Here is a 72,089-nt window from a genome sequence, read left to right on the forward strand (position 1 = left end):
ATTCAAGTGTTTGAATTTCTTTCAAATCTTAGTTAATATTTTCCATTAGGGAAAAAAATAAACACCTCATCACAAGACCTAAGAAAGTTTTTCATGTTGATAAGAGACTCTCTCTTACATTAATCTTACAAGGGTATCTTTGAACAAATTATGCAATCTTTTAATCATTTATGATGTAATACAGGGAGTTTCATTAGCATACAACTGAGGCCATTAACTATTGAGTATGTCAAAACATTCTGCAGACTCTGCACTGTAGTCTGTCTGATGTTATACAGTTTTAGTAGACGTGTTTAAGACTCTCCTGTAAATTGACTGTTCGTGTATAAATATAAAATATTTGGCAGGGCTGATAAGAAATATTTCTGGAATTTCCTTCTAAGTACAGCTTGTTCATAGCTCTCTGCTCTTCTTTCTTCAAGCTCCTTAACAGAGATGCAAAAATCAGCCAGATTAATTAAGTTTGATTAGAGGGGACAAGGTCATGTGCTGAATAAAGACAGGTCAATCTCAGGCATCAGAGAAAAAGAACATATCTTTTTTTACATTTGCATGAATTACTATGCTTTTAGAGTTTGTTTTATATTTATTCTGATTACATACATAGTTTGTAGAAAAAATATGCTTTGAGAAACTGATGTGTATTTATGTTATTTTGGAGGTTATAGTTTCCAAGCCTATATTGCCTTTTGTGTTCATTACAGAATAATCATTTGATCAAGTGATTTTCAATACATTGTCAAAATAAATTACATTCACTTCATTATATGTACAGGAAGTGTAGCTGGAGCAGGGACAAGTATTAATTTAGGACTCTGCAGAAACTGACACTCCATCTTATGACCCTGCGGCTGTCTTATTCAAGATACCTAGTGATGGAAGGAAGTCTGTCTCCATAGCAATTACTTAAATCTTTTATCAGTCATTTCTGAAAAGAAAATTAGAGCAATTGTGTCAGGATGGTCATATGGGCAGAAATTGCACATTCATTCAAGCCACTTACATCTGTGACTTTGTTCTTGCCTGATCGCTGCTTTTGTTTACTGCTCCGTGTTTGAAAGCTTGATTGGACTTGAGCAGATGTGCCGAACTGTAACCACAAAAGGTCGGCCTCTTCTTTTTTTCTCATTTCTTTTTCCTTTCTTCCTTTCTTCCTTCCTTCATTTCTTTGTTCCATGCTTCCTTCTTCCCTCTTTTTTCTTTTCTTCTCTTCTATTTCCTTTTCTTCTCTTTCTTTGCACAACTACTAAATTACATTGCTTTACTAAGCAAATCGCTCAGGTCAGCTAACAGTATTAAGGAAACTCAATTAGATACAGTTAAAATAATTTGCAGCAGTTCTTCCCCTTTATGAATAGTAAACTCAGTAGGTATTTAATGGTCAAGTGATTGCCAACTTGTGAAAACATATTGCAGAGAATGTCCCTCTACTCTTAACACACTATATGAGATGTGAAAATTAACTGATTAGATAATTGATGTCACACCAGTAAACCTGTGAGCATGGAGGGTATTGTCAAAATCTGATTTTATTGATCTACTCTAGTTTTTAAAATGTTTAAACAAATTAATAATGGGGGAGAAGTTTCAGATTTACTTGGGGAAAGCTTCAAAAATCCTCGAGAACATTCAGCATTTCGCACTGTTGGATTTTGAAATAAGAATAAAAATTCTTAACTCTTAATCAATAAGGGCTGCAGTTTTCATCGAGTGGTATGAACAAGGCAGTCTAAGCTTTTGCTTCAAGTTCCTTGTTCAGGAAAATTTACAATTAATGGCTTTCTACAACTGCAAAGATATCTCCTTCTTCATGGCTCAGCTAGGGACCTGCCAGACTAATCTATTCCCAGTGGGCTGGCCACGGTCCTTTACTCTATCTGTCTTAGCATATTGATTTCTGAGCTGTCTTATTGGTTCCTAACATAATTATAGCAGGAGTAGGTCTCTTAGTACAGCTAATACATTTACACCATGGCATCTAGGGAAGCTTATTATAACGGTATCCGGTAGCGCCTCTATAGTTAGGGTCAGTTTCTATTTCCATTATAAACCCCATTTTTTTTCAGGGAGTTTATATCTGAGTAGTAGCTTTAATTTATTTAAAGGGGTAAACACATTTGGCTTTGTGTCCTCCCAGATTCAAATATTTCTGCCCTTAAAAGTGAATAAAACTGAAGTCTCTATCCTTGCCACACTTTTGACATTTTTCAGGAAAAGAAATGGTATTTTCTGTTCTTTTGGGATCTTAGACTTAGCAACTAATTTGACATGTAGTTCAGTTGTGGCATCGATACTAGGCTGTTTTTATACACTAACCATTTTATGAAGTGCATATATGGTTGTTTTTTTTTTATCTACAAATGACTCCTAGCCCCAAAGATTAAGTATGTTTATCCATCAAGCAGAAATTGGACTGAAACAATATTTTTGAAATAGAAAATTTACCATCCAGGTGACCCTTCACTGAAATATCCACAAGAGAATGCTTTCTAAATATGATAGCACAATACATAAAGAAAGAGATGTAGCCAGTTAAAACAATGCTGTTCACTTTGCAAAATTTAAGGCACACTGAAGACTTTAAACATCTAATAAATAGAAGTTCAGTTTGTACTATTATATTTGTTTTTTATTGTATAAAGAATCACAAATAGTAATACATATGTCTCTTCCCCCCCCCATTGACCTCCCCATGGCCTTTCCTACCCCCTAGCACATGCCCTCATCCCTCACCCCCATGTCTGTGTTCATTGGTTATGCTTCTATGCATGCATACAAGTCCTTCAATTGATCTCTTACCCCCACTAACCCTCCCCTGCCTTCCCACTATACTTTTTTACAGTCTGTCCTAGGCTTCTTATTTTTGTGGATTTGAAAAATATAAAATTATCTTGTCTCAGAAAAACGTGGTTAATTGGGAGTTAGGTAGACAGAGAGGACACACTCAGTTCATGGATGTGCATTTGGGGATGTACATGGATGTGTTACGTGGTAGTGACCTGTAATGGACATTTCACACTGCACCCTAAGACCTTCAAACTCAATATGAATTCCAGAATATACAAAAATCCCCTGCTGGATTATATGTGTTGTGTCTCATCATTTATAGAAGTGGTGAAAGATTATGCTAAAGACCCAAATGAACTGTGTGGAATAATTAACTCATGATATCTAAATTGTCCATGTCTGTATTTATGCTATGCAAGCTCTAATTAAGCTATGTTAAAATGCAATTCATATAATAGCCACATCGGCACTGAACTCATTTCTATTTTTCATATTTAACAACAGTATAAGAAATTGATCAGGTGTGTAATATTACACCTACATTTTAATTTATGTGTGTGTGTGTGTGTGTGTGTGTGTGTAGGTGGATAAGCTTTTCTGATAACTCAAAATTAACTTCTATAAGGAAAATGTTATAATCTGAACATTCACTTTAAAATTGTATTGTAGGAAGTGCCCGGCTAGCTCAGTTGGTAGAGCATGAGACTCTTAAAATTGTATTGTATATTATACTCTCCCCTCCGTTATAATACAAGATTTCATCTGCTCTTATCAAATGTGATTTAATTCATTCATTTCAACTATTTTTATGTCAGAAGAGTGAGGAAAGATTCTAAAAACAAAATTCTAGTCTACAAAAAGCTTAGAATTTAGAAAAAGGGGAAATGTTATAAATGCCACAGAGGAGGTAGGTAAGTAAAATTAATTGAGATTGAAAGCCCAGAGGAGAGGGTGATAATTCTGACAAAGGGCAATGAAGAAAATTTTAAGAAAGACACTGTATTGGTACTATATTTGAAAAACAAATAGGTAATTTGACCATATACTAAACAGATTCAAACTACCATGATTGATCAATTGATTTGTTTATGTATTTATTTACCTGTCTTCCTTGCATAGGAGGCTGTTTTCTGTGTACCTGCTTATGGAAATATCTATTTTTTCCCATTCTCATTTATTTCTTTTAATTTATTGTAGAATAAAAGGCCAACTAATACATCAGGACTACACAAGAAGCAAAAATTAATTAGAATCTGGCTCTGTTACATTTAAAGTGCAGGTACTTTAATTCATGTACTTTATAATATCTATTTTAAATGCTCTGAGATCTCATTGCTTAATTAATGCTGCATTCCAATGGGAGGTTGATAAATAGTTTAGTTCAGAGTAGATAAGATAGAAATATAAATGAGAAATATAAATGAGATAAGATAGAAATATAAATGAGAAGTACTAGAGGCTGGGTGCATGAAATTTGTGCATAGAAGGGGGAGTCCCCTCAGCCTGGCCTGCACCCTCTTGCAATCCAGGAACACTCGGGGGATGTCTGACTGCCAGTTTAGGCTCATTGGGATTGGGCCTAAATCAGCAGTCAGACATCCCTCTCACAATGCAGGACCGCTGGCTCCTAACCTGCCTGCCTCCCTGCCTGATCACCCCTAACCGCCACTACCTGCCTGCCCAATTGCCCCTAACCACTGGCCTGCCTGCCTGATCACCCCTAATCACCTATGCTTCAGCCCACACCAGCGTGGCTTCATCCAAAAAGACGTCTGAAAGGTCATTCAGCTGTCTAGTCTAATTAGCATATTACGCTTTTATCATTATAGATAGCAGAACCAATCTGTGTTTTCCTCTCCTTCCCAGTTGATACCATAGCTAGAGTTGTGGTTATCTGTAGCCATGTGACTGCCTTCTGGGCAACAGGATGTGAGAGGAAAGGATGAGTGCCATTTCTCAGGAATGGACTTTAAGAAATGAGAATACAACCATGAATTCTCTTTGCTATTCTTTGGGCTGAATAACATGGCCCTACTGGGTGGTAGAGCCACACAATGGAAGGTGCTCAAAGGTCCTAAATCACCATGTGGAGAGGAGACATTCCCCTGAGCTTGTTTCTTCACCAAGCAGGAACACCCTATAATGTGTGAAACGAGTATAACCCAGACAACTGAAAGTAGTGCGCTATGTCCTGTGTGTATTAGTATATATGAAACTATATATATATATATATATATATATATATATATATATATATATATATATATATATTTACACACATTCATACACACTTATTGTAAGTTCTACCTTTGCAGGACATGTATATCACATTTCAATATCCAGAATTGTCAATACTTTCACCCTTATTCATAAATATATGTTGAAAGTTTGTTTTTATTACTTAGATTTTTTTTTTTTTTTTTTTTGCTTTGATTGGTTTCCTCTAGAGAATCCTGAATAAGGCAGATGCAATGACTGTATAGGTTGCAGGGTTACTAATCAATTTTTAATTGAATTGTCAAACTCTGTTCATGTAACTAATTGGCAGCTTCAGAAAGAACTTGTTCAAATTTCTGACAAGACTAGAGGCCCAGTGCATGGAATTCATGCACTCTCAGGGGTGGTCCCTCGCCCGGCCTGTGCCCTCTTGCAGCTTGGGAGCCCTTAGGGGATGTCCAATGACAACCAGCTTAGGGCCGCTCCCCTTGGTGCGAGGCAGGAGAGGCTCCCACCAGTGCCTCTGTGCTTTCCAGCCTTGAGCCTGGCTTCTGACTGAGCAGCATTCCTCCTGTGGGAGCGCACTGACCACCAGGAGGCAGCTTCTGCTTTGAGCATCTGCCCCCTGGTGGTCAGTGCGCATCATAGTGACTGGTTGTTCCACTGTTTGGGCGATTTACATATATTAGCCTTTTATTATATAGAATGAGTCTGGCGGGTTTGGTTCAGTGGTTGAGTGCTGACCTATGAAACAGGAGGTTACAGTTTTGAGTCCCAGTCAGGGCGCATACTCTATTGCATACTAGACCACAAGTAGGGGGCATGCAGGAGGTAGCTGATAAATGATTCTCTCTCATCATTGTCATTTCTCTCTCTCTCTCTCTCTCTCTCTCTCTCTCTCTCTCTCTCTCTCTCTCTCTCTCTCTCAATTCCTCTCTGAAATCAATAAAAATATTAAATTTTTAAAAAGATGAGCTAGTAGTTTTGTATGCATACAGATTAAGCCCAACCCATGAACTATCACTCTCTCTTATATACACAGATGCATATAATCAAAGAAATTAACTCATGATTATGCTACCAACAGACAAATCTTTTAAGTTCTTAAATAAGCTAAAATTATAAATAAATAAAAAAACTTAGCATTTCAGCCAGCACTCTTTGAGTCATTTAGATTTCTCAGAACATGCCACAAAATATTACAGTTAGACTTTTTTCATACTAAAAATAAAGTTTAACTGGACATTTAATTTTTAAAAACATTCTCTGGCTTCCATATGAAACATAGAATTGCAGTGGCAAAGGAATTTTAAAATAATGAGGTGAAAACAGCTTAACCAAATTTTTCAAATCTTCAAAAGCATTCTACTCTACTTTATAATAGGAGTGCCTACAGATTCTAAGTCAGAGCAAGGTGGCTGAGCACAATGGTCATGCAATTCGTATTCATAAAATAGTGTTTTGTTTTTTTCTTGGTAAAGATGGCTTTCCATCCCCTGTCATAATAAAGAAGAATTGCCAACTATTTATCCCAGTGTTCCTAATTGTTGTCAAAATGTGACCTAAAACTCTGACATGGAATTTTTCAAAGTCAGGCTTGCACAAGGCCCCTGCATTTATCAATGTTTATCCCGCATTCACCTATGCAGCGGCACTTGTGAAGGTCTGTTTTTATTTAATTCTCGAGATTTTGTTGTTAATGGGAAAACTGTCTCATAAATTAGGGAAGTGCTCAATTACAAGCCTGACAGAGATTGATTTTGGTTGTGCTGTTGGTCACTACTAGCAAGTGAAGGCCGCAGAAACCAGCACTACTGAGAATGCTGTCATTTCAAAGGTGAACCCAGAACAAGTGTTCATTCAGAAGTGAGAGAACATGCAGCAACAGACACATGGGTGTGCTGTCTGTGTTCACAGCAGTGACCCCTAGGAGCATTCCCTCGCTCTCCTGTTACATGCATTCATGTGACAGAATCATGGAACTAAATGGTTTGCAAACATGTATCTCAAACACTAAACAGAACCAACAAAAGGCTTTAGCCTACAAATGTTTAAAAAAAAAAAATGTCTGAAAGATTTGAAGTTGCAGCTGCCACACTGGAATTCCACAAAATAAAATGGCTCCCACCTGAAAGACACTAGACCCAAATGTGAATTTAAAAAAACAAACAAACACACAACAAAACTAACTTGGTTCACTACAAGTCAAGAATTCTTTCCTGAAACTCACTAAAACTAAGATTCAGGTAATTGGTATGGTAATTAAAAATTCAAAAATAAAATAGTGTAACAAATTAAAGTCGAATTCTAAGCACATCAGAAAGACATTCTGGTGGAGTTTAAAGATATGATTTTTCTTTGGTTTTAAAGACAGACAACCCATTTCAACAAAGTTTCTGTTGCTTTTAAATTTTTTCAAAGCAACTAGATGGTATTAAGAAACTTATTCAATGTGTTTACAACAGTCCAGATGTACTTTCTGCCTAAAATAATGGGCAAGAACTACTCTAGATTATAAAAAACATATAAAAGTAAAATATATACCGAAACTGTGATAAACAGAAATCTCATTTGATTTAATTCTCAGGAAGATTCCATCTTATCATCCCAGCATTGTGTCACTGGCCTAACAACCTCTTTCCACTGACATCTCTAGATCATATTTTGACTAATAAACAAAGGCATTTTAATAACAGATTATTTGTTTCCATAATGACAAAGCAGAAGAGGTGTAAAGTTAAAAGACAGGGCCTTGGGGACAGCAAAGTCTCATGGTTAAAAAAAAGTGATTTCAGTATGATCCTCACTGAAGAATATTACTATTAAGAGATATAACACTCCCTACATTTGATCTTTTGCTTCCTAAGATTAAAAAGAACATTTAAAAAGTCTGTAGATATCAGATCTAGGTTCCTGATATCTAGTTATCTTAGTTATCTATCAGCTTCAGATATGGCATATGCTATATAAGAAAAGCCCAGAGAGCAAAATGGCAGAACAACCAGAATGACCAGAGACCAGAATAACTGTGACCCCTCGCCCCTGCCAACCCCTCCCCGCCTCCAGCAGGAAACCCCCACCCTAATCAGGTACGTGGCTGGCCTGCAAACCCCTGCAGTCCCACATCCCTGCTGGCACTGCCCCCATGGGGGGCACCCCCATCCCTATTGGGGGCCCTCATCAGGCCATACACTGGGCCTCTATCCTATATAATAAAAGGATAATATGCACATTTACCCTAAGGGCAGAATGACCAGAAGGATCACTTGACCAGTCACGATGAGGCACACTGACCACTTTTGGTCCCTTTCCCTGGCTGGCAGGCTCCGATCACCCAATGGTGATCGGGGAACCAGGGGTGGGTGGTGGGGGATGCAGGTGGCACCAGGCCAAGGCCCCTACCCTGCCAATCACTCCCCACACAGAGAACCACCCACATCGAGGGTGGGCTGGAAAGCAGGTGGGAACGGCCTATCTCTAGGTCCCTCCCTGCAGTCATCAGGCTCAGATGGCCCAAGGGGGGTGGCAGGGGTGGGGCTGGGGAGCAGGTGGAACAGCCAACCTTTCAGTTCCTCCCCCCAACCAGCAGGCTCCAATCACCCAATGGCAAAAGGGAAGCTGGGGGGGGGGGGGCATTGGGAAGCAGGGCTGGCAGCGGGCAGCCAGGGAAGATGGCCCTGATCGCAGGCCAGGCCTGTGGATGAATTTCATGTGCCAGGCCTCTAGTATATATATAAAGAAATAGTATATATAAAATAGCTATTCTGTGTCTCTTCTCCTTATCCATTCCCTACTAAGTTAAACAATTATTGAAATGCATCAATTTTACTGCAAAATCTGAAATAAAAGGTTATTTCAAAATTTCCTTCAAAAATTATACTTCACCTATATTTTTAATAATATAAAACAAAATAATAAATGTTATTTATAGTTTTAGAGCTTTTGGTTGGACAATGTAGTGCTAGAATATTTATGCATGGGGTAGAAAATAAAATTCAACAATGTTTCCCTGTCACTGAAATGCATGGCTCAGAATTTTCTATGAGAAAGGAGTAAAATCAGTCTTCTCAGGAGCAAATATAAACAGAAAGTGCTTTCAAGAGAAATGGAAGTGTAGTGCTCTAAAAGTTAAAGTTCCTTTCTTTGCGAAAGTAACATCACGAGGCCTTGGTATTATTTTTCTGTTTTGCATTGTTTTCAAGTCACCTAATGGCAAGCATGGAACGTACATCGACTGCGGCAGTATTTTATAAACAGGCTTCATGAAACAGTACATTTGTTAGGGGCCAAGGATGAGTATCACTATAGTTATTAAATTACTGTTCTTTAAAAAACATTAGACAAATAACAGGAAATCACGCTGTGCAGCAGGATAATGTAATAAGGCTTCAATTATGAGTTATGAACAATAAGTGAGCTTCTAAATGGCAAAGTTGAAAGTGGCCTTTTATTGTAACTTAACATTTTCATCATTTCCAATGTAAATCACTATCCCTTCAGCAAAAAACAAATAGTGTGTTTATCTATATGGTCTACACAATGTTTTAGAAACCTATAGGTTAAGAGCAACGGAGGAAAATTACTTTGTAGTTTAATGAGAGTTATTTACAGCTGCACTTTGGTTTCTAGCGAATGCATATTTAACTAATTTGCTAGTTACAAAAGACCCAACTTGGCCTTAATTTACATTTTAGATCTGCAAAGTTAACACGGAAAAAGTGGTGCGGTTGGGTCTGTGCTCCAGGTCTTTCTAATTGCAAAGCTCATTATCTTTAATCATTCTACATTGTTTCTCCCTGCCACAGATAGGAAATCACATAGGTTTAGTTCAAAGGTACTAGTGGAGATAAATACCACTGAAACAAAAAACAAAACAAAACAAAAAAACCCTGTGCATGTCTGTTCTCTCTGTTCTCTAGAGAGATAGAATGAGTAACTCCCAAGATGGTTCCTAAAACCTTGTATGAGAAATTGGTGGAGAAGGAATGGGGGTGGGGGTTTACCTTGCTGTGTGTGGCAAGTTGCATTACTGGGCCCAATGTTCACTCCTCCTTCATCAACCGTTTTGCCCTGACCTCATTATCTGTGGAGTATACTTCTTGTCCCTTGACATCGAGCTCAAACATGTAACTTATTTTATCCAATGAACAACAGACACAGTGATGCCAGTTTCATGCCTGGGCCCCAGAGGTGTCACATGTTTCTGCTTGCTGTCTCGCCTCTGCCATTGCACTAAGAGGCCTATGCTCGGGGCAGCCTGCTGGTTCCAGGAGGAGAGAGTGCAAAGCTGCCCAGCTGGACATGACCAGGGCTGCTGGACCCCATCTGCTTTAAGGTACCAGTTTCTGAGGTACTTTACTAGGTAACAGTATCTGTGACTAAGTCATCCTGCATAAAGAAAGAATTACACCACGTTGTTTTTAGCTCAGCATGTACTACAATCACTAAATAACATAATGGCAGCATGGTATTGGTCAATAAGGCCTGGCCACCATGATATTTTTCCCAACCCCTTGGCTGGGAGACATTTTGTAGAACTTTGCTTGGATAACTCGAATAAGCGTGTCAAAATTCTATCCATTGGTGAGACTCAATTTAAGTGTGAATTTCTCTCAGATACACTCCCAGCCTTAGGTAGCCTGGCACAGGAATCCACTTGCTCAGGACATCCCACCATCCTCCATTAGAGCAGTTAACACATTATACTGTAATTGTTTGGATGTCTTGCTTCCATCTAAACTCTAACCTGTAAGAATGAATAAATCCAAAAATAATGAAGGCAAAATACTAGTATCTATAAGAAACATACTAACTGAAATAACACCATCAAATCCAAATTTAGGAAAACTGAAACATCTAGATTTTTTTTGAAAGATAATGGGTTTACATACAATAAAAACACACAATGTAGTCTAAATTAAATGTGAGGCTAATAGAAATTCACTCCAGTTATGTTTACTTAGTGTTTAGTAGACTTTATATACTCTACCAATCAATGGCTAATACTTTGCAGACTAAATAATGAGGAGCTATATTTATCTGAGTTTGCCTTATTTTGTGAATTCTCTAATTTACACATTTTTATGTATTTTTTATTTATTTCAGTGAGGAAGGGAGAGAGATAGAAACATCAATGATGAGAGAGAATCACTGATTGGCTATCTTCTGCACATCCCGCACTGGGGATTGAGTTGCAACCCGGACATATGCCTGACCAGAAATCAAACTGTGACCTCCTGGTTTATAGGTCAATGCTCGACCACTGAGCAACACCAGCCAGGCTAATTTACACATTTTAAATAATTTATTGGACATGCCAAAGTAGATCAATATCATCATCTGTTTTCAGCAAAAAGTTACAAATAAAATTCAGTAACTCAGCACCAACTCTTCCTTCTAAAGATTCAACATGAAAATATATAGTGACATGAAAATATACAGTGAGATAGAAACTGAGATTTCAAAGATATTTGCAATTTTTAAAGAATTTGTATTTTGAATTTAATTTTTGTAGCAATTGCTATGAATAAATTCCATATTTAATTTTGAAAACATCAAATAATAGTTCTATATGAGCAACATTTATTATATAAGACATGGTGGCAGACGTCTTGAGTGATATACATACAAGAGTAAACAAGTTAAGTCATTCTCCTCTTTTGAGGGAGGGAAAATATATACAAATAAATCACTAATTTGAGACACAAATTATTTGGTTTTCCCACAGTGGAAGCCTGACAAACCACAGCACCACCAGATGTAAAAAAACTATTAAAAAATTCTTATTACAAAGAGGAGGGACATTAACTATTAATTTTGGGATAATTCTGTTGATGGGATGCTTTCCATGTTTGAATTCTTGATGAAAGAAGTTTCCAAAGAAAGACTCATTAGAATGAAATCCCTCCATTAATGAACATTCTCATAACTAGCTTCCTCCCTGCCCCACCCTATCACCAAAAAAAAAAACCAAAAAAAAAAAAAACTGATCAAGAAAGAACTTGGTCTCTAAATCTTTACTGTTGTTCACACTCATAAATCCTCTGGCATGTGACCTCTCAGGAGGAATTCCGTGCTCAGGATTACTGTGGTGGTTCTTCACTTATATGGGCTCTTTCCTCTGTACTTATGCTAGGACATGTGCGAGACATCTTTTCAATGTGAGATGATTATTTCACTCTCACTGCCTCTTACTCTACTTCTGCCTCTCAGTTTAGAGTTCTTAGCCTCCTGAGCAGGTGACCTACAGTCAATTCTCCTCCTCTGAATGTTCCCCATTTTGGGTGCACTCAGTCAGAGAACTGTAGTGGGACACAGATGTGAAAGTTGAGAGTTTAGAGGAGTTTTGAGAATTCCTCTTTTCTATCTTGCTGTCTCCGGAAAGCAGTCCATGCGTCTGCTCTCAAAATTTTAATCTTTTTGCTCTCAGTATAAGTGCCATTTACTAAAAATATATGCTTCCTTTTATCTCTGAGTGAAGGGGAAGAGAAAGAGGAAGAGAGGAAGAGCTAGGACACCTTTTGTCACATATATAGAGAAAATTGAGTCTTAGAAAATTTTAAGACTCAATTTTGGGCAATAAACAATGGGGAATTTTACTTTGCTTCATCTGCCATTTACATAAATGTTATTATCACTGTACTTAGGTAATTAGCCTATGTTTTCTATGGGGAAATAATATGTCACTTTATTTGTAACTAGGTTGTTTTTAAGTTTTTCTGAAGTAATGATAGTGATAGGAATTTGAAGATTCGAGATGAAGTAAAACATTTCCAATGGAAATGGTGACTTTTTGCTTAATTATTTTTTACCTCCTATCCTTTTTTATCTTGTTTCCTTTTTTTTTTTTTAGCATATCATTTAAAGTTCTCAGCTGAGGAATAGGTCTAACGTATTTACAGGAGATTAAGGGACTTAATCCACGCTACTGAAGAACTGAGAGATGGATGCAAAGATACTGTAAAGGTAAACTGATGGTTTCAAGGAATTCACTGTACAAAGAGACTGCAGTCATCTTGCGTGAAAAACTGGGAAACCAGGACCAGGAACAGTTCTGAAGGAGAGACACACAGAGCTTGAAGAGTTTCCAGATCTCCCCTCCCCGCCAAGCATTTCAGAATGTAGTGGAAAAACAAAGGTCAGAGGACTGGGGAACAGGACACACCTACAGACAATGTTTTCATATTCTTTTTTCATGGAAGTGAAGTTTGAAATAATGGCATGTGTTTGAACACACCAAACTAAAGTATGTAAGGAGACAGAATAATTGATGAACAATTGGGCAAAAGAGTGAAAGAACAAGATTTTAGAGTTAGGAAGATTATCAAGAGAGTGGAGATTTGCAGAAGGGAAGAGAGAAGTCTTTGAAAAGTGATCACGTCACATGATGCTGACAGAAATTCAGAAAATTAGATAATGAGCAATAGATTGAGGAGGGATCATGATATAGAAAGCATTAGCAGAGGGAAAAGTTGAAATGATTGCAGATTTATGGAAAAGAGTTAGGTGGAGTAAATACAGATGATAAAACAGGGAAGATAATTGTTGAAGAAGGAGTCCAGAGAACAGTATGATATCAATTATCACAAATAGAAGGAATTGTCTTAAAAGTAAGTGGGTTTTTCTTCCTCTGATTTGGAGGGAAAAGAGAAGAAAGAAAAAAATGGTGATTATACACCAGAAGAATTTGAGCAATATAGAAAAGAGTTGAGGTTAATTCTCACCCACATTTTCAACACAACAGAATTAAAAGGCATCTACTCAGATATTTGTGATAGGATATATGCTTGAGGGCTTGAGGCAAGATGATTGGAATTGCGGATGTACAAAATGGAAGTAAAAGATTGCATTGTAGCTTTTGGAATCCAAATAAGATCTGGCTAGCATGAATTTAGAATATAACCATTACTAGAGGCCAGTGCGCGATTGAAATCTCCAGAGGAAGCCCCCTGCCTCCCACCATGGGAGGAGGCACCCCACTGGGGGCCAGGACCTGTGCCTGACCCCCCAAAGCACCAGCCACGGCATTGTGTCCACCAGGGTAAGCGCAGGCCTCCTGTGTGCTGTGTCTCTGCTCCTTTCCACCCCCCAGACCCCCGTGGCCTCTGGGGATGGGGGCAGCACACAGTCCCCTCCCACAGCTCCTCCTGAGCGGTCTTGATGCCTAGCTAATTAGCATATTCCCTGTTTATATATAGAGATAAGTGCTTCTCCTCCTCCCCCAGAAATGCTTATAAGTCAAGAGTCAGTATAAAAAATATATATATATATATATATATATATATATATATATATATGGATTTTAATTTATCCAACACTGTGTGAAGATATAAAAACATGGCAGAAAAACTCATGGAATATGAAATGTGAGACAAGGAGGAGGAATGCTAACCTGTGTGAATGAATAGAGTCAATAGTTTCAAAATCATCATCATAATAACAAAGCAAATGAAATAATAGATATTTAAGAAATTTAGGATTTAATTCTGTGGTAAATGTTTCACACATTTGTAAGGGAAATTACATAATTTTACATTTATAATGAATTTCTGACAAAATTTTATTTTCAGTAAAACTTGAATGTTAGAAAGCTAACTTAGAAATATATCAGAAATTCCTTTAAAAACTATACATATACTAGTATGTAGTAGGGGAAATGCTACACAGAATCTAATATTGTCCCATAAGAAGAAGAAGAAAATGGAAAATATGCCAAGCATGCAAATGATATTTTTTGTTAATCCTGCCAGAAATCAAAGTAGTCTGAACTCTTCCCAAAGTTGCTTGAAAAAAAAGGAAAGATAGCATATAAAGTAGGAACAGATGCTAAAGCCAGATTGGAACAATAAACAACAAAAAAGAAACCACCTTGAGCATGACACTTTACCAATTGAAGAGCAGAATTTACAAGTTTAACAGAAGGGACAGACACTAAGGGATATGGATGGAATAAGAGAAACAGGAAGCACGTACAGTAGTAAAAGAAGTGTTCCAGTCTTTACAATGGTATCCAACCCAACCCCTATTTCTATCTGATGGAGCAGACAGGAAGAGGCTTATCTGTGAGAGAGGACAAGTAAGATATTTTCTAATTTTTCATCCAGAGTAAGAATTTTAATTGGTAAATGCAATTGAAGAATTTAAAAACTGAGGATGCTTGCAAGGGAATATTATAGTGAAGTTGGGTACAACTTTAGCTGGGGAAAGGGAAAAATAAAGAATAAAGTACATTGAGGAATCAGAGAATTCAGTCAGGTAAATTGATTTTCCATATAGATAAAATATTTTTATGGAAGAAGCACTTACCAAAAAAAAAAGGTTTTGATTGGAAGGCAGAAGTTTAGCATCAGAGATTTCAAAAATCAGCAATGTCAGACTAAGGGTTTTCTTCAGTGGGAAGTGAGGGTGTTAAAATAGAGGAAAAAAGCCACTGGATGAGAAGGTACACTTTAGTGTGTCAGGTGTGCCTTTCATATATATTTTGAAGCCTTCACAGTTGATGAAATGAAAAAGAATATGAGATTAGAAGTCTCTGTTAATATGTTCAATGTCATCATAATTAAAACAAACAAACAAAAAACCCTGCTGGGAGTCTTAAACCCTTGCCAGGAACCATTAAGTATTCATGTTCATTAGACTCCAAAATTTCTTTCTTTATAAAGCATTCACAAAAGCAAGATAAAAGGGAAACTTTTACAACTCATTATATATTTGTTGGCTTTACAAATTGGCTTTCAAATGTCCTTAATGGGAACCCAGTCAGGGTAAAGCTTCTGACAATGAAGAGCCTCTGCAGGCAAGATCTAGCGTCACCAAAGAAATGGCTCAGCCACTAATAAGATGATTATGAATGATGATGCTGCTTAATGAATATATAGGCAGAGGTGGAGTTATACCCTTTGGAATGGAACACGGGGCAGTGTGAGGGAAAAAGCAAAGGACATGTATGACTAGCAGTCAGGGAGTGGTGGAACTACTTGTATAATAATCTAACATTGAGTTTTTTGACACTGCGTTCCAGCATGAGGCAGTAAATCAAATTTTGGTAATTTAAGTTTAGCTTTATGTCTTTATAGAGTACACCTATAGTACTTAGGACTCATATATGCTATGTGACTATTCATACTCATTTTCCAGCTTTCTCTAGTCCATCTTACTTGTGGAAAGTGGATGAGTGGCCAGAACATTGGTAGGAGAGCTGCAAAAGGAAGATTTTTGAACCAAAAGTTTTTGATGAGTGACCAGCAATGAGGAGGGAGAGAGGATGCGACATCTGGAGTCAATGAGCTTCAAAGGAGTTTTTGCTGGAAGACTAGAGAGCATTCAAGGAGCTCTAGGGAGCAGAACATAAACCTACTCCACTCTCAGAACATGAGGTACCCAGGCTGAAGCAGCAAAAAGTTGGTTTCATTTGAGAAGCAATGATCTTAAATCATGGACGCTTAAATCTTAAATCAAGATGAAGTTTAAAATATGGCAACGTTAATTGACTGGAGAAGAAAATTCTAGTAGGCTGAGAGCTGATGTTCAGATCAGATTTCAAGAGGAGGCTTAGGCTTTCAATAGGGCCATGTAAAACAGGGCTGAGGAGGTCTGGTGAGTGTCAATTCCTAACAGAAAGGTGGGTGATGGCTTCTTATGCCAGGATCCAAAATTATTCACTCATCTGTCACAAGTCCTGAGTGCTTGCAATGAGTCCTTTCATTGAAGATTGAGGAGTACTATCTATTTGATGGCTAGAAACCAAGTTAGCAAGTGAAACAGGGATATTTGTCATCATTTAAGTAAGTAGAAGGGGCCACCAAGTGGAAATTCTAATGAGAGAAAATCTCAAGGGCCTCCCATCACAATCTCAACCTAGAATTCATAGAGTTAGACGGAACCAACATTTACTGAGGGTCTTCCAAGTGCCAGCCACATCTCATCCCGGTAACAGTTCTCACTGTTGCTGTCTCCACAAAGGATACATGATTTGTGACGCTTCAAAAATGTGACTCAGGCCCACTGACTTCAGCCTTTTAATTTTCCTTCTTTGCATGGTTATCAGTCAAGATAACAATTTCTTTTGGAGTAGAAAACAGATTTTCAGAGTATAATAACAACTATTTATCAGCATGGCTATTTTCAATGTATTTATTTGTTTTCTCTCTCATTCCAAAATAATAGAACAGCCAAAATAAAGAGGCAAAAAAATTTGGGAAAAGAGAGAACTGAAGTTGAAAACTGAATGAAAAGCACAAGAGGGATTCATCTATTTCCTTTTTATTGCAAGTGGAACAGTTTTGAGCTTATTAGAAATCAAGCAGAGAAGGAGGGAGGAAGAAAGAGAGTTTAATATATTATAATTGTCCCCCTACTATAACTTTTATCTCCTTATTTATCATCTAGAATATGATTTTAAAAATTGTTCTTTTTTTAAGTATATCTCTAGCACCTCTCACTATTCCTAGTATATAGTGGAACCTCAGTAAATATTTGTTGAGTGAAAGAAATAATAATTGGTATATGAAGAACCATGGAAACAATTAATCATCTCATAAACTACAGAAATTAGCTCATAATTATTTTTGTCATGGTTTGCTCCCACTGCCTCACTAAAGTATGTGAACATCTCCCATACAACTGGGTTCATAAATCAGTGTTGCTTCATACCTTTCTCTTTCTTAAATACATCATCATAATGGAGCTAATTTCTCCCCCTCAGACGTTTCACCCTTAGCTTTTAACACAAATTGAAATGTACTGTAAGCTGTCCTCCCTCTGGTTTTCATTTTATTTAATGAAGAGATATCGCCTATGCAATGTTTTGTCCTCAATTTTAGACATAAGGCTAAATCAAAAGAAATTACCAATATTCAACCATATTTACAAAAAAATGACTCTTTTCCATATTTAATTATCTATTTTATATATTTTAGTTCTCCAGCAGGTTTCCATGGTAAGCCCTTCAAACATAATCCTATATAATAAAGCGGTAATATGCAAATTAACCCTCACAAGATGGCTGCCTATAACTAGGCCCATAGGAGAATTAGTGAGGGACAACCAAACAGTTGAACAAGTAGGCTGCATGGGGCAACCAGGCCGGCAGGGGGTTTAGTGAGGGACGACGAAATGACTGAACAGCAGAATGTGTGGGGTGACTAGGCTGGCAAGGGGGACAGTTGGGGTCAACCAGGTCGGCAGGGGGGGAGGGCAGTAAGGGGCGTTCAGGCCAGTGGGGAAAGGGGTGCAGTTAGGGGCAACCAGGCAGGCAGGAAAGTGAGCAATTAGGAGCCAGGATGCAGGCTGGGCTGAGGGGACCCCCCAATGCATGAATTTTGTGCACCAGGCCTCTAGTTGAATATATTTAAATGTATGGCAGGTCCCCAGTTTTGGACAGCTACAATTCCCCAGAACATTTAGATAGATTCTCCATCACTCACAAATATTATGTAACAAACACTCTATGGTAGAGTTTCTGAACAATTCTATCAATTTATGGTGTCCTTTTCCTTTCTGAAGCTTTATAGTGCCAGGGGAAAGAATTCTTTATATTCTTTAATCCTTCCGAATTATTTTGATACAATATTAAACCTACAATTTATTTAGAAATTATATTGCATTTTATACATATACAATAATTTTAACATACACACACACACACACACACACACACACACACACATATATATATATATGTATGTATATATATATATATGTATGTATATATATATATACAGTCCTCAGAAGTTTTCACAGAATATTTAAATTCAATAAATACCATATTTGTTAGTGAAGTACAATAAATATTTAATGCACTTTAAAACTTAAGTTAGGAAAATAGACAACATAGGTTCATTTACAGCTTCTAAGGGTTCTTCTAAAATAAAGTGGCATCTATTCATGAAGTAAAAAAGAAAATTAACCTATAGCATTTTCCCCAATGAAAGCAAGAATAGGTAAAGTTTAATACCCCATCTTTCTTAATTATTGCTCTATTTTGCTTTTTCTATTTCTCTCCCAAATGTTGATAAGCGAATGATAACATAAAGACTAACCTGTTTCTTAATTTTGTGTAGTCAGACAAATCTTAAAATTTCACAAATTAATAAAAGCTTATGTAGTATTCACTAACTCTGAAAATCACGGTTTATATGCTACATTAGTGTGTGGTAGTGTGGTTTCTTGAAAAAGACTTCAGCAGCTCATGATGTGGTTGTTACTAAGAAAGCAGGATTTTTCCATGAGTGGCGAAGGGGCATGTTTACAAAACCTGTACTACAGGAACTGCCTGGTGTGTGGAGTAGAGGAACGTGACTCTTCTGAAGACTTACTTTCCTTTCTTTCTAAACACCTGATAAAGATTCTGATTACTACATCTGACTTTTTAGATGGTCGATGTAAAATTAGAGAATGGTACCAATGAAAATTTCATTATTGCCTATTAAAATTATTTAATGGGGTTTAAACCAGTAATGCTTTTTAATTAGTGTCTTTCCGAATAAGTAGATGTAGATTTTACAACACAAATATCCAATCTCGCTTTTCAGTATTTTCTAGTTCCTTAAAATGTTACCGACTTGTACATATATTTGAGGCCACAATTAGATTCTCTGTGTTTGAGACTGCTACTCTCTGGGGATAATGGGGCTTCCATTAGTGCCCTCTAAATGTTTATATTAAACTTGTTAAAAGCTCTCAGTATTAGGATGATTTTGTGAAACTTGGTGATTTTTCTTTTAGTGAGTTTCATAGTAAATGACTAACTACAATTTCATAGTAAATGACTAAGTACAAAATGTTTAAGAATTCCTTGTTTTTATTTAAGCTCTCCAGTCTCAACCTCTAATTTTTAGGGAAGAAAAAAAAATGCACTAATACATGAGCCAAGGTATTTTCTGGCTTGGGTTGCAAAATCCTGTAGAGGAAGAATCCAAAGCAAACCAGAAAACTTTCACTTCATTACAACTGCATTAGGGTAAGAAGTCTAGTCTCCTCTAGTAGTTGTTTTATGAGGTGATAATGAGGGGAAAATTCTCTGGCCTAGACAATAACACATATTTTAAAGTGGGTTTAGAACAGATCATTTCAACCTACTCAACTCAACTATATACGAGGTTTAAATGACATCTCTGGTTAAGAAAAAAATAGATTTTTTTTACATTAAAAAAATTGAAGGACAAAAGCATATTAATGCATTTAACAAATTAAAAGTTGCATTTCAGAAAAAGCTTGATGTCCTTCCTTATACCCACAATACTACTGTTGTCTAGACCCGTGGTTGGCAAACTGCGGCATGTGAGCCACATGCAGCTCTTTGGCCTGGGTGAGTCTATTTTGAAAAAGTGGCATCAGAAGTTTAAAAAATTTGGCTCTCAAAAGAAATTTCAATCATTGTACTGCTGATATTTGGCTCTGTTGACTAATGAGTTCCCTGACCACTGGTTTAGACTTTCAGTATATCATTTGGCATTTTTAACAATAGGAGACCAATAGGTCTGAATTCAGTAGTGATACCTCAACTCCTTCAAATTATGTTCAATATTGTCCTTAGTATTGAACAGTGCTATGATATAATGTAATTCCCAGAGGAAAGTGTATTGTAGTTCTTGGGAAGGCTATTGAACATGAAACATTACCAATGGACACAGACATTAGGGGGGTGAGGGCATGTGCTGGGGGTAGGAGTGGCTAGGAGAGGTCAATGGGGGGAAAAGGAGACATATGTAATACTTTAATCAATAAAGAATTTTTAAAAATAATGTGAAATAACTTACTTAGACTGTAAAATGTAAATTATACTTCTCTTTGCTTTAAGATAGTGTGCATATTGCATCAGTGTTTTTATTGTAGAAATTAACAACACAGTACTATGTCTTGGAGAACTGATCATTACCACAAGTTGTGTGAACTCTCCTGCCATCCTTTCTCTTTTCTCCTAACACTTATCTGGTATTGTTTTTAATTAACACTTTCACAGAGCCTTTGGACATATCATGTGGACATTAACAGGGCTAATAATAATGCTGATATCTTTGGGTATAATAATCTAATAATAGTATAATATTATGTCCATGTTAGGTTTAAATTTTAATAGCACTTCCATAGGCATCATCTCTTAAATCTTCACAGAGATTCTGTAAGAAAACAGGCTAAGTGTATTCACTCATTCAAAGTCACACATCTAGTAAGTAAAGGAATTGAGAAAAGAATTCCTCCAAAACAGAATACAACTAAAAGCAAAATTACAAAATTTCTGAAAAGCTAACACTTTGGTTTGACTTACATGCTGCAAAGGAGATAATTTCTTACATTGCATAGTGAATAGAGCAGTATGGAAAGAGTGAAGAAATGAAGTAATTGACAAACCATCCACTTAATGCAGCCCTATCTTGATTGGGTTTCTAGGAATCTCAGTTCCTTGTATGAATAAAAGTACAAGAAGTTCTGGAAAATGGGACATTACATGGGATCCAAACAACAAAATAATCTCATGAGAATATTTGATTCAAACAGGCATAAAAAGATGTTTAGAATTAAAAAAGTATTTGAGTATACAAACATTTTTGATTCCAACCTCTCCCACTGAAGTGGAAATGATTTTCTCCTTTTAGGAAATGCTAAATACACTGCATACCACAAAGGATACTTTAAGTCATAAAAATAAAGCATAAATGTAGCTATTTAATTATATGAACTGTGATCTTAAAAAACACTATTTTCACTCATAATAATCTAAAAAGTTAGTCAAGGAAGACATATCTATTTCACTGATTGGTACTTTAATATATTAATTGTTTGGTTTTCTGAATTAAATATTATCACACATAAATATTATGTTTAAAATAAGGAAATATCTCTTTAAACAGTAAAAAATAAAGTTGGCTACCACAAAGTGAACTTACTGATGATGTTGACAAATGAATGTGGATAGTTGGGTGTTTAGCTGCCAATCTTTCTCATCGATAGATACTTTTATTTTGAAAAGTACACAGGTAGATTTTAATGTGGAATGAAGCAGGAAAGAAGGACTCTGTGGAGAAGGAAGGTAAGTGCTAATGAACTTGACCTTATCTGATGTTCTTCATTAGTGCTAAATGTTCCTGAATTGCCCTGCCTACAGATCCAAAACACAAACTCTCCCAGTCTCGCTTTACACATTTCGTAGTGTACAAAGTCTTGTGGGGCTGCAGGAACCTCATCATCTACTTTATTCTGACGCAGAGGTGCTGCTCTTAAGTTAATATCTTGAAAAGATTCTATTTAGGATGCAATCTGCCCTAATTGCTATTAAGATACTGAATTTTATGAAACACTTGTTTAATACCACTTGTGAGGTAATGAGAATCATCATGTGCAATGAAAAAAATGTTAAAAATTAAAAAAAAAAATAGCCTATTTAAAAAGCCAATTTCTTAATTAGTGGTGTTTCAGAATTTTTTCCAGGGTTTCTGATATAAAAAATCCTTCCAGAGATTTTCAATTTCAAGGTAGACTCTGAAAGTTTACTACCAAAATTAAGGAATGAAACTCTAAAGAGAAACCTGCTTTGTTTATTGCCTAAAAAAATAAATGATAAGTTTTAGACTTCTCCTTTAATCCAAAATAAGTACCATTGGTGAAAGCATTAAATTCTTAAAGAAATTATATTATTACAATACACATTAATGGGGATAAATTTCTGTCAACTCATAATAAGCATTTTCTTGCAGGGTTTATCATAGGAAACATTGGGACCCTTCCATGAGACCAAATCTGACATTTTAAGATGTCCAGGAAAATGTCTCAGGAATCTGGGAGCAGATTCCTATGAAAATAATATTCATAGTGTGAAAGTTATGACCAATGACCAATGCCTAAGATACCAGTAGTTTCTATACCAAAGCTCTCACAGAATTATTCAGATATTGTAATTCCTCCTAGGATGAGAGAAAGTTACTTAATGTCATAGAAAGAAATTCAAAGATGTGGGGATTTTATCTCACAATTAGAGGCCTTGTGCATGAATTCATGCACCAATGGGGTCCCTCAGCCTGGCCTGAGGGATCAGGCCAAAACCAGCTCTCCAACACCCCCGAGGGGTCCTGGATTTCGAGAAGGTGCAGGCCAGGCAGAGGTACCCCACTGGTGCATGATTGGAGCCGGGAGATTGGGATGTGGGAGATTAGCCAGCAGGTGAGGGTACTGTGGGAGGGCTCCAGGGCATGTCCGGCCTGACTCACTCATTCCAGATTGGCCGGACCCAGCAACAAGCTAGCCTACAGGTCACAGTGTCTACTCACTGGTGGTCAGTGCACATCACAGCAACTGGTTGACCAATCTACTCTCTGCCCTCTGTGACCAATGCATGTCAGCGAGCAATTGAGTGGCCTTAGCATAGCATTAACATATTACACTTTGACTGGTTGAACAGATGACCAGACTACTAGATGCTTAGCATATTAGGCTTTTATTATATTGGACTGGATACCTTAAGAGAATATACTATATGAGAATCTCTATAAATAGAACCCATTAGATTATTTTTACCCTCTGGAAGCAATCTAGACTTCACAGTTGTGTTAGTCAAAGGCAAAGTGATATTGAGTTAATTGAATGATCTGGGAAAGATAGCTCTTGATCCTAGATTAGTTGGAAATCAAGTACCATTGATAAGGATTCTTTTCACACACACAATTTTAAAACTTTTCTTGTCCATATTTTGCAGACCATGAAATTTCCTTCTAGGTTGAAATGATAACCTATTTGCTCTTACAAAAAGTTGTCATGCATATACATTTGCTACTATATGGAGGAATTCACACTTAATTGCCATTTTATTTAGGCCAACAGTAAACTTCTTTAGTAGAACTAAAGAAGGGTTGTGAGCATGATCCCAAGTGTGGGGTGTGCAAGAGACAGCTGATCAATGATTATAATTATTGATGTTTCTATATCATGCCCCCCTTCTTTTCCTCTCTCTGAAATCAATTTTAAAAAATAAAATGAATAAATAAAACATAAAGATGTTAACAGATTCCTTGTGACTATGAGAAATGAGTATATCATACATTTATTGTAGGTCACTCTTACATAATTTACTTAAGAGGTTAGTACTGCCTGTTAGAATCTTTTGTTTTTTGTGATAATAAATATCAGTTATATATTAAAGTTCTGTGTTATAACCACAAATATAAAGTATTTTAAACACTAATTATCAAGATTAAAGTAGGATCTGAATAACATATATACTAGAAAGTATGATAAATGAACACTAGCTATACACAGTCATCTGTCAGTATCAGCAAAATATTTTATAAACAGGAGAAATCTTCGAAGTTTTTGTTGTTGTTATTGGTTTAAAAGGATATCCCCTATTTGTAAATATATTTTTATTGATTTCAGAAAGGAAGGGAGAAGAAAAGAGATAGAAACATCAACAATGAAAGAGAATCATTGATTAGCTGCCTCCTGCATCCCCCTCACCTAACTGCTGCCTGCCAGCCCAATTGCCCGCCTTGTCCTTGACCTGGAATCAAACTGTGACCTCCTGGTTAATAGGTTGATATGCAACCACTGAGCCACTTGGTTGGGCAAATTGTAAATTTATTCTGATTACTGAGGAAGCAAATGTCAGAATCTAAAAATAATGGTATACTTTCTAGAATATACCTAGTTTACATTTTATAAAATCTATTTCTCAACTCATTATCTTTTAAATTATTCAACTGTATTTTCTAATACAAATGAGAATTAGAAAAAAAAATATTCTACAACTTATTTGTGTGTGAGTATAAATGAGATCAGGACCTGACTATGTTTTTTCCTATCAGTAGATAGAATGTTATATGTAAATACAGGTTTACATGTAAATGTAAATCCTACATTTTTCAAAGGCCGGCTCCTGCCAACTTTAAATCTTCTCTTAATCCTACAGTAAATACTTACGGATCTTGGGTCTTTTTCTAGACCTTCTACTCTGCTCCTCTATTCACCATGTGTTTCTGATCCAGATGTTTTGACATCTGGGGCCTTGCTGACTCTGCAGTGAGTGCCCTCTGGTTCCTAGAGATAGTAAATAACATGCCTGGGACATACGTTTCCTATCCTGAGCCTAACACCCACATCCTACACTGGGCTCTATACTTTGGGTCTCTCTTTTCCAGGCCTAATCACGCCTGGGCCAGACACCAGACAACTAGAGACAACCTGTACCCCCAAACCTGCTAACATTATTTAAACTAGCCAATATCTAAGCTTGTGTCACCACTTCATTTCTGCAGAAAATACAACAAAGTCTAGTGCAGGACTATTTCCATAGGCTTGCCTCCTGGCTGATGCTACTGTTTCCCCACGTGGCCCTGCCTGACATGGTATGTCCCTTTCTACTGAGAACTGTAAGGCATGCACTATATTTTATTTATTTATTTATTTATTTATTTATTTATTTATTTATTTATTAAAAAGTTAAATATGCTTTTACTGCTGACTCTAAAGTGACTGCCCTCCTAGGGCTAACCAGTTCCTAGAGATAGTAAATAACATGCCTGGGAGCAAATGTTCCTATCCTGAGCCTACCACCCACCTCCTACACTGGGCTCTATAATTTGGTCTCTCTTCTCCAGCCCCAATCACGCCTGGGCTACACATCAGAGAAAGGAAGGAAGAGGGAAGGAGAGAGAGAGAAACATTAATTGGCTGCCTCCTGCATGTGCCCTTCTGGGAATAGAGCCTGCAAACCTGGGCATTTGTCCTAAGAGGGAATTGAACTGGCAACCTCTCAGTGCATGGGATGACATTCAACCAACTGAGCCACACCATCCAAGGCAACACTATCTTTTTAGTGCCCGTCATCTCCTGATCTGTTGCCTTCACCATTTCTGAATAATAATACTACTTTCATTTTAAAACAGTGCCATTGATCTTTCATTCTAATCTCATTCTTATAGATTCTTTTTTTGCACGTGTCTCTGTAATATTCTCAGATATTTTATAACTAGAGGCCTGGTGCATGAAATTCATGCATGGGGAAGGGCCCTTAGCCCAGCGTTCACCCTCTTCAATCTGGGGCCCCTCGAGGGATGTCTGACTGCCCGTTTAGGCCCCTAAACGGGCAGTCGGACATCCCTCGAGGGGTCCCAGATTGACATCCCTCTCACAATCCAGGACTGCTGGCTCCCAAATGCTCACCTGCCTGCCTTCCTGATTGCCCTTAACTGCTTCTGCCTACCAGTCTGATCACCGCCTAACCACTCTCCTACCAGCCTGATTGATGCCTAACTGCTGCCTGCCAGCCCTATTGCCCCTAACTGCTCTCCCCTGCAGGCCTGGGTCCCTCCCAACTTCCTTTCTCTGCAGGCTTGCTCGCCCCCAACTGCCCTCCTTGCAGGCCTGGTCCCTCCCAACTGCTCTCCCCTGATGGCATGATGGCCCACAAGTTCCCTCCCTTGTAGACCTGGTCCCTCCCCTGATGGCCATCTTGTGGTGGCCATCTTGTGTCCATATGGGGGCAGGATCTTTTTGGGCCTTCATTTAGATAGGCATCTCAACTCAACTTTTCCCTTCTGCGCACTCCAGCCTCCTTCCCCTCTTCCCCACAAGTGCTGGTTCCAAAGGCATCACTTCATAAAGATCAGTCTTATACTCTTTTTTCTCAGCAACCCATCCTATAGCCAGTTACTTACTGGCCAAGGTGATGCTGCTTGGAGGTGATCAGGTCAGGATTCTAACTCACGTTTGCACAGCTCCAAGCCAGTTCTCTTCACTACACTCACCACCTCCTCACCCTGCAGAGCTCAACTCCATTTCACTGAATCTTCAAATTTGTTCAAATTCTATCCATTGATAAAGCATTTCAGTGGAGGACTAAATTATTACTGGAAGTAGCCACACTCAAGTTACCACACGATTACCTAATTACAGGCAGTCCTCGGATTACGTTGGACCCTACTTAACGTCATTTCGTGGTTACGTCTCCATCTTCCATTTATAGTATTTATTAAAAAAAAAAAAAAAAAAAGAGAGAGAGAGAGAGTTCCATCACTTCGATGTACATACATATGTGCTTTATGTTTGTATTATTTATTTACCACAAGGTCAGGAATTGTAATCTTTCTTTTAAATACATTTTACTGTTTCACTGCATTACTGCTGTGTATGTGCTCCATGTGAGTGATGTAGGTAGTTATTAGGTGGGTTCCGACTTCCTGCAAAAATCGCGTTATGTCTTGCCATCAAGACAGATCTCCGACGTATCCCGAGAACTACCTGGATAGGCATATAATTAAACTTTTGTCTTTCAATAGCATCATTTTTCCTTGGCCTTTTCATTTCTTTCAAGCTTTATTTAGCTTCCAAGCAGCTGGATTGGATAGTTGCTCTAATTCTGCCTAGGAATTTAGTGTGGTTTAAAAAAAAGATGACCTAGACATGTGCTTTTAAATACATCAAACCCAAATGATAATTATATTTTATCATTTGTACTGCTCAGATTTCCCTGAAAAATCTCTGGTACACTTGAGCGACTGGATTTGTAGTATCTGTAGCCTGACAGCTCTCAAAATAAGGTTTTAAATATAAAAGCAATCTCTGAGCTTTCAGCAAGATCCATTTGCTTGTGGAATTAGCATCGTACCTCAGCACTATCAATATGTCTGTGCAGGTTAAGGAAAACATTGCCATGAATCCTCACATCTCAAAGTGACGGTTAGTTTGCATGCATCATGACTAATGAACACAGGCCTCTTTGCAAAGAGCATTGTTCTGGAGGAAATACCTTGTCCCTAGTAATGTGTGCTGATGGTTCAGGTCCCCTATTCAAGGAAAAGCATCAGTGGTTTTCACGTGTTATTTGTGCCTGGTGGGAAGTCACCTCAGAATCCACTGTTTCTTGGACTTGTTGCCCAGAAAGTCTAGTTTTCTCAGGGAACACTGCAGAATCTACATGGCTAAGTGCCCTGTGATCTGGGAAGTTATTTTACCAGAGCTGTTGCTGCTGCCTTTACAGGGACTGGGCGGGGAGATTCTTTTAAATTAATTCTTTGGGCTGTTCTGAACCCAGACCTCAGCGCACCTTGATGTGCCCCTCTGTCCTGGCCACTAGAAGGGCTGTTTGAGTTTGGACTGAGCTGTCAGCCTCTCCCACTAGTGTCATCTCTCTTTTTCTCTTTCTTTCTTTCTTTTCTTTTTTTTTTTTTTTTTTTTTTTTTTTGGTCCCCTTTCAAAGCACCATTGTTGCAGAAGCTCAGCAATGGGCAGGACGGAAGAGCTCTTTGAAAGGAGACCTAGCTCTACTCTGCCATGGGGCCGAAAAGCACTAAGCAAAACCCACCTCACATCTGTCTAAATCACACTGAAGTGAATGAACTTTTAAACAAATGAGCTGCGTGTTTTCCTCTAATGCTTATTACTAGCTGTGCAGTGAGGCTGCACCGATTTCAAAGGCTTTTCAATTCCTGCACAGAACTGAGAGGCTGTGGCAACCGTTCTTTGAAGAGAAAACAGCGCTGTTGGGACAGGCATGCAGCTTGGGCCTTGGCTCAAAGACCTCCAAAGGTGCCAGGGAACAGCAGAGGGGATGGTTCTGACTGCAAGCAGCTCAAGAAATTAATATATATATATATATATATATATATATATTTTTTTTTTTTTTTTAAAAGGCTTTCCTCTGTCCCCTACTGCAAATATTTTCTCTTGCAAGAGGAATCCTTGGAACTTGTGATACATATGAATTCTCTTTCAACTCCAAGGAACTAACTTTTACAGCTGCCTTTTGGTACCACTCTAGATTTTTAGACATTTTAATAACTTTGCTTCAGCTAAGCCTCTCTATTTCTGCTTTCCCCAATGTCACATTTGTGATGCATTTCTGAGAGAGGTTTATTTTTATTTAATTTTATTCAATCTCCAATAAAGGATTTTCTAGAAGACTCAGGTATAAGACGAAAATATTTATCAAGTTAGGAATGAAAACTATTAAAACATTTTAGTGTGTTTCACTTGAAAGGAAGGCGCAATACAAGCTTCAATCGGCAGGATTCTGAAGAGTGCTTTGGTATGCTAATTGGAAATCATTCTAATCTGTTCAACCCCAGCACTTCCATGAGGTGGCCTTCATTAGGAGAGTTCAAGTTACACGCTCTCCCGGAAAGTGACAAAGCTGTATTTCTTCAAGAACATCTTATCATTTGCATCCTATCATTTATGTGAACTGTTATCTTTTGGATCCAACTTAGTGAGATTTGATATTGAAATTTAGGATGATTCAGGAATTCTGGGCAAAGGGGAGAAAAGCTCCAAAGAAGAGTAGAAAAAATCTTTATATTAAAAATTTCTAAAGCTGTGGTTATTGCCCACGTGTCTGATGGAAATTCTAGGAACCCAAAACATCACGCATAGTACAGACAACATTCATAAGTATAGTACAACAGGCATAGTATAGACAACATGCATAGTACAGACAACATTCATAAGGATTCATAAGTGTCCATAAGTGAATTCCGCATGCAGTTTGCGGAATCACTTTGTGGAATTAGATAGACCTAACTTTACTGCTAACTCTATCACTTTAAAAGATGGAGACTTTGGTCAATTTTCTTAATATTTCTGTGTCTCCAATTTTTCATGTGTAAAGTGGTAAAAAGTTTGATGAGAGAAAATATGAAAAAAATTCACAAGGTAGTATTTTATCAGTGAATATTACTTTTCCATTTTCCCCTTCAATTAAACACATTAAAATTAGAATTCAAATGTATTTCACTTAAATTCTCAAAGAATGTTTGAGACTGACATTTATTAAATTCTCCTTTGTAACTTCATAAGAATTATTCCTAATGGTCAGATGGCTGTAATTATTATGTTACTGAATCATACAAAATAGTTTTTGCAACTTTAAAATAAATTCTACTGAGGTACACTTTACATGAAATAAATGTTCAGTTTGATGAGCTCTGACAAAAATATAGACCGATTACTCCCCGAAACAGGATAAAAAATTTCAATTACCTCCCCAAATTCCCTCATGTCCCTTCCCAGTCAACCGCATCCCAGGATATTCTGAATGTATCTCCCAAAATTCTTGTGTTGAAACCTAATTCTCAATGTGATGGCATTAGAAGGTGGACCTTTGTGAGGTGATTAGGTCATGAGGGTGGAGCCCTCCTGCATGGTATTAGTGCCCTTATAAAACAGGCCTCAAAGAGCTCCCTGACCCTTCTACCATGTGAGAATACAGCAAGAGGTGGGCCTTCTAAGAACGAGGAAGCAGGTTCTGAACAGACCAAGAACCTGCAGGTGCTCTGAACTAGGACGTCCAGTTTGCAGAACTGGGAAAAATAGATTACTGTTTATAAATATATGATATATGATAATTATTTGGTAGAACAGCCCAAATAGACTCATACAAACACTGAAAATGTACTAAATATACTGTATATAATTTCCCTATTTTTTCCCTCTTGCTGAATTATGCTTTTCTATTTCTTTTGGAATCAGATTAGAAAAGAAAAAAAGATTAGAAAAGAAAAAGTTGCAAAAACTGTTTTGTATGATTCAGTAACATAATAATTTCAGTACTAATAATTTCTGCCTATCAAAGTGTTCATTTCATCTAAATTGTAGAAATTATTGGTATGAAGATTATCATAATTTTTAAGTGTTACTTCTAATGTCCAAAGATCTCTAGGATAGATAGTTTATTTTTTTAAAATAACCAGCTTTTGCCGAAGCCGGTTTGGCTCAGTGGTAGAGCGTCGGTCTGCAGACTGAAAGGTCCCGGGTTCGATTCCGGTCAAGGGCATGTACATTGGTTGTGGGTACATCCCCAGGAGGGGGTGTGCAAGAGACAGCTGGTCGATGTTTCTCTCTCATCGACGTTTCTAGCTCTCTATCTCTCTCCCTTCCTCTCTGTAAAAATTAAATAAAATATATTAAAAATGAATAAATAAAAAATAAAATAAAATAAAATAACTAGCTTTTGTTATTTATTTCCCATCTCATTTGTGCATGTTCTACTAATAATGCTGCTTTTATCCTTTAATTTCTTTCTTATACTTGCTTTGGGTTTAATTTGCTCTCTTTCCTAGTTTATTTAGATGAACACTTAGAACATTCACTTTAATTTACATGTATGTTTTTTCTTTTCTAATCCTATCTAATAAGAGAGTAATATGCAAGTTGACCATCACACCAACACACAAGATATCTACCTCCATGTGGATACAAGATGGCCACCACAAAATGGCTAGCAGGGGAAGGATCAGGCCAGCAGGGGAGAGCAGTTGTGGCTGATCAGGCCAGCAGGGGAGGGCAGTTTGGAGGGACCAGGCCTGCAAGGGAGGGCAGTCTTGGGTGATCAAGCCTGCAGGAGAGGGAAGTTAAGGTGACCAGGCCAGTAGAGCAGGAAAGTTGGGGGTGACCAGGCTTGCAGGGGAGGGCAGTTAGGGGCAATCAGGCTGGCAGGGAAGCAGTTAGCCATCAATCAGGCTGGCAGGGGAGTAGTTAGGGGGTGATCAGGCTGGCAGGCAGAAGTAGTTAGGAGCAATCAAGAAGGCAGGCAGGAGAGTAGTTGGGAGCCAACAGTCCTGGATAGGGCCTAAACAGACAGTCGGACATCTCTTGAGGGGTCCCAGATTGGAGAGGGTGCAGGCTGGGCTGAGGGACACTCCAACACCCTGCCATGCACAAATTTTGTACATTGGGCCTCTAGTATAAGCATAAGAAGCTATCTCCTTCACAAGACTACTTGATTAACATCTTACAGTTTTTTGTTTTTTTTATGAGTTCTTATACTTTAGTTCAAAATATTTTCTAATTCTTGACATGATTTCATCTTTGAATAATGACTAATTTGATAACACTGTAGATAATTAAAAGTGATTGAAGAGTTAAAGGAGTACTTTTCAACATTGGTAGGTTAGCTGGATTCAGATGATTTCAGTTAAGAAAAACAAAAGCAGAAAAAAGGAAATCCATCAGGTGGCCAAGAAAAAATTCAGGTGTGAACCAAGGTAGTGTTAATATGGTTTAAAATCAGAGTAGGATTATGCTGGCTGGTGTGGCTCGGAGGTTGGGCATTGCCCTATGAACCAGGGGGTCCTGGATGAATTCCTGGTCAGGGGATATGCCTGGGTTTCGATCTTAATCCCCAATGTGGGCCTGTAGGAGGCAGCCAATAAATGATTCTCTCTCATTATTGATGTTTCTATCTCCTCCCTTTCTCTCTGAAATCAATAAAAACATCTTTTTTTTTTAATTATGAAAAAATAAATAAAATCATCGTATGGGTTAGAAAAATTTTAGGAATTAAAATCTTTGAGAATTGTCCATTGATTGATTATGGAAAGCAGAGAAAAAGGGAAACAAATTAAATCTGATTTCTATATCTGGAGAAGAGAATGGATTTAGAAATCATCAATCTATAGACTATGATTGCCTGAGAATATCACAAGTGAACACACGGAAGGATTAACAGTGCCTGAAATCACCAAAATTAAAACCCTGAGAAATGCCAAAGTTTAGAAAGCTGGACAAAGAAGTCAGAGAGGTATGAAAAGATGACGATGCTACCACGGGGGTGAGGAACAGGAGTCAGGAGTCTCAGGAGCACGATCAGCATCATCAACTGCAGCAGAAAAGAGTGCATTTGGTGATGATGAGACCTCCTGGAACATCAGAGAGCGCTTGCCAGGGAACAGTGGGAATTAAAAGTAATTAAACAAACAGTGAGGTGGATGGGATAGGAATAAGACATAACAATTCTGGACTAGTATGAGAGCCTAAGTATGCATTTTATAGAGGTTTAGTAGGTGAGCTTCCTTGCTAAGAAATGTAGGTTGGAATATAGTTTCTATAAAAAAAAATGTTGTCTACCTTTGGGTAGCTTAGGGATCAATTTCCCCAAATGTAATTGAGAATGAGAATGTCTATTTTGTGGGTTACTGTGAGGGTGAAAAGAGATGATACATTAAGAGTAAATGGGCCCAGCCAGAATGGCACAGTAGTTGGGCACTGACCTATGAACCAGGAGGTCATGGTTCAATTCCCCACCAGGGTACATACACAGGTTGCAGGATCAATCCCCAGTGTGGGGCATGCAGAAGGCAGAAGATCAGTGATTATCTCTCATCATTGATGTTTCTATCTCTCTCTTCCTATCTGAAATCAATAAAAATACATAGATATTTTTAAAAGAGTAAATAGCATAAACCTGCATTTGGTGGGTATATAGTGCTCAGCATGTACATATCTTACAAATCTTATGGAGGTTTTTGTTTTGTTTTGTTTTTAATTTGAGGAATTGTTTTTGGTATTTATTTTATTTCATTTCAAATAATATATTCATTAAATTTTCTTTATATTAGTTCTTCTAGACCACATGTGTCAAACACAAGGCCCGCGGGCCAAATCCAGCCCGCCAGGCCTTGCAATGTGGCCTGCACCGCGCTGTCATCACTGCACTCCGCTGTCAGTTTATGACATTGTCAGTTTATGACTGTTCAGTAAACCATTCGGCCCGCGATTTAGGCTGGATTTTAGATTTTGGCCCCTTCTCTGATTGAGTTCGACACCCCTATTCTAGACTCTTGGTATATAGCACGAGTTAATTGCAATCCCCAGATTATGACATGGTATTATTTTTCATTTTAATTACTTGTCTGTTTATTTATTACTAGAGGCCTGGTGCATGAAATTCATGCACAGGGAGTGGAGGTGTGTCCCTAAGCCCAACCTGCACCTTCTCCAATCTGGAACCCTTCAAGGGATGTCCGACTGCCTGTTTAGGCCTGATCCCTCTCACAATCCAGGACTGCTGGCTCCCAACTGCTCGCCTGCCTGCCTGCATGATTGCCCCTCACCACTTCTGCCTGCCAGCCTGATCACCCCCTAACCACTCCCCTGCCAGCCTAATTGATGCCTAACTGCTCCCCTGCTAGCCCAATTTCCCCTAAACTGCCCTCCCCTGCAGGCCTGGTCCCTCCCAACTGCCCTCTCCTCAGGCCTGTTGCCTCCAACTGCCCTCCCCAGTGACCCAGGACACCAAATCTTCCTGCCCATCTCCTGCTCTGCTCTGAGGCAATACAGGAAGCCAAGCCTTACCCCCACTCTCCAGGTCACTGGGGTGACCCAGGAGGCCAACCCTTCCAGCCCATCTCCCACTCTGAGCTGGGGTGATCAAGGACACCAAGCCTTCCCCCCACTTTCCAGATCTGCTCTCTCATCAGGCTTGGCGTCCTTGTTTGCTGTGGTGACTGAGGACACCAAGCCTTCCCCTGGTCTCCACAGGCTCCATGGCTCAGGCCAGCACCACCATTTTGGCCCATCAATTTGCATATTCCCTCCTTCTCAGCTGTGGGTGAAGCCATTTTTATCAGGAAGTGACGGTTAATTTGCATGTTACTCTTTTATTAGATAGGACTAGAAGCCCAGTGCACAAAATTTATTCATGTGGTGGGAGAAGGGTGTCCCTCAGCCCAGCCTGCACCCTGTCCAATCTGGGACCCCTCAAGGGATGTCTGGTTGTCTGTTTAGGCCCGTTCCTACTGGGATCGGGCCTAAATAGGCAGTCAGACATCCCTCTCACATCCAGAATTGCTGATTCCCAACTGCTCGCCTGCCTGCCTTACTGATTGCCCCTAAACATTTCTGCCTGCCAGCCTGATCACCCCCTAACGACTCCCCTAATGAATAGGCTGGACAGTCTGTTCAATGTTTCTATGTGTCTGGTTCTACTTTTGTTAATCAGTTTATGTTGTTCACTATATTCCACAAATGAGTGAGATCATGTGATATTTATCTTTCTCTCACTGGCTTAGTTCACTTAGTATAATGCTCTCCAGTTCCATCCATGCTGCTGCAACTGGTAAGAATTCCTTCTTTTTTAGAGAGTAGTATTCCACTGTGTAGATGTACCAGTTTTTTAATCCACTCATCTGCTGATGGGCATTTAGGCTGTTTCCAAATCTTAGCTATAGTAAATTGTGCTGCTATTAACATTGGTGCTTCTGTTTTCTTGGGCTATATTCCTAGAAGTGGGATTACTGGGTCAAATGGAAGTTTCTTTTTTAAATTTTTTGAGGAAACTCCATACTGTTTTCCACAGTGGCTCACCAGTCTGCATTCCCACCAGCAGTGCAAGAGGGTTCCTTTTTTTCCACATCATTACCAGCACTTGTCATTTTTTGATTTGTTGATGATAGGCATTCTGACAGGTGTGCGATGGTACCTCATTGAGGTTTTGATTTGCATCTCTCAGATGATTGACATTTATTCTTGTTTATCTCTATACTTCAATCCTCTTCTCCTGTGTCATAGACAACCATTTTATTGTGTTTATTTGTGTATTTTTTATATGCTAAAAAATGATTTTCTATTGTTTTCTTTGCATATATTTTTAATTTTTCTACCTGGTTTCATGGTATATGACATTCTGTTTCTTACTTTTATACAACACAATATATATTTTAAGGTCTCTCTTCATTGTAAAATAGTCTTCATTGCCTTAATCAGCAGTGTGTAGTCATGACATTTTACCTCTTCTCATACTGACACAGAGATTGCTTCCATTTTCTGGCACTGCAAATGACATTTTCATAAACACATTGTGCATGTTGGGCTTGCATCTTTTTCCTTTGGGACATGAACACACCCTCCCAGGCTATACTGTCAGCAGCACACAAGAAGACCTGAGTCTCCACACCTCCACCAACACTGGGATTTACCCTTCTCTCCAATGTCTTTCAGTCACTTGATATAAAAGGATATACTTTATTTCAATTTGCATAAGCATAGATTTCACAATAATTTGGATGATATATTCGTGACATTATTTTCATTAAAAAAATATATATCCGTTCAGCCGGGACCGGTTTGGCTCAGTGGATAGAGCGTCGGCCTGGGGACTGAAAGGTCCCGGGTTCGATTCCGGTCAAGGGCATGTACCTTGGTTGCGGGAGCATCCCCAGTAGGGGTTGTGCAAGAGGCAGTCTATACTGTCAGCAGCACACAAGAAGACCTGAGTCTCCACACCTCCACCAACACTGGGATTTACCCTTCTCTCCAATGTCTTTCAGTCACTTGATATAAAAGGATATACTTTATTTCAATTTGCATAAGCATAGATTTCACAATAATTTGGATGATATATTCGTGACATTATTTTCATTAAAAAAATATATATCCGTTCAGCCGGGACCGGTTTGGCTCAGTGGATAGAGCGTCGGCCTGGGGACTGAAAGGTCCCGGGTTCGATTCCGGTCAAGGGCATGTACCTTGGTTGCGGGAGCATCCCCAGTAGGGGTTGTGCAAGAGGCAGCTGATCGATGATTCTCTCTCATCGATGTTTCTAACTCTCTATCCCTCTCTCTTCCTCTCTGTGAAAAATCAATAAAGTATATTTAAAAAAATATATATATATCCGTTCACTAAATGATGAAGTGGAAATTAGATAACTTGTTAAAGAAAGATAACCAAGCCCATTCCTTAAATTCATCCTATGTTTTAAATTAGAACTTCTGGTTCTTTATTAAATGTCATTTCACTTCACATACATGTTTAAATCATAGCACATTTAAGCTAAAAGTAATCTTAGCGATATAGACCAAGCTTTTGGTTTTAACTGTGAGAACAGTTTCAGATTTTGGAAAATTTTTGGAATCATATGGGTTTAAAATGTAAATAAATTTTGGTTTAGATATAGTATAATATCAATGCTGATATAATCATACTCCAATATTTCTAATTTTTCTCACTTTTGTCTGAGCTTCAAGGCACATGGTATATAATACATTGTAGTTGCCCTCTTAATTCTTTGCCAAATCCTTTGATGAGTCTCACCTTCTTCAACATTTTTTTAAACAGCAATTTGGAGAGAGACATCATCAAGACTCCATCTCTGTGGTACTCTCATTTTATTGAAAGCTATGTGCTTTTGAAGGGATTTAAAAAAAAAAAAAAAAAAAAAAAAAAAAAAGAAGAAAATTTGATGTCAGGTGATCCCCTTTGTCATAGGTCTAAATGTTCCATAGATGAAAATGCAAAGGTAGATATATACTCAGTTTTTTTCTATTTATGGCAGTAGATTGAATTTCAATTTGCAGTGTAATTTATACCTTTCTAATTTATTGAAGCAAAACACCACAAGCAACACAGAAACCTGGTTTCCCTGATTTCTTGCTACTTTTCTGTCCAATTAGCTTTTTATTTATTTCTTCCCCATAGCCTAAACACAGCACAATTACTTAATTTTATTTTCTAACTCTATTTTGCTTTAGTAGACTTCAAGAAGGAAGATTTCTCACTCTGAAAGAAGGATTCCTATATGCCTTTGATGGTTATTTGTTTGGTCAATATAGCATATGTTTTGTTCCAGATTCTCTCTTAATGAGCATTTAATTCTTCAGTATTATTAGTAAATCTTTTCTCTATAAATATTGATGATTCATTAAATATAATAGTTGCAGCATGACACTGGTGTTTATTTTGTTTTTAACTTTTTCTCTAAACCACAGATAATTATAAAAATAGTAATTAGTACAACAATAAAATTCCTCCAATCCTTTCCTTTTTTATCTTTTTGGGGGTCCAGCTCAATTTCACCTAGATATGAAAATTGATTTATATTGTTGACAGTACTTCTGATGCTACTGCTTTATGTATTCCACAGGTTTCCTTTAAACTATTACTTAAATTCCAAGGAGAATTGCAAATGGCTATAACCTTTTTATGATAGAACTAGATGTATCTCTTAAATGGGTAACTCTCTAAGAACTGAAATATTTCATCACTAACAGAAATAAAACACTTAAACTGCTTTTACATTTTCACCACCACTTGAGGGTGAGAAGGAATAATGAAAACCAAGAATTCAACAAAGAACATAAAAATCCTTATTTTTTTCTGTGCTTTTACCCATATTATAAAATTGTAAAATTCAAAAATATAGAAAGTTTATTTTAAATATATATTTACTCAAACAGATCATAACTGAAATAAATTCTGTACAAAAACTATGGACTAAAGCAGCAGTTGTCAACCTTTTGGGACCTCATGGACAACCAGTGGTCTGCGGGCCACCAGTTGGTGACCGTTGGACCAAAGGATAAGCATCTTTGTAGAAATAGGATCACTGTGTAGTACGTAGGGCTTCATTCACTCTATGGAGGAAGATTAATTGCTTCCAATCCACAGCTCATCACAACTGGAACCTTTACCAGGTATACCGATTAATAATGAAGATTTTGTAATCAAAGAAAACACGATAATTTCAATAGAAACATCAGAAGTGCTTTATTCAAAGTAATGTTCATCACTAGCTACACATTTCCCCCATTTTTCAGGTAATTTGTGGATACTATCCCAATAGAACTTTTCTTGTTTTGAGGCAAACCATTCAGAGATCCAATTTTCCACTTTTCTTCGTACGTTTTGAAGTGCTGCTCAGAAAGTACGTGTGCTTTCAGAACAAGTGGTAATCTGAAGGAGCAAGGTCTGGTGAAAATGGAGGGAGGGTTAATACTTCCCAGGCAAGATCTTTTAAGGTGTCTTTAACTGGTTTTGAAGTGTGTGATGGTGCATAATCATGAAGCAAAATTACTTTGCTGTGTCTTCTAGCATATTCTGATCAATTCACAATCAAAGCGTGGTTCAAATTAATTATTTGTTGTTGGTAGCATTCAGTGTTAATGGTTTCATCTGGTTTTACAAGCTCATTATACACCACACCTTCCTGATCCCACCAAAGGCAGAGCATTGTCTTCTTTCCAAAGCAATTTGGCCTTGCAGTCAGTCAATGTTGATGGTTGACCTGGATCAGGGGTCTTCAAACTACGGCCCGTGGCCACATGCGGCCCGCAGAGGAGTCTGATCCTGCCCGCCAGGTTTTTTGGGCAGTGAGCACAGCCGAGGTGTTACAGTAGGAATTAGTAGTTCATATAGTCCGGCCCTCCAGCTCTCTGAGGGACCGTGATCTGGCCCCCACTTTAAAAAGTTTGAGGACCCCTGATCCTGGATCAACCTATGATTTTGTGCATTTGGGATTTTCAAAATAAATCCACTTTTCATCACCAGTCACAATTCCATGCAAAAATAGACTTTCATGCCATTGAAGCAACATTTTACTGATGACTTTTTGGTTTTCCATTTGTCTTTCCTTCAGTTGATGTGGCACCTATTTTCCTCCCTTTAAAATCTTTCTCATTGCTTGTAAATCATTGGAAATTGTTTGCTGAGCAATGTTTAATCTTTCTGCAAGTTGTTTTTGTGTTTGACATGCATCTTCATCCAATAAGGCTTATAATTGTTGGTCTTCAAACTTTTTCAGTTGACCTGGCCTTTTTTGTCTTTCACATAGAAATCATCACCTTTAAAGCATTTAAACCAGCATTCACAAGTATCTTGAGATGGAGCATGTTCCCCATAAGCTTCCCAAAGAATATGATAATGTTGAGCAGCACTTTTCTTCAAAGTAATGAATTAAAACTTCCTGCAAATGCTCTTTTTTTGGCACTAAATTCGACATTTTTAAACGTAAACATATCTATGATGTTAATACCTTCAGAAAATTTGGCATATGAAGTTTTACAGCTTGCTCTCAATACAACAAAATAGCATACATATCAAATCGCAAATTTATCAACATAGTGTAACTCCATCTATTGAAAAAAATCCGCATTAACCGGTATGCATGGTATATTTTGTCCCAACTCATTACTCAACATAATTATGAAGATACTTAATTGAGACTAAAACTAAAAAAACAAAAAACAAAAGAAAGAGAAATCAGATACTGTAGATTATAACCTACCTAATTCATAGCTGTCCTATATAATAAAGAGATAATAGGCCAGATAACCTTCCGGGTGACCTTCTGGATGACCTTTCAGACGATTGTCTGGGTAACCTTCCAGATGAAGGTGGGGCTGCAAGAGCCGAGCCTCTTGCACAAATTTTGTGCATCGAGCCTCTAGTATATATATAAATAGGAAAAGCCATAGTAAGTGTGTTATGAGTGACTCAATTCAGTATAATCCATAGGCCCTTTTAGGTGCCTTTGCTGAGTCATCAGTAATCAGACTTCCCAGGAGACCATGGAGGGGGTACATTTGCTATTTTCTGAGTCAACATAAATAGGACACTAACTGGTGTACCACAGCAAATCAGAAATGCCATCCTGTCCCCAGTGCGGATGCACTTGAGTGGCATAGCTACAGTAGATCATATGGGATGAACTAATAGCTAGAACGATGAAAGGTTGAGTCATTTTACACCTGTGAGCATGGAGGAAAACAAGATTTCTATGTGTGATTATTAAGGTTTTCAATCTTTGTCAAATGATAAATTCCCATTTTAAAGTACATTCTACATGCATTAGTCAATAATACTTTTATGAATTTAGGATGACATTCACAAGCTTGATATTACCTTCACTCTTTGTATTTAAGCTTTAAGTAAATATTTGGCTAGTTAATACAGTTTATCTTTGTAACTGATAGAGTGTAATTTGATTAGATGCTCAAAATCTGCTTCTGTTTTCTCTTTTAAAATAATAAATTTTGCCCTAACCAGTTTGGCACAGTGGATAGAGCCTCGGCCTGCAGACTGAAAGGTCCCAGGTTCGATTCTGGTCAAGGGCATGTACCTTGGTTGCAGGCACATCCCCAGTAGGAGGTGTGCAGGAGGCAGCTGATGGATGTTTCTCTCTCATCAGTGTTTCTAACTCTCTATCCCTCTCCCTTCCTCTCTTTAAACAAGCAATAAAATATATTAAAAATGTAAAATAATGATCAATTATCTCCTTAAGTTGACTGGTATAAGTATCTTTTTGTATTTGAAATAGCACTGGCTCCTGTTTTAAGCTCTTAGTTCTTTATAATATAACCTGGTAAAAACTTTGACAATACATAACTAATGCCCCGCTAGTATGACTTAGCAGTTGAGTGTCAATCCAGGAACAAAGAAGTAGTTGGTGTTATTCCCAGTCAGGGCACATGCCAGGGTTCCTGCTCAGCCCCAGTAGATGCTGTGCAGGGAGCAGCCGATCAATGATGGTCCTCTCTCATCGATGTTTCTAACTTTCCATTCCTCTCCCTTCCTCTCTCTCTAAAAATCAATAAACACACCAGTGATTGCATAAATAAGTGGAATAACAAATTGATATTTCTCTCTTTCTCTAAAATCATTTAATAAATAAAACAAATAGCTAGTTCTTTGATGAGATGAATGAAATTGTCAAAATTCCAGCAAGACTAGTTAAAAAACAAAGAGAAGACACAAATCTGGAATATAAGACCCTGCAGACATCAAAAGGATAATTAAGGAATAGTACAAACAACTCTATACATATAAATTTGAAAGTGTGAATCACATAGTCCAATACCTCTACAAAGATAAACTATCAAGACAGACTAAAGAAGAAATAGAAAATCTCAAAAACTTGGGGAAACCAAGATGGCAGCATAGGGTAGACACTCGAATGCAGCCTACCACAACAAATTTGAATTTAGAACTGGAAAACAGGGGAAACATCACCCCTGAGGCGCCGGACAGCTGGCTAAGAGGAGGCTCTGCCATCTGGGAAGGAGAGAGAAGGCACGCTGAACCTCAGGAACTGTGAAGAGCACGATGAGGAGCGGGAGCCACCACCGCGGCTGCCACTGCCGGGCGCTGGCAAGGAGCCGAGCAACAGGGCCCCCCGGGGGGAGGTGCCTCTGGGCCTGCGACCGCTGATCACAGGCCACGGAGCCGAGGTGCCGCTGGGCCTGGCGGAGCCGACCCCAGCAACAGGCTGAAGCCGCGCAGGAGGCCGCGGAGAACAAAGGCCAGCCTGCTGAGCTTCCAGGATGAGGAGGAAGAAACTGAAGAAGTTTTCAATGTGAAGAAGTCAAGTTATAGCAAAAAGATAGTAAATTTACTTAAGAAAGAATACAAAGAAGATCTTGAAAAATCGAAGATTAAGACAGAACTCAACTCATCAGCCAACATTGCAACATAAATGCGTTTAAAAAAAAAAAAAAAAAAAAGACAGAATGTTGGAGCTGCCGTGGCCAGGCCCAGAGCGGCCAGGCCCGGGGCAGTGGTAGCCAGGCCGGGAGCAGCCAGGCCCGAAGCAGCAGCATCCAGGCCAGGAGATGCAGCAGCCTGGCCCGGAGCAACAGGCCAGGAACAGCTCACTCCTTGCCTGCCCATGACCCAGGGCTGCTTCTCAGACATGGCTGGAAACTTTTGGGGGAACTTGAGGGTCTGCTGAATCAAGTGATGAAGGCTTAGATCTGGATGTGTTGAGTTGTTGGAGTGCTGGGGTGTTGATCTATGAGTGCCTTGTGCGGGGTCTGGATGAGGTTGGTTGATCTATTTGGATGTGTCTTTTGTTTGAAGTGTATCCTTGGGAATGTGGAGGTATATTGATTTGAGAAAATGCTAAGTAATTGATTTGCTACCTGAAAAATTTAAAGTTCTGAAAGTTTAAGGTCTCTTGCCAAAAAGAGGTTTTAAAGCTAACACCTTAATTTTAATGGAGAAAGGGGAAGACAAGCCCTTCCCACCCAGAACAGGTAATCCAATTCCAGCCAGCAGCTATCTTTAAACAATGTGTTCATTTACATTTGAATGGCTACACCTTTTGATAGCCCAAGGGCAAGTTTACATGTAAACAAGTTTGCTTCTCAGTTCCCAGGGCAGAAAAAAACAAGGTTGAAAATTATTAGATTTTAAAATTTATTCTTAAAAATATAAAAGTTTATTAATTAAAAAAAAACCAAGGGAATGAAAAACCCTGGTGAACAATATTAACTGTTGATTATAATAGAATCAGAGATATGGGAGGGGAGTGAACTGACAATTATCAGGGAAAAGGGGAGTGGTGGGTGCGGGAAGAGACTGAACAAAAACTGTGCACCTATGGATGAGGACAATGGGGCTTGGGGAAAGGGCAGAGGGTGGGGTGGGAACCTGGTGGAGGGGGGAAAAAAATGAGGAACTTTTGTAATAATATGAACAATAAAGATTGATTTAAAATAAAAATAATAAAATCTCAAAAACTTAAAACTCTTAAAGAAATTAAATTCATAGTTTAAAAATCTTCTCAATAACAAATACCCAGTCTCTAATGAGTTACCTGAAATTTTTTACCAAATGTTGAAAGAATTAACACTAATTCTATAATCTCTTCTATAAACTACGAGAGAACCCTTTTCAATTCATTTACTGAAAATCCTATTAACTTGATATAAAAACCAAGGATGGTACAAAAGAGAAAACTGCAGATCAATATCTCTTATGAATATAGATGCAAAATTCTTAAAACAGTATCAAATAGAATTAACTAGTCTGCCAAATGGGGTTTATTTCAGTGAGAAAAGGTTGGCTCATTGTTCAAAATCAATGTAATCAATTATATTCACTATCTAAAGAAGAAAATCACATATTTATATCAATCTATGTAGAAATAAGCAATGACCGAGTTAACGCTATTCATGCCAAAAATCCTCAGAAGAATAGCAGAGGGGAACAATTAAAAAATAAAAGCTACAGCTAACATTATACCATTGGTGAAAGACTGAATATTTTTCCTCTAAGACTGGAAACAATACAAGGGTGTCTACTCTCAAAACTTTTATTCATGACTGTTGCCAAATACAAGAAAAACAAGCCAAACAAATACAGGCTGGGAAATAAGAAGTTACTTCTATGTAGAAAGTCCTAAGGAATCAATGAGAAAACTCATAAAGGACATACGAGTTCAGCAAAGTCACAGGATACAAGATAAACTTACACATCAAATGTATTTCTATGTACATTATAATTATCACATGGACACCAATATTAAAAATATCAACTATAATTTGAAAAACAATAACTAAATATGTAGCTACCATGACAATCAACAATTCCATTCTGGGTCTTTTATTCCAGAGAAATAAAAATTTATATTCACATAAGAAACCTGAAAAAAATGTTTATAGCAGCTTCATTCATATAGCCAAAGAACAGGAATTAGCCAGATGTCCTTCACCAGGTGACTGTTTAATATAACATGATATATCTATACCAGAGACTACTACTAAGCAATAAAAAAGGATGAACTTTTGGTGCATGAATAACCTGGGTGAATTTACAGAGGAGTTATGAGAAAAGAAAAAAAAAAAAGAAAAGCCAATACCATCATGTCATATACTGTATGATTTCATTCATAAAACATGATTGAAGAAATTATAGAATGGACAACAGAGTTGTATTGTAGTTGCCAGGAGGATAGAAGGGGTGGGGTTGGGAGGAAAGTATGTATGGCTATGAAAAAGCAATGTAAGATATGCTGGAGTGATGGAAATATTCTATATCCTGACTATAAGTGTTGTACTGTGGTTTTGCAAAATGTTGCCATTGGAGGAAAAAATGTAAAGATTTCATGGGACCTCTCTGAATTATTTTTTACAACTGCATGTGACGTAAAAAATAATCTCAAAATAAAACCTTAATTTAAACATCAAACAATAATTATTATAATTTTAATATATGCATCTTGGTCTTATCAACATCTGAAAAAAGCCTAAAATTAATTTTATTTAGATTTTAGAAAATAGAAAATATAGAAAATGTCGATATAAAATGACTTCTACATTTGCTTTTCTCCTTATATAGCCAGTATATTGGCAGCAATTTTTTTTACAGTGAGATTTTCATCAGGAGACATGCCTAGTATCATTTAACATGGACATGTGCCAAAAGCAGATCCTGTCTAATTATCATGTGTAAGTGTGTTCTCTGCTGAAGAGTTTAATTCTCACCAAACATATCTAGCAATCAGAGAAAAACATAACCAATTTGTAGCACCAACCTACAATTAGCTCACACACATTTTCCTCTTACCTTTTCAGTGAGAAAAATGTTTTCAAAATAACAACAATATGCATATACTTTCACTAAATATGTGCTTGCCTGTTCAATTAATAAAATAAGTTTTGAATATGCAGTGCTTATTTAGTAGAGGCATAAAAAAGCCATTGTATTAAAGTTTAGGGAAAATAAAATATTGCCAGTGATTCTAGAAATATCTTAACCAAATTATGACACAATAAAACTTCCATACTATGTAATGAACGAATTTCATTTTAGCAAATCCTGAAAATAATACATGCGATGACAGCTGGATTTAAATATCCTCTTTAAAAAAAAAGACATTAGCCCACATTTTAAAATTTTATGTCAAATTAAGCCACCCTAGATTAGAACTGTCATAATTATATACTTATCTCCTTTACATTTCCAAAAGCAATGTTATTGTACAAAAGAAACTTTTCTATGAATACTTGAAAAACAATATGGTATTCAGTGCCTTGAAAATTATCCTTTTGTCTCTGACTAGGGTACATGCCAAAGATAATTAAAGCAAGCAAGAAAGCCCCTCAATAGGAAAAATTATTTGGGCAAGAATCACGATTTGGGTCAGATCGGTTACACCCGATTGAAGACCGTAAGACAATGGTAATGTTACTTACATTTTAGCATTGCCGGAACATTCTTCTTGGCTTTTCATTGGGGACTAGGGGAAATTATGTAATTATTAAGTATAATGAATGATGCTTTTTTAAAAAAGAGATTGTTTCACAGGGCGAAAAGATGGCCTGCCAAATTTATCTACGTGCCTTTCTCGTTTTCTCCCCTAAAGCACAAGTAATTGCTCTCTGTTTAGTCTTTGCCTGTTCTATGAAACTTACTTTGAAGATAGTCATACAAAGCGGTGGCATGAACAATAAGAGGTACTTTGCAGACGAGGTGTTATTTAATTAAATATAAAAGGCTAATTTTAAATAATGCTGTGCTCCCAGTAATGAGACAGCTCTGACTGAAGGCCACTAGAGTGCTTTTAGCACAACCCTCAGCCACGGGTATTGAGCAGAGTGGTTGTCCCTTCACAACCATGTCCTCATTTCTCTTTGATCGGTTATAATAGTATCTTTTAATATTAATATTAACAAACTTTTTAAATATTAATATACATCATATATATTTATATAGTACATTTATTGTATATACATAAATTCTATATATAGATGTCAATGTAGAAGGGCCAGAGAGCATATTACAATGCCAAATTATGTCTTTCTTTTATTAATCTAGCAACATACAATAGGGGTATTTTTTTAAAATATTTATTGTTGGAAGTATTACCTATGATTCATTTTTCCTCCCACTGACCTCCTCTAGCTCACCCTGGTCCCATCTCAGGCCTTCACCACCCTATTGTCTGTGTCCATGGGTTATGCATATATGTATACAAGTTCTTTGGTTGATCTCTTCCCACCCACCCACCCCCTCCCCTGCCTTCCCTCTGAGATTCAACAGTCTGCTCCATGCTTCTACAGGTAGGGGAGTCACCATCATTAAATTATTAGCTGAACATTTTGAGTCAGCATCATTAAATTATTAGCTGAACATTCCAGTGACAGTAGAGCAGAGCATTAGCTTATTAGGCCATGTAGATCTAGACCATTTAGTGAATTCAAATGTTTCTTCGGAATTAAAGAACTGTATCAATCCTTTCCTTTGCCAAATCCTACTGCATCCTCTTCCACGTTCCCTTTTAGTTGCATCTGTCATGTAGCAATACATTAACACCATATTCAGACACCCTTGAACTGTGTTGTCTTGAATACTAATATCTCACAACTCGCATTTAGATACTACCAGTATCTAAATGCGAGTTGTGAGATATTAGTATTCTTGAATAATCAAATAATCAAAGAATTATTGATTGATGGTAGGTGTTAACTCATTGATCAATATAGACATATGAAGTAGACCTATCATCCCCAAGCTAAGGGGTTACCTTCCCTTGCAAAGGCCATGGTCAGGACACACAAGCCTAGTATACTGGGATATTAATAAATGTGAATTTTAAAGGACCCGTGGGCAAATATGTTAAGCAAATAGAAAATGAAACGATTTTTGTTTGTTTGACTGTAGACTCTCTCAGAACTTTTATTACATTAATGAGCACATTAAGTGGGACACATTTTGGGAAATGCTCATCCTTCCAAAGGATTAGTGGGAAGAAGGGCTCTCTGAATAAAGACACACGTAATATCCATTGTTTCCCAACAGACATTAGCAGAATTGCCTGGCTGAGTTGTCTGGCCCAGGTACATAAGAATAATAAATTTAAAAGAATCATCTGCTGCCCATTTTTTCATTTGCTGTGATATTTGATCCAAACTATTTCATGTCTCCCATTTAACTTCTTGAATAAAAAAAAATTAAAGCTAAAAGCAGGACTAGCGCAGGAGAAGAGCAATAGAGGGCCAGGGCTCGGCCAGCGCGCTCTATTTTTGAAGCAGCCTTTTATTCCTGCATCTCTGATATCCACGGCCTAGCTTTCAAAAACACTTCTCTTGTGACTAGGTTCCTTTTATCTTTCCCATTTTGTTAAAGGAGTTAAATGGAAGGTATTCTGAAACTCCAATTTAGCTTTTATTTTTCAATAAAAAATGACAGTCGAAAAACAGTGTAACCGCAGGAGAGGCAGGGCAACCTGGCACAGAGGGGGCAGATGCCTGCTGAGCTGGGACTACAAAGTGTTTGGATAGCACGCTCACCAGGCTTTCTAAATACCTTGGCCAGCCACTGTAAGAAGAAGGCAAATAATAGTCTTCAACTTTGAATTCACAGGGCTCTTTCTACTGTCATGAAATTTTTATTTAAAGAAAACTAAAAAGAGACAATTTGAATACAGCTTTTGAATACCCTAAATGCACTTGTTTTGATTTGATGTGCCTTTGTGCTGTATCTTAGAAAGTGTCAATTTTATGTCTTCATTTTTAAGTCAAACAGTTAATCCCTGAGACCTAACTAACGTTAACTCTCATTCAACAGCAGGTCCTTAAGTAATATTTACTGAATTTATACAGTGTTGTCTTAAATTGTGAACATAAATAGCCTCAATAAATAACTTTCTAAAAAATAATATATATATTTAGAAAAGACTGAAGTTTGACTCAAGTTTGACAATCACTGAATAATTTTAGAACAATACCTCAATCTCATTTTCCTAAGGTATACAGTAGATATTTAGAATATGATGCTTTATTTTATTTTTTTGTCAGCACCATGCAGGGCTACGGGTGGTCTTGCTCACTAATTTATGTTAAGGATGGTGGGTATGCATGGATATCATTAATAATTGGTAGAAGACTGTGGTATAGAAAGTTTCATACTGAGTACAATGTAACAAAGCAATATACTGAATGAAATACAACAAACTTTTGCAAATATCGTCAGTCTTATTTTTAAAAATGCCAAATAAGAAAGGAATTCATTGTTGACAAATGGAGACCTAGAGTTGAGTAGAGTTGAGCTGAAGAAGGGGCAGATCTTTCCAAGAGCAGCCTTCAGAGAGGCAAAAGGGACCCTGACCCTTGGGTCTACTGTCTTAAGAAGTAAATTCCATGGTCTCGGAGTAGATCTGAATGTTCTATTCTACTTGACTTTAACTTGCTCCTGGATGGAGATAATTTTAACTCATTAAAGCTAAATGACCCTGGATTTTGCAGTGGCTTCTTTAGTGTCCACGCATTTTTTTAGAAGATGAGTGAAGTTAAAATATTGGTGAGAATGATACATGCAAGTTTCCACATTTTCTGTGGCTCTCACTAATTCCCAGTGAGAAATGAAGACTCCAAAATAAGAACTTTTTTCCTACTTGCCAGCATAAGAAATCAAATGTTAATTTCTTTTATATTCGATGAATATACTACATGAATAACTATAAAGTAATTCAAAGCACCTGTGTTGATTTTAAGAGTTTACAACTGAGTCTTAAGATTGATGAAGTGATTTCTCCAAATGTCAGTAGAAAAAGTAAAACATAAAAGCTGAATTACTTAGTCTCTTTTAAAGAGATAGCATTTGCAGTGGAGTGTTGGAATTAAGATACTGTACTCAAATAAGACTTGCCCAGGGTTGAATATCATTTATTAGCAGTGTAACTTAGAGCAAATTATTATTATTATTATTATTATTATTATTATTATTATTTTAATATATTTTATTGATTTTTTACAGAGAGGAAGGGAGAGGGATAGAGAGCTAGAAACATCGATGATGAGAGAAACATTGACCAGCTGCCTCCTGCACAACCCCTCCTGGGGATGTGCCCACAACCAAAGTACATGCCCTTGACCGGAATCGAACCTGGGACCTTTCAGTCCGCAGACCGATGCTCTATCCACTGAGCCAAACCGGTTTCAGCTTAGAACAAATTATTTAACTCCTCTGTGCCTCAATGTCTTCCTTTGAAAGGGGGTGCTAATAATACCTACAAAGAGTTATTCTGTATTTTAAAAGAGTTTCACAAACTACTTTAGAAAGTATCTGAAATGTGATTAAGTGTACCATGATTATTAGATGTTATAACAGCGTGGAAGGCCGGCTAAGGCACACAATTTCCCCTTGTTCACTTGGTTATCAGATTAACAATTTCCATCTCAGTCCACTTCTAGTAATAGCTGCTCTAGAGAGGAAATGTTTACCGAGGCCTCTTTTTAGCAGTAGTTACAAATTCACCAAAAAATAAAATTAACTGGAAGAATATAATAGAAAGAACTGGGGGGGGGGGGGGGGGGGGCGTGGGGAAGCAAGCTCTATGATGTTCACATCTAAATCTTCCTACATTGCTTTTAGTGGCATGTTTTGTGGCTGTTCTTTGGTGCCCTTTCAACATAAAGTAGATTACCCAATAGATTTCACTTCATAAGCATTTGTTTAATTTCTGTATATATAAATTATTCTGACTTAAGTCTTTTTGGTGAAGAGAAAATCTTTAAAACTTGGCTTTTCACTAACAATAAAAGAAACTATCCCTGAACTTAAAATACACTCATAAAGACAGTTTAAACTTACAAATGATTGCATCAAATCACTAGAAATCAAAATGTAATCATTTAAAAAATCTTTAACCACGTTGACACACATTGTTGGTCACTCTAAAGTTAGAGAACAGACATACCATGTGGATTATTTAACTTCCATTAAAGAAACAAGATTAACTCTTATGCAGGTCCTCTCATAATGAGGAAAGCCATCTGCTATATTCAGAAAGGTTCCTGGATTTTGACTCTCATTTGCTTCCTACATTATAGCTCCCATTCGATAATGCTGACCAATTAACAGATTGATTGCATTTTGTCTATTTTGACTTTATGGAAGGAAAGCTTCTTGAGAGTGTGATGGCAGAAATGGTATAACCAAAGGACATGTGAGTCTATCACCTGGAGATAAGTCATTACTTAGGCAGAAAGAGTTCCTATTAAGGATGGAATATGTGGTGCAGAACCTTCATGACTATATTAAAGAGATTTAAATTTCAACATATCCTTTTGCCCACTGCCTGAGGAAGTAGAAAATAGGCTTATTGCCTAGATAATTTAGAACAGCCTTTTCCTTTGCTGAAATTGTCTGAAAAATTGTGTCAATTGTCTTCTCTCAAGACATAAAGCTCTTTTGCTGAAATTTATGAAACACTGGTTTGACTAGTTGAAGACACTCAGGAATTCCTATGCCCTAAATTCAACATCACTATTAAAAAGTGTCCTTTCTGTTACCTTGTAGCACTTAAGCTGAAGGTTAGTTCTTAAACAGCTTCTGTTTTTAATTTTTGGAATGAAAATAATATATACTCATTAGGGAAAATCCAAACAAGGCAGGCACATATAAAGTATAAGTCAGGGCATCCTCATTCAAATACCCCTGCCCTACTAATCTCAGTAGAACTATCCTAGACTTTTTAAAAAAAATTAACTTTATTGTTGAAAGTATTACAGATGTCCCCTCCTTGTACCCTTTCCCATTTACCCTCTCCACCCAGCTCCCTTCCCCTCACCATTGTCTGTCCATGGGCTATGCATAGCTATATAATAAAAAAAACCAATGGCCATAACAACCAAACCAACCAAACGAACAGTCACCAGGTAGTGCATGAATCACCTCTCGGTCCCTCCCCTGCTGCCCAAAGGCTCCTATCACAGCAAGGCTGGTGGCCGGAGGATGGGTGTGGTGGCAGGCAGGTGGGCGGGGTGAGGCGGGTGCAGTGAAAGTCAGGGCCTGATCCACAGCTGCTTTGGAGGCTGTGGATCAGGCTCAGAGATAGAGAGAGGCCTGTAGAGAGAGGAGGGGCCTGATCAACAGATGCCACAGCTGTTGTGGATCAGGCCTGGAGATAGTCCCAGAGAGAGAGCCAACTGTCAGCGGCGCAGTTCTGGATTTCAGAAGAGCTCATGGCTGCAGGGAGCCAGAACTTTTGATGCTGACTGGCACAGAAACCGACTAATCAGAACCTAATCTGGGTGAACTATGAAGGCAGAACCTAAGGTGGGGGCTGAGAAGCGGTTTTAAGGGTAACAGCTGTTTGGTGTAAGGTGTAAGAAAGTGGTTCAATTTTTAATAACTGGTTTGAGAGTATAGTGCATATGGTTGGCTATCAGTCCAAATATAGGGGATATGTATTTTTATCTACCAAAAGCATCTCCTCCTGCTGAAAAAGGCTTTTCCCCCCATTTAAGCAATCCTATCCTATATAATATATTTATACTAATAAAGGGGTAATATGCTAATCGACCAGGTCAACTGGCCATCTCCCAGACATCCAACTCCCTTCAAGACAAAGCCATGGTGCTGGGGGCTGAGGCAGAAGCATTAGGGGCAAGATCAGGCTGGCAGGGGAGAGTAGTTAGGATCAAGATCAGGCTGACAGAGGGTTAGGGGCGAGATCTGGCTGGCAGGGAAGGGCAATTGGGGGCAACTATTCCAGCAGGGGAGGGCCACTGGGAGCAACCAGGCCGTCAGGGAAGGGCATTTGGGGACAAGACCAGGCAGGCAGGGGAGGGCTGTTGGGGCATTAGGCAGGCAGGCAGGGGAATGGTTAGGAGCCAGTAGTCCTGGATTGTGAGAGGGATGTCCAACTGTGGGATTGGGCCTAAAATGGCCGTTGGACATCCCCAAAGGGGTCCCAGATTGGAGAGGGTACAGGCCTGGCTGAGGAACACTCCCCTTTTTTCCCCCATGCACAAATTTCATGCCCGGGGCCTCTAGTATGCATATAAATTCACTAGTTAATCTCTTCCCATCCCCACCCCTCACTCTTCCCTCTGAATGATGTCAGTCTGTGTATGCTTCAATGTCTCTGGATCTTTTTTGTTCATCAGTTTATTTGGTTCATTAGATTCCACGTATAAATGATATCATGTGATACTTTCCTTTCTCTGACTGGCTTATTTCACTTAGCATAATCCTCTCCAGGTCCGTCCATAGTGTCTCTTAGTATTCCATTGTGTAAATGTACCACAGGTTTTAATCCACAGATCTACTGGGAGGCACTTGGGCTGTTTCTAAATCTTAGTTATTATAAATAATGCTTCTATGAACATAGGGTTGCATATATCTTCTGACTGGTGTTTCTTAGGATATATTCCTAGAAGTGAGATCACTGCTTCTAATCCTAGATTTTTTTACAGTGTGCATGCATGTACATTGTATCTACCTGGTGCACATAATATACAGCATAAATATACAGCATATACATGCAAATGGCTTGTTTTTCTACTATAGGCTTTTTTAGTTAATAGTATATCCTAAAGATCTTTCCAAGTCAGCACAATGAAGTCTACATGATCAAAGCATTAAAAAGTGCCCAATATATTCATGATGAATTTTATGGTAGGAATTTCAAAATAAAAGGCAAGATGCAGTGATTGGATGTCAATTTAACCCAAGTGGAACCTTTTTGGTACCATTTAAGTTAGCACAAAGCATTATCAAGCAACTATAGTACTACTGAAATTCTTGATAACTCTGACATGGATGCCATATGGATAACTAAATAAAGCAAGTTAAAATTCCGAGTAGTAGTTTCTGTATGTTTGCTGCATAAGCTTGGTATTTTTAATCAAAAAATAATAGCCGGACAATTCTTACTATGAATCTTTACATAGACCTTATTGGATTAGAAACTTATCTAGTTGCTCATACTTTATATAAAAAAGAAAGATTATACCTCTTTCTAGCATTTTGTTCATGAATTTGATTTAAAAAGGCCTTATGATTATCAATCTCTTATTTCCTATCTCTATGTAGTACTCTCTCTCATTGATATAGAGCAAATTACACTAAAAGCTGAATTCTCTTCAAATCCATTTTATCTCATTAATGTAAAATGTGACAAATTTACCTTATTTCTTTTGATACCATGAGATATGTAAATATCCTTAAAACAAATTAAACAGATGTCTGCTTTTTAAAAGAAAAATGTGTATTGGGAGAATATGGAGACATTTTTAAATAAGAGGCATTTATTATTATGTATTTACAAAAATCACTGCAAATGAAAGGGAAAATGTTCTTCCAAAGACACACAGTGCAGTAAGAGAACAAGAAAATGTGATCTGAAAGCTTTCTTCAGATAGGAACAGAGTAGAAATATAAGGACCAGGAAATGCTTGTTAGAATGCTAAACTCTTATGAAATTATGAATGCACACTTTACTAAAAAAGGAGAGAAAGAATTCCTACACACTTGATCAATCAGATATTTTGACAAAGAGAAAGATCAATTATGAGTTACATAGGTGCAGCCTGAAAATTTACTTATTATGGAGGCATAGAATGTAAATTAACTGCCTGAATGTCTTCACTTTTGTGGACAAAAAGTGGCAAACAGCTAAAATTAAGGGGAAATAATGATAAAGGCAAACTTAAAAAGGAAAGTCAAAATCCTAAATATCACTTCAGTTACATTCATCAACAGTGATGAATGCTTTATGGGTAATATTCCAGGATTATTAGAACTTCAATGGCATATAACTGAAAACCATTTCTCATGTTCTTCATATGAGAAAATGTATCCTCTAGCCATACTTTCCAATTAACATCAATGATAAGAAACCTCTTACTAGATCAATGATTCTAGCACAAATAAAAAGATAAATGCTTTGCATTTTTGCCCATTACTATTGGAAAACCTTGTGAATTAAATATTTTGCCTAATGTTAGCATAAATATTTTCAGAAACATGCAAATAGTCTAACCCAAGATAACATAAACATCGAGGACATATTATTATCAATTTACATCCATTATTCAATCTTTCATTTATTTATTCATTCATAAAATATTAATCCATTTCACTCAACAAATATGCATTATAAGCCTTCATAAATGACATTTTCATGGCTTCAAAGTATTATAATTTTTTAAAAATCATTCACTTTGCTTCAGGAGTTTATTGTCTGCAGGGTAGGCACATGTTGTGACAGAAATATTACAAACAATGTGCTAAGTACTACTACAGGGCTAAAATTAAGTGCAATAGAATAAATAATAAAGAAAAAAGAGTTGGAAAGATTGCCCCAAAAAAGAGAAAGCTCACTAAAATATCACAGTTCCCAAATCTTAAGAATAGAAGGCGTGGACTTTGATATTTCCTCACTAAAAATAATTTGGAGTGTGCAATTGTATCTTTGTGAATATTGATATATTCTAATTCTATTCCTCAGTAGTTTTAGTGGTTTAAAGGGAAGAATGATTTTGAAAATAACGCCATCCAATATTTCCCTTGCAAAATATTTGTTGCTGCTATTTTGATATGCACTGAAGACTAGTTGGAATGGAAGTGATATTTGTAACTAGCATTGTCCTGTGAGGATACTGCCATGAAACCTAAGTAGCTAAGCCTAAATATTATGTCTACAAACTTATCTCTAAGCACTGAATATATTTTCTTTAATTTTTTAAAATTTATCATGCATTAAAAGTATCCATCTCTCTATATTCTGTAATCCACAGCCTGACATTTTTTGGAGTGATTCTGAAGAGTTACAATGCTCTTTTCACAATGACATTATGACTCTTACAGCAAATGTAATGGAGAGTCTCAACAATGAGTTGAGTTTAAATCTTTAATAGAATGTTGCCAGGAGTTATAAAAACACAGGGGCAAGGAGATTCTTTTCTAGAAATGGCAGACTAAATGGTTTTCAACGAATTATCTAGTTGAACACCTGGTAAATCTGTGAAATTATAAAATGTCCCTGTGAATTAAAAAATTGGGGAACTGTCCAGCTGGTGTGGTTCAATGGTTGAGCATTGACCCATGAACCAAGAGGTCATGGGTTCCATTCTGGACAGGCACATGCAGGGGTTGCAGGCTCGATCCTCAGTAGGGTTGTGTGCAGGAGGCAGCCAATTGATGTTTCTCTCTCATCGATGAGTCTATCTCTTTAGCCCTCTTCCTTCCTCCCTCTCTAAAATCAATAAAACTTTTTTTTTAATTGATGAACTAAGATTTGGGGGGAAAAGGGAAGTTGTGAGAGGTAAACAGTATTTTCATCTTTAAAGTAAAAGTGAAAGTCATGGTAAAGGGGTTGAGAACCTGAGCAAATATTTAGCAACCTGAAATATGCTACAACAAACAAAACTTGGAGTCCAGATCCTATCAAGAAGAGTGCCCTGAGAAGCATCAATGCTTTGGGGACAAACTCCAGAAAGCTGTAATTTACGAGGAAGGAAAAGTGGTAAAGAGACTAACAAGGACAAAAAACAACTTGGAATCATTTCAGTCACTAATTGCATTAGGACATATGTCCCTATCTGACAAAATCAAAAGTATATTATTTCTAGGAGAAGATAAGATCATGTAGAGCCATACACTTACTCTACAATATTTTATACACAAGGACCAAAACTCATAAAAATATTTTAGGCATGTAAGAAGATAAGACTCAAGCAAAGCACAACAGATAATGGAAACAGAACAACAATGGATCTAAACAATGGAGTTATCTGGCATGGATTATAAAGTAGATGTGATTAATATGTTTAAGAGATTAAAGACAAAAATGAGAATTTGTAAAGAGAAGAGGAACTATGAAAATAAACCAAATTGAAATTTCTTAAAAAGAAAAATAGACATCTAAATGTAAGAACTTAATGAGTAGGGTTAACTGCACATGAGACTTAGGAGAAATGAGAACTGGTAAACTGCAAAATAGGTCAGGGAAAATATCTAGACTGAAACACAAACAAACCAAAAGGATGGGAATATGAAAAAGAGCGAGAGATATACTGAACACAGTGGAAAAAAAACACCTAATATACAGTGATGGAAGTTCCAGAGGGAAAACAAATGGGCAGAATCAATGAAAGAACTAAGCAATGAATTCAAGAAGTTTTATGAACCCAAAACAGAAACATAACAAACATAAAAGCCCATCATACCAAAGCTGCTCAAAAGTAAATAAATAAATAGATTAAAAGGTATAATACTTTCAAATAAACAAAAATAAGACTGTCAATTGACTAACAGAAATAAGGAAGTCATAAAACAATGGAAAACTTCAGGTGATATATCCAGGAATATATATTCAAATTACTAAAGGGAAATTAAAGACATCACACACTTAATAACACAAGTTTTCATTCATTACCAGCAGACCTGTGCTAAGAAAAATAATAAAAGATATGCTTCCATCAAATGAATAATAATCCCATATGAATCTTGGAGACAAAAGAAGAAATAAAAAGCATAGGATGTGAGTCAGTAAATAAATATGGATTTCATGAAATAATGATACTAATATTTTGGGAGGTTTAAGCTATATACAGAATAAGTACTCAACAGTGTCACATAAATCCAGTAGGGGTAAATAGAATTAGAATATTCTATGATTTGTATAGAGTCACAAAAGCACTAATTTAAGTTAGATAATAATTCAAAAAGTTCATTCTATTTCCTAGAATATTACTAATAAATAATAACATAATTTATAAACTAACAAGCTCATAAAAGTGAAACAAAATAATATAAAAGCTTAATCAACTCAGAAACCATGGGCCATTTGTGAAAAGTTTTGTTTACACATAAATGTTGGCACTCTGCCTTGAACTATTGGAAAATAGTAGAGCTAAAATAATTTTACTGATAAACCAGAAAATAAAACTCAACTCATTTATTCTGAAAATCTAAGTCTCAATTCTTTTTTAAACCTAGGCTGAGCCACATTTTAGGAATTTATTTCTAAAAAGAAGAGTGATAAAGCAATATACATTTGTAATGCAAATGTATATTTTTAAATCATTGCAGGAAAAGATTAAATTCTATTATTCTGTTTATTTTTCCTATTCTGTTCAGTATCAATACCTCAAAATAAGTATTATTTGGTTTAGTTTTGTTTTAAACTAATCTAAAATAATGTCAAGGTACTAGCAATAGATGCTTTAACTCAACTCTGTGGTCTTACATTATTTCTTTACTTTCTACTTTCTTAAATCAATTCCAATCATTTCTCATTATAATAAATTCTCTTTGTGCCCTGTTTAGCCTTTGTCACTTAATTCTTAGTTGTTTTATTTTTTTCCTTTCACAGATTATTCTAAATCATCCCTTTTATTTCCATCTCTTGCTTCCATCACAAATCATAATTCTGATCTTGGTCATAATTCATATAATACTAATTATCACAACCATCTCTTTTAACATCTTACTTTTTTATTCACTTGAAGTTTTGGCACATTTATGAATGCTCAAGCAGCAGTAAATTATTCTGTACCTCTGGCTTTATCCATGTTCATTATATGCCTCTCTTTCACAAGATTAGAATTCTCTATCCTTCATTTTATATCTGTTGTATCCTGGAGTATTTCTATTTATTAATTTCTCTATTATCAGATAGGGTGCTGTAATTATCAATCTCACATCATGAATATGTTACTTTTAATTATTTACATTAACTTTAACTTTATTTCACTGTGTTCCACAAACTATTTTGAAATATATTTCTTTTACCTAGAATACAGTACAAGACATGAGAAAAACTATTTATTTTAATAAGTGACCAAATATTATACTAATGTTATTGGAAAATGTTTAAATTTTATATAGGAGTACATTTCCCTAACCTCCTATTTTTTTAAACCAATGTTCACTTCTCTTCTTATGCTAAAGGCCTACAGTTTAATGATAATCGAGTTATCTTAGATAAAATAAACTAATGCCTAGGATTTAATATCTTGTCCTCTTTTGACTTTCTAATTTAAGCTGACAGACAGAAAAAAACAGTTTCCTCCAAACATCCAAAGTGTTCGGATGGAGGGCAAAGTAAAGAAAGTGGTAGGTGAGGGAAGGAAAGGCAGTCTCAGGTTCTTTGGGGTTTGGGTTCATTCATGAAAGTTTTCAAGCGTGTATTACTTGCTTTACAACATCATTGGGGGAGATATTCCTTTGAGTTCAGTTGTAGTCAGTGGTGTCCTATTTGGAAGGAATTCTGTTTCTCTGGGACAAATCCACCATTCTGCAAACTGATTCTCTCTCCCCTCCCCCCCCCCCCTCCCACCCGAGCCTAGATTCTAAACTGCTCATGTCAAAACAAAACCAAGAGCTTTACAAATTCTCTCTCTTGGTAGATTTTATCCCCTCTTGATTTCTATCCTATTGCTATATGTTTGTGGTTCTATTCACTTCCTCCTATACTTTTAAAAAATATATATTTTTACTGATTTCAGAGAGTAAGCTAGAGGGAGAGAGAGACAGAAACATCAATGATCAGAGAGAATCATTGGCTGTCTCCTGCATGCCTATTGCTTGGGATCAAGCCTGTAACACGGACATGTGCCCTGACTGGAATTGAACCCAGGACCATTCAGTCTGCAGGCTGATGCTCTATCTTCTGAGTCAAACTGGCTAGGGCTCCTCCTATACTTTTTTAAATGCACTCCATGTTTATTGTAGCATTATTTGATTCGTAATTGCCAAGATATGAAAATGACCTAATATCCCATCAACAAATGAATGGAGAAAAAAATATGTGGTATTTACACAATGCAATATTATGAAATCACGAGAAATATATCCTGACATTAGCTACCACATGAGTGTACCTTGAGCACACTCTGCTGAGATAAGTAAGGAGGCAGAGAAAAACAAATAATGCCTGATATCATTTGTATATGGAATCTAAAAAAAAAAGTCAACAAATATCACATGACCTCATTTATATGTGGAATATAATGAACACAATAAACTGATGAATAAAATAAATCCAGAGGCGTGGAAACATGGAACAGACTAAGAAATCTCAGAAGAAACGAGTGGAGGAGGGGGGTGAGAAAGAGATTAACCAAATAACTTATATACATTGCCCCATGGACACATATAATAGAGTGGTGAAGGCCTGCAGCTAGGAGGGATCCAGATGGAGGGGGGCAATGTGGGAAAAAGGGTGAATATCTGTAACACTGTTAACAATGAAGACAAATAAAAATGAAGAAAGTGATCCCCCCCAAAAAAAAAATTAAAATAAAATAAGGAAGTCAAACTCATAAAAACAGAAAGTAAAATGGTGGTTACCAGGATGGTTGGTGAGAGGGTAAGATTGATGTTATTTAAGGGCACAAACTTGCAGTGGGTAGTAAATAACTCATAGGTCTTCCTATACTGTTATATTTCCTTTTGTATTTGAATGCTGAATTAAGTGTGGAACGTGACTCCAAGGATAGCAGCTCCAGTCAGCCTTGTGAAAAATGAAATCTATGACTTTGGCAATCCATCTATCTGTTTCTTTCCGATGTGTTGCTCTAATGTCAGAAGGGTCTTAAAATTATCTATAATTTCCTGACTGTCTCATTTTTTTGAGTTCTTTGTACTTTATATTCTTTTGGGGAAAAAGACAAGCCCTTGTTTTCACTCTCAGGGCATTTGGGTATCTGCAAAACTGCACTCTGAGAATCCCCCACTTGCCTCTTGAGATATTTCCCCGTCAGTTTTGGATCTTAAATGTTCTAAATGTAAAAAAAAATGTATCTTACTAAATGTATATTAGTAAATTTATAGTTGGATCTTTCTCCCTACAAGATGGCTTTTCTTGGGTTTTTGCACTTTGCTGACAGGGTTTGATAGTAATAATACCAACATACATTTTCACCATGTTTTGTTTCCATGCTATGACTCCAGCTCCTTCTTGAGTTATCTTAGATAAAAATCAAAGGACCATTTAGGTGGATCCTTCCTCTAACTCCTTCCAATGAGGTTAATTGATCTTCTCAAATACTAACATCTTTTTGTTATCCCTTATAAATCTAACTGTATTATATTATCCCATTAATTTAAATGTCTTTATTTCCCTTTTTCCTCATTCCCAGATTTTTGTATAGAATGCAATTTTAAAACATAATATTTAATGTTTGATTTCATTCTTTACTAACTTTGTTTTTTATTCTCCAGAATTCAAGATGATCTTGTAATTATTTTAACACTTTATGAATTAAAGTACCTTAAGCATAGTAAAATCTGTGGCATAGACCTAGATAATCAATTCTACTCAGAACTTTGGTATTATCTGGCAATTATTTGTTGTTAAAATAATGACATATAGAATACAACATAAAATTTTCCTTAAGAGGTAAAGATCAGGCTTTAGGTAGGAGAAGGTAAAGGGGGGATAAATGGCAATGGAAGGAGACCTGACTTGGGGTACTCAGTGGCAATAGAGTATGCAGATGATGTATTGTAGAATTATATACCTGAAACCTGTGTAATTTTATTAACCAACGTATTTAATAAGATTTTATGGAAAGTAATCATGATCAAGTGGGCTTCATTCCAGTAGCACAAGGATGGTTCAATGTATGTAAATCAATCAATATATTATGTTAGCAAAATATAAAGAATCAAAATCATATGATCTTAACAATAGACGCAGAGACATTTGATAAGATACAACTTCCACTTATGCTTAAAAATCTCCATAGGTATAAAAGGAAAGTACTTCAACATAATAAGGTCACATATGACAAACCCTTAGCTAACATCATACTCAAGGGTATAAAACTGAAAGTCTTTCCTCTAAGATCAGGAACAACATAAGGATGGCCACTCTCAACACTGCTATTCCATATAGTTCTCTAAGTCTTAACCAGAGCAATTAGGCAAGAGATAGAAATACAACACATCACCTAAATTTGAATTAGTAAAATTGTCGCTTTTTGAAGATGACATGACTCTTTATACAGAAAACCCGAAAGATTCCACCAAAAAAATTAGAAACAATAAAAAAATACAGTAAAGGTTCAGAATATAAAATTAATGCACAAAAATCCATTGTATTTTTATATTCCAACAATAAAATTTCAAAAAAATATGAAAAAAACACAATTCCTTTTGTGATTGCATCACAAATAATAAAATACATAGGAATACACTTGGCAAAAGATATGATGGACATGTATACTGAAAACTACAAAACGTTAGGAGACTGGAAAAGACACAAACAAATGGAAAGGTATTTTATGTTCATGGTTTGGAAGAAAAAACATTATTTAAATGTCCATATTTCCCAAAGCAATATAAAGATTTAATGTAGTCCCCAATGACTTTTTTTGTATAGACTTTTAGAATAGTGACTATGTCCTATTCAGCTTGAGTCACTAAAATAAAAGGTGAATCCATCTACAACACAGCTCATTTTCTACATTAATATCATATAACTCAACTCTACCATTAGGCTGTCTTTACCAATGTCACTTTACTATTCCACTGTCTTCATCAACATAAGTTTACTATTCCAGGAAACTCTTGCCCAGGAAGATAATTTGAAAGTAACTTTATTGTTCACTTAGGAACTTACTGGAAAAACCATTTAAATGAACATCAAACTATTAGACTTTTCAATAGATAGTATCTTCTGATGATTTAGCCTTTAAGGGACTTTGTAAACTCTCACTTCAAAACCTTCCCATAGGTATGTCTATCAATATAAACTACTACAATACATTACAACTAGAGGCCCAGTGCATGAAATTCATGCATGGTAGGGAGGAGCCCCTCAACCAGGCTTACACCCTCTCACAATCCTGGAACCCTCGGATGATATCGGACTGCAGGGATCCGGCCTAAACCGGCAATCAGGCATCCCTCTCACAATCCAGGACTGCTGGCTCCCAACTGCTTGCCTACCTGCCTGCCTGCCTGCCTGCCTGATTGCCCCTAACCACTACTGCCTCAGCTCCCACTGCAGCAATTTCATCCGGAAGGTAATTCGGAAGGACATCCAAAATGATGTCCAGAAGATCATTCAGCTGTCCAGTCTAATTTGCATATTATGCTTTTGTTATTATATATGGATTCTTTTTCAATTCTAGTTATCCTTACCCAATCACCCTTTATTGAAGATCTCCCATAAATAAGACTCTAAAGCCTCATAAATACCATAAATTCACATTCTCTCTTCCAAGAATCTAGGAAGACTCCGTCAGGTTGTCAGTATTAAGAAAATAAGATTTCCCTGTTTTACTAACAGATTCACTTGGTGAAGGCTTTTTTAGGGATAACAGCATTTGACAAAAGCATGAGTAGCACCATGCCTTACACATAACAGGTATTCACTATGTATTCAGAGTGTGGCAAAGGTAGATTTACAGCTGTACATATGGAAAATACAATAATCCTATATAATAAAAGCTCCTATTTAATAAAAGCCTAATATGCAAATTGTCCCCTCAGGCGGTTGTTCGACCGAGAGTTCCACTGGGAGACCGGGATTCTGACCACTTGCTATGATGTGCGCTAACCATCTGGGGGTGACATGAAGCATGGCAAGTGTCATGACGCAGCACTGGCAGTGGGTGGTAGTTGAGGTGCCGCCAGCCCTGATGGGCCCCAATGAGAGCAGGACCACAGAAGGATGGTGGAGCAGATAAGCGAGCAGCACCAGGCCAAGCCATGTGCAAGTGGGGGCCGGATCACCCTGCAGATAGCAATCAGAGGTGGCGGTGGGAGGTGGGGCCACCGCCTGGCTCCTAGGTGCTGAGGGAGCTGGGTAGGGGGCCTGGCCCTGATCAATCACGATGCAGGCAGGATGGTGGAGCAGGTGAGGGGGCACTGACACATCATGGTGGGGTGCCAGGCAGGGCTGCAGAGCTTAAGGACTAGAGGCGTGAGCTGGGGCTGAGAGGCTGGGGGCACGAACTGGTGCCCGATTTCCACAGGCCACCCTGAGGAACCTCACCCATGCACAAATTCATGCACCAGGCCTCTAGTTTAAAAATCCTAATATATAAAGTCCCAGTCCATAACATCCAACACAACCAAAGTCAGTGCTGGTTTGCCATGGCGACCCAGCACTGATTGCCACCGATGCCCACACCCCAATCCAGCACTGACTGTCCAGGGGGGTATGGATTAGGCCTGAAGAGAGGCCTGAGGAGAGAAAAGTAGGGTCTGACCCATAGCCTTCATGACAGCTGTTGATCAGCACTTGCCTCTCTCTTTCGCTCTGGGCCTGGACAGCAGCCATGCCTCTTTTTCTCTCAGGCCTCCGCTGGGGCTGTTGATCAGCCCTGCCTCTCTCAGATCAGGCCCATTGATAGGCCCAGAGATGCTGACTGGCATAGAAACCAACCAATCATAACCAAATCTGGATGAAGTGTGAGAAGCCAATGGCTGCCTAGGAGGCGGAGCTTTTGATGCTGACTGGCATTGAACATAATCTGGGTGAACTGCAAAGGCAGAACCTAAGGTGTGGGCTGAGGAAGGGTTTTAAGGGCAACAGCTGTTTGGTGCAAGGCAATGTTTCCCAAACTTCTGACATATGTGTACCCCTTCTATAGTTTTCGTAACGCTGAGTACCCCTCATACTCATGAGAACATAGAATTAGGCGCAGCTAAGCACGGTGCAGTGCATATTCCCACCAAACTCCGGTGCAATGCATACCCACACCAAATTCTTCCCGTACCCCCGGGGGTACGCGTACCATACTTTGGGAAACACTGGTGTAAGGTATAAGAAAGCTGTTCAATTTTTTAATGACCAGTTTGACAGTATAGTGTAGGGGTGTCGAACTCAATCAGAGAAGGGGCCAAAATCTAAAATCCAGCCTAAATCGAGGGCCGAATGGTTTACTGAACAGTCATAAACTGACAATGTTAACCAGAAATGTGAATTTAAAATGAGTGGAACAATCTTTTCCTTAACAGTGCTGTTAACCAACTCACATGCTATCAAGCAAAACAGTAATATTGGTATCAAGCAAAACAGTAATATTGGAATGTACCTAAAATGCTCATTGTTTTGTTTTCTGGCTAGATGTCTGACACCGTTTTCCCCGGATCAATGAGTCAATGTTCGGTTTTATTTCTTGGGCTGTAGCAACCCGCAAAACAGCATGGAGGTTGTCATCGGTAATGCGTGATCTGTGCTTGTTTTTGTTCAGATTCATTATTGAAAACATCTGTTCACAAAGATAGGTGCTCCCGAACATGGATAGAATACGGGCAGCATGAAGTTGGAGCTCTGGCATTGAGTCAGGGGGCAGTAGAGGGTAGAAGTCCTCAATTTCAACATCCTGAAACCTTGATTTCAGGCCACTGTCAGACTGAAGCTCGATTATCTCCATCTGAAGGTGATGGGCACATTGTTGACATCAACTGTAAAAGGATTGGCAAAGATGTCAAAGCCTGAGTGCTGTGTTCGAAAGTCAGAGAAGCGCCGCTCAAATTCACTTAGTAAACGGCTAACTTTGGTAGCCAGCCGACTGCAAGGAAAAGTACCAGAAATAGTGGTTGAGATACTCAAACAAACGGGAAAGTGGGCAAGATTGTCCTGTTCCAGTTGGGACTTCCATAGTTGAAGTTTACGCTGGAATGCTGTGATCATGTCAGACATCTTCGTGATGACTTGTTTGCGTCCCTGCAGCTTCAGATTCAGTTGGGCGAGATGCTCGCATATGTCACACATCATAGCAAAACCACATAGCCAGGCAGGATCCGACAGTTCAGGCAAGGGCTTTCCTTTACTTTCCATGAAAAGAGCAATTTGTTCTCTGAGCTCAAAAAATCTTTTGAGGACTGAGCTCTTGCTCAGCCATCTTACTTCTGTGTGGTATGGCACGTCTCCATGCTCTGCACCCACCTCCTGTAAAAACTGCTGGAACTGGCGATGATTCAGGCCACGTGCCCGTATAAAGTTAATAGTTTTAATGACTGTGGTCATTATGTCATTCATGTCCAGAACTTTTCCACACATAGCCTCTTGGTGGATAATGCAATGATAAGTAATCAAGGGTGTGTGGCAGTGACTTTTTTGCATTCTTTCCTTCATTAGTTCAACCAAGCCTTTCTTTTCTCCGCACATTGAAGGTGCGCCATCGGTAGTTAGCCCCACCAACTTTCCCCAGGGTAATTTAAAATTATTTATAGATTTCTCCACAGCCTCAAATATATCTCTACCAGTCGTCGTCCCATGCATGGCAGCTACATCCAAAAGTTCCTCAGTGACAGAGAGGTCGGTCTTCGTAGCACGTATAAAGATGGACAGCTGCGCTGTATCAGGGTTGTCTGTGCTTTCATCGATAGCAAGTGAAAAAGCGAGATAACTGCATGCCTGTTCGGCCAGCTGTGATGATAGATTTCCTGAGAGTTCTTGAACTCTATCTGCAATGGTGTTTCTTGACAAACTGACATTTTGAAAACTCTGTATCTGGTCTGGGCATACTTGCTCACACACTTTTAGCATGCATTGCTTCAAAAAGACACCCTCTGAAAAACACCTTGAAGTACGGGCAATTTCTTCAGCCACTATAAAGCTTGCTTTCACTGCAGCATCATTTTTCGCTGTAGCCTTTGTAAACATTTGCTGCTGTGATTGTAGTTTGCCTTTTAGTTCTTTAACAATTTTATGCTTTTCTTCCAAAGTATATTTGCCATACTTAACATTATGTTTGGTGTCAAAATGACGACGTATATTGTACTCTTTCATCACCGACACTGTCTCATAACACAATATACACACTGGTTTGCCCTCTCTAAGCACAAACATGTATTCATTTTCCCATTTGTCATTAAATTGTCTGCCTTCACCGTCAACTTTTCTTTTCCTGGACATTTTGGGATCAATATTGGCAGTAAAAGATGTAGTTTATTGGAAATCTGCGTTAGAAGGAAAAAGTTGAAAACTGCACAGGGATAGCTTGATTTGGCAGATGGAGTGGAGAAAAAAAAAGTCAGTCAATAAATGCCTGGCTGGGTACAGATAGCAGATTCTGTTGCGATTTTTATGCCTGCACTTTATGCCAGGAACTGGCAGCTTCTGCTGTGTATTTTTTATGCCCGCACACTCACTCTCTCCTCTGCTCTGCCACCCGCACAACCACATTGGATGCCGGACTATAGGTCACGCCTCCTGAATCTCGCGTGACTTGTTATCTATGCGCATGCGTAATAGATAGCAAGTACGGTGGCCGGCGAGGCGGCTGGCGAGATCACAAGCCTCCTATGTCACCGCGTGTCATTGTGATGGAACACAGAGGAGTGCAGTGATGACAGCGTGGTGCGGGCCACATTGCAAGGCCTGGCGGGCCGGATTTGGCCCACGGGCCTTGTGTTTGACATGTGTGGTATAGTGCATATGGCTGGCTATCACACCAGATATAGGGATTACGTAATTTTGTCTGCCCAAGAGCATCTCCTCCTGATGAAAAAGGCTTTTCCCCCATTTAAACAATCCTATCCTATATAATCTATCTATGCTACTAAAAGGGTAATATGCTAATTAGAACAGGTCGACCAGCCATCTTCTGGATGTCTGACTTCCTTCAGACAAAGCCATGGTGGTGGGGGCCAAAGCAGAGGCCATTAGGGGCGATCAGGCCAGCAGGAGAGGGTAGTTGAGTGCAAACAGATCAGCAGGGAAGGGCAGTTGGGGGCAAGATCAGGCTGCAGGGGAGGGCAGTTAGGGGCAATCAGGCCAGCAATTGACAGCAGTTAGGGGTGAGATCAGGCCAGCAGGGGTAGGCTGTTGGGGGCAAACAGGGCATCAGGGGAGGGCAGTTGGGGGCAAGATCAGGAAGGCAGGGGAGGGCAGTTAGGGGCAATCAAGCAGGCAGGCAGAGGCAGTTAGAGGCGATCATGCAGGCAGGCAGGAAGAGAGGTTAGGAGAGATCAAGCAGGCAGGCAGGTGAAAGGTTAGGAGCCAGCAGTTCCATATTGCAAGAGAGATGTCCAACCACCAGTTTGGGCCCCACAAGAGGCCCCTGATTGAAGAGGGTGCAGGCTGAGCTGAGGGAACACCCACCCCCCTCCATGCACGAATTTTGTGCACCAGGCCACTATAAGAACAAACTACTCATGTACTCACATCTGTAAAACTACTTTAGCTCCACCCTGTATATTGAAGTAATATTCAATGTTGTAATTCACTGAATCATTGTCAATGTCTTTGTATCTCTACTTTTATTTAATTTTTTTTATAAAAGCCAACATAAAATGGGGAGCAAATGACTGCCTAGGAGGCAGAGCTTTTGATGCTGACTAGCATAGGAACCAACCAATCAGAACCAAATGTGGGTGCTGTAAGGAGCCAATGACTTCCTAGGAGGCAGAGCTTCTGATGCTGACTGGCATAGAAACCAACCAATCAGAACCAAATATGAGTGTTGTGGGGAGCCATTGGCTGCCTAGGAGGTGGAGGTTTGATGCTGGCATAGAAACCAACCAGTCAGAACCAAATATGAGTGCTGTGGGGAGCCATTGGCTGCCTAGGAGGTGGAGTTTTGATGCTGGCATAGAAACCAACCAATCAGAACCAAGTTAGTCAGCAGAGGAAGGCAGTTGGGGGCGAGATCAGGCTGGCAGGGGAGGGCCACTGGGGGCAAGATCAGGTCGGCAGGGGAGGCAGTTAGGGTTAATCAGGCTGGCAGGCACAGGCATTTAGGGGCAATCAGGCAGGCAGGCAGATGAGCAGTTAGGAGCCAGTGGTCCCAGAATTCAAGAGGGATGTCCAACTGGTGGCCTAAATCAGCAGTTGGACATCTCCCAAGGGGTCCCAAATTAGGGAGGGTGCAGGCTGAGTTGAAGGACCCCTCTCCTCCATGCATTAATTTCATGCACCAGGTCTCTAGTATATAAGTAAAATGGGTGACGACATAGCAATGATATAAGTGACTAAGGAAAGAATTAGAATTATGTTGTTAATATAAAATGCTCATACTACCTGTAAAGTGCTACTATGTTATATGAAAGTGGAGTTGAACTACTTGTAATTGCATATTGCAAATTCTAGTGCAATCACTGAAAAAGAAGTGAAAAAGTATACTGACATGTTAAGAAGGGAAAGGAAATGGAGACATAGAAAATGCTCAATTAAAATCACAAAAAGTAAAAAAAAAGACAAATATAGGAACAAAGAACAAGGATAACAAATACAGAACAGTAACACAATCACAAATATGGTAGATATTAATCCAACTATAATATCCAGCAACGTTATAGAAATTGAAACTTTTCTGCAGCAGCATTCTAAGATCCATTTTCCACTTCCCTGGGTATTGACAGGTAGAGGGAGTTGTAGCATGATGAATGATGACAAATAACATCTTGATCAAATTTTCTGATTCTTGCATTGTAGAAGCCAGGCAATAGGCCACTTCTGTTTTGATTCCATGGATCTATAACTACCTTCATGCTTAAAATACCTAGAACCATTTTTTTATTAATTGGAATGTCTCTTCTTACTCTTACCCATTAGAGTCATTTCTTTATAATTGCCAAAATGAAGGAGCCATTTCATTCCCCAGCTTACATCCTCTCATCACCTCTCATCTTATTTAAAACTAGGGGCTCAGTGCACAAATTCATGCACCTTGAAAGTAACTGTGGGCCGTGAGGCTGCAGTAGGCAAAGGGCGGGTCTCAGCCCATTCTCTGTGCCCCCACCTGGCCCCTCCCTCCACGGTTCCCAGTCCCATCTGCCTGCAGCCCTGCTCGCACCCACTGACAGTGTGGAGGAGCAACTGGGGCTGATACCAGCAGCTGGTGCAAGTGGGGCCGGCACCATCAGGGGGTGTGAGCCGCAGCTGCTGCCCCAATGCCCCTCAGGAGCAAGGGGAGGTAGAGAAGCCCTCAGGAGTGATCAGAGCCAGCAGCCGCTGCTCATACCCACTGATGGCGCCAAGTGATTGGGACTGGTATCAGGCACTGGCAGCAGGTGCAAGAGGCAACTCTGGCACCAGCTATGGGTACAAGTGGGGCCAGCACTGTCAGTGGCTGTGAGTGGGGCTGGCGCCAATAGCAGTTGCAAGCACCCCAATGACAGCAACCAGCACCTTGCCTTGGCCTGGCACCCCCACTCACTTGCTCCACTGTCCGACACAGCGGATGCCTGCCATGTTCCACACATACCCCCTAGTGGTCAGCACACATCATAGCAACCAGTTCAGTTTTTCTGCCATTTAGTCTATTTGCATAGTAGCCTTTCATTATATATTGGATTAATTCTATATCCTTTACTACAATTTATGAGCCCATCCATGGTCTGAACATTGCCTCCCTCTCTGATCACATCTCCTTCCACTCACCCTGTTTTCCCCACTCCAACCACTCTGATATATTCACCACTTTTCTAATATACCAACCTTTTCATCTCAAGATATTTATACTCTTTACTTTCTCTTCCTGGGGAGCTCTACTTTCAGATCTTCCTTTGCTTTCTATTTTTTATTGTTGAAAATACTACATATGTCCCCTTTTCTCCCTCATTGACCTTTTCCAGCCCCTGCCCCCAACCCCAGGCCTTCACCACCCTACTGTGGATGCCCGTGGGTCATGCATATAGGCATTTAAGTTCATTGACTGATCTCTTTCCACTCACCAACCCCCCTCTGCCTTTCCTCTGAGATCCCACAATCTGTTCCATGCTTCTTTGTCTCTGGATTTTTTTTTTTCTTTTCTGTTCATCAATTTATGTTGTTTATTAGATTCCACACATGAGTGAGATCATGTGATTTAGAACTCTCCACAAATACCAATGTAGGAAAAGGACTTTAATCCCTAGATTATGCATTTCCTTTTTTGTCTTCTTTTGTTTTGTTTTCCCTTCTATCTTACTAGAATAAAAGTCCCCGTGAGGATAAGGACTTTGTCTTATCCCCAGTGTAGTCACAGCACTTAGAAACTAATTTCACAGCATAGGAAAGAAATGCAAAATGCTTTGAAGTTTTGATGTGTTACAGCTTAGCCACTTACTAGGTATTCAGTGTGTGATTACTCCTGTTACATATAAGTTCAGATTTATGGGTAAAAATAATCCTAAAATAAGTGCAACTTCTAATTTGAAGAGCAACTACTGTCAGCTTGCTGTTTCATGGACATTTCTTTTGGCTTCATAACTAACCTCTGCTTGAGCTCAGCGCAAAGATGGAAGCACTCCTTGTGGGGCTGGATTCTAAAGCTCTTATTGAAGTCATTAAGGGCTTCTGGGGGATGTAGTTAGAGTAAAGGCTGCGAGGTCATGCCCAAGATGACTACTTTACTTGGAAAATGAGAAATGCTCTAAGATTAAACATATAATGTGCACTTTAAAATATCTAGAGATAGTTATTGCTACTGTGTGGAAAGAAGATGCTCTTAAAAGCATTGAGATTTGACTCAGGCCGTGGGCACACAATGCAATATACAAATGCTGTATCATAGAAATATACACTTGAAATCTATATGATCTTATTAACTAATGTCACCCCAATAAATTTAAAAATAAATTAAAGCATAGGGACCTTACTAAAAGCAAGACTACACAGGTCTTTTGCCTAATTTGAACCCTAGTTTTATTTTCGTGATTGCTGCAAAAAATGTAAATATATATAAAAATGCCATTCAGGCAAGACTTTTTTTGTGTGTGTGTATGTTGTTCTTATAAAACAATAAAACCTCAAAACACTGTTTTCTTACCTAATATGTAAATGTTGTAGTCAACTCTTTTCAGGAAGAAAGAAATATATAAAAATTATCATAATGTTTTATTAAATTATGTTGACAGAATAAATTCATTATCCAAATGGTATAAATCAATCATCTTAATGTTTTATTTTCCAGATCAAAACATTTTAGCTTTTATATACACTGTGTATATACATGTCATAGAAATTGAGAATAGAAGCATCTTTCTTCAGCAGATACTATCATATTATTGAATTTTGAATGAGTTCCAAAAACAATGGAAATTGCTCTTTAAATTGCTGCCTTAATGAACTGTTCAACATCATGTAGGCCAAAAAATCAAATAATTGTTTTTGGCTGACATCCTTCAGTGTTCAAATGGGCAAAACTGCATAATCATTTCCTGCAGATCAGTTAAGCCATGATTTGGGACTGTGGTGAACATGTCATGAAGTGGAACTATGTAAAATCAGTGGACTAACAGGTGCTGAAATGAAGCTATTCTGCAGTTAACAAATTACTGGGTGGAAATTACTAGGAAAATATTTTTTGAGCTGCATTAATAACTTTGTAAGAAAACTATCTTCCTTTGTCAACACCCAATCACTAAAATTAGCTGAAGAATAAATTCCTCAAATGAAAAGCTAACTGATTATACATGGAGCCTTAAAGTGGAAATGTTAGGTGCCAAGAGTTTGCTTAGATTTCTCTTCAGGTTCTAGGGTTGTTTTCATCTTGCTTGCTAAAAAAATAAAATTCGCAGGTAAGTGCTCAGCTTTTAAGGGTGCAGTTCAATGAACTTTCACAAATGTACACACACAAATAACAAAGACCTTCCTCAAGATATAGAACATTTTCATTATGCCTGGTAGGTCACTCATGCCCTGTTTACAATCATTCTCATCTATTATAGGCAACCACTGTTTCAGTTTTGGTTGAAACATTGCCTGGTTTTAAACTTAATATATATAAAATCACAAAGTAGGCACTCATTGTGTCTTTTTTTTTGGGGGGGGGGCATTTATTTGTGTATTTTTTGAACAATATAATGGAACATAAATAGAAAAAAATAGGAGAAATTAAAGGTATGAAAAATCGTTTTTTAAAAATGTAGGGCTTATTTTAAAAACACAACTGAAAAACAGAATGAAAAGTCCATTCTTGGAACTTTCACATTTTCTGTATTTGTTGAAGTATATTTACTGAACACCTAACATGATAATGAAGTCATTTATACTGAATTAAACACAAATCTCATTTTAAAGATATTTAATTTTTATTCTTTAGAGACATAAAGTTCATAAAATTCAGAGTCAAAGATAAATGTAATTTATATCATAAGGGACATATTTAAAAAAAGCAGAGGAAGCCTTGCAAGGAAGGCTTCATGGA

The sequence above is a fragment of the Pipistrellus hanaki genome (genome assembly GCF_964339955.1).
Source record: "Pipistrellus hanaki genome assembly, chromosome: 17".
NCBI lineage: Eukaryota > Metazoa > Chordata > Mammalia > Chiroptera > Vespertilionidae > Pipistrellus > Pipistrellus hanaki.